Source organism: Ambystoma mexicanum, chromosome 14 (genome assembly GCF_040938575.1).
Source record: "Ambystoma mexicanum isolate Mex_15411 chromosome 14, UKY_AmexF1_1, whole genome shotgun sequence".
Lineage (NCBI taxonomy): Eukaryota > Metazoa > Chordata > Amphibia > Caudata > Ambystomatidae > Ambystoma > Ambystoma mexicanum.
Window position 1 is genome coordinate 574,982,246 of NC_090940.1, and position 72,089 is coordinate 575,054,334.

Here is a 72,089-nt window from a genome sequence, read left to right on the forward strand (position 1 = left end):
GCACGTGGGCTGTTTGAGTACTTTAAAAATGCAAATAATTAAATAAATAAATAGAAGTGGTCCTACTAGGCCTTCTGAACATTTGGATTGTGGAAGAGAGAGAGAGAGAAGGGGTTAAGTGCTAGAGGTTCCACGGAGGGGTGAAGTGCCAGAGAGCCAGTTGCATGCAAGAGGTAAGTGCCAGGCAGTGACCAATCGATGGAAGTGGAGTCACAGCCCATACAATAAGTGCAGGCCTGTGAGACAACACAGACAAAGTGGTGCCCGAAGGCAAGTTCAGCGGAAGGGTGGATGCTGCGGGTGTTTGGACATAAAGGCCAGGACCCGGAAGGACATATAAGGACCCAAGCCAACAGTTATATTGATAGTGGGGATTTGCACGGGAGGGAGAGAGGGAAGAAGGAGGAGAAGAGGAAAGTCCTGAGGAGCTTTCAGAACTTGAGGAGATCCAGCCCAATGGGGAGAGATAGGGGAAGGCTGTTCCATAGGAGGGAGCCAGCCAAGGAAAGAGATCAGCCACCTGGTCGCTGCTTAGAGAAGTGCTTGACATGCAGAAAGTTGGAGCCGGAAAATCAGAGAGATCTGGAGGGAGAGTATTTGGTGAGAACGAGTTGGAGATAGAGTGGTCCCTTGCACCAGACACACTTATCTATGATGCAGAGGGATTTGAATTGGAACGTTGCAGCAACCAGAAACAAGTGGAGGGATTTTAGGGCTGGAGAGATGCAGCCCTCGGCTTAAGGTCAAGGATAAGTCTTGAAGCCCTATTCTGGATTAGCTGGAGGGGGCGGAAAGAAGAAGAAGGTAGGTTAAGGAAGAGGCTGGTGGGGGGGGCATGGCTTAGTGCCATTACGGAATGGACAATAGATTCCTTCTCTAGCCTCAGTGTTTTATTCATAATTTTCTCATTTGATCTAAAGCAGAATTACAACAGGAATTTGCCCTCTTACTTGTGTCCCAGGCTCCAGGGAAGTGCAAAGCGGTGTGCTCCAGTGTATACGAACGCTATTAAAGACCAAACAGAGCTTCAATGTGTGAACCAGTGGGTGCGACCTTGAGCAGCAACGTAAATTGAAAAAAGAAGCCAACACGTTCTGTCAGCTGGTCAGCATACTCGATGCGAAGGAGCCGCGTATCATTGGGGGAACGTTTTTCTGCACAACAAGTGCTAGTAAGTCAAATCTAAGGTAAAAAAGTACTGTACGAATATATGAACATAAACGGTTTTCCCATTTACTCCACTGCCAATATTATAAATGTATTTTGAAGCATTTTTGTAGCAGTTCTGACCAAGAACTGGCTTTTCAACACACTTCATCTGGATTTCTTATGTGCTCAATGTTGCATTTATGTTGCTGTTTATCAAATATCTAATGAAGGAGAATGGTACTTAATACATGACTTCCCAACTATACATTTAAATGCAACAAAGCACAGATGCCCGACATTTATCATAACCTAAATGCTCACACAGATACCTGAATGCCCACTAAAAAGAGGGACACAAAGCATCCTTGAATCTAAATAATGGAAATCTGAAAGGCCATAATAAAAAAAAACGTATCGACGTGCCCGTGCTTTTGTCAACTAAAGTAATAACCTTTGTGGTAAAGAGATGCTCTACAAACTAGTGGGCACTACACACAGGTGTTAATAAGCTCATTTTACAGGCTGTATTGCTCAATAAAGTGCATAATTTAGGTAGCTTTGGATCCATTAATTTAATGTAAAGCAGAAGGCTTATAGTGCACCATCTCATAATACCAGCATGACATTAAAAAAAGCCTCCTCAAGGATGGAGCATCAACATCTTCTAATAATCCTCCTAAGAGACAGAAATTGATTTTCCCATGCCCAAAGATGACCCACAGGGCCCTATCGTGCTAGCTATTCTGGATGAAATCAAATCCCTCAAACCCTTCATGGAAGCTACAACTGCCAAGCTGCAAATGCTAGATGATAAATGGTCCACATTTGAAACTAGAATAAACAAAGTTGATAGAAGGGTCAGTTATGCGGAGGATGTCATCGGAAGAGTGGCTATTCTAGAAAATGTGTTTTATCTCTTTAGAATTAAACTGAAAACCTAGAAAATAGGAATAAGAGGAATAACCTACGTATTGTGGGCCTACCGGAAACCATCAAAAAGAATAATCCTATTCAATTCCTATATCATATGCTTAAGATACTTCTAGACCTCCCTTCATCCATACAATTAAACATCCAAAGAGCTCATCATGTGGGTCCTAAAACATTTTCTCGGAATACTCCTAGAACTATGATCTTTGCCTTATTGGATTATATCCATGTCCTTCTCATTAAGGACAAGACTAAGCAAATGAAACAACTTGAGTGGGAGGGCACCAAGATTGTCATACCTCAAGACATCTCTAAAGCCACAGCAGCACAGCAGCAAGGAGGAAAGAACTGTTGACGTTTAGACCAGCTCTTAGGCAACTAAACGGCAGATATCGAATCATCCATCCAACCTCTTTGAAAGTTACCCTCAATGGCCGCTTGTTCACATTCCAGGATCCAGTTGATCTATGAAGCTTTATACAAAACCATACAAGAGAAGAAATGGGCACTTCAAGACAACCAACTTAAAGAATATCTTACACAGGAAATGATGTCTACCCTATGATACTCCTGCTGAAGTTGGATTTTGGGTGAGCCCTTCCGGATCTTCCTCTCCACCCCTACTACTTATTGTTCTAACTCAGACATGTTTGGAGTGGCTGTTTCTAGTTAGCCACTATTTCATCGCTATTTTTGAGTTCTTACATATATTACAAAATTCCATGTAATTTGTCTTCCCCTTTCCGTCTTGTTTCCTTCCTATTTGTCTATTTTTGCAACACTATGTCAATTTTGACTATGTGCGTACATACATCTCCTTGAATGCCCCCTTTGTCTTTTAATATTACTTCATGGAATGTCAAAGGTCTTCATAGCCCTGTTAAACATCAGGAAATCTTCTCCCATCTTAACAAGGCTAAACCATCCATTGCATCCTTGCAAGAGTCTCACCTCTTACAATTAGAAGCTGCCAAATTGAAAGGTCTATGGGTTGGGCAAGTCTTTTCGAGTGCAGCATGTGGAAAGAAAAATTGAGTTATTACCCTCATTAACAACCATCTCCAATGCAAAGTAATCTCAACAGAATCTGATGAGGCTCGAAGATGGGTTTTGGTTAAACCTCTTATTCATTCTACGGAACACTCTGTTTTAAATGTATATGGAACCACTAATGCTCACCCTACTTTCTTAATTCAATTAAGAAATCATATATTTACATTTTACCCTAATAATCTTTTTTTGTGTGGAGACTGCAACGAGATTACGTATCCTCTTCTTGGCAAATAATCTAGTGTACGCTTTAGAAAATCTAATTCCCATATACATTTCACTACTTTTGTCTCCAAATTAGGCCTTATTGATACATGGTGCTTAGTCCATCCCGCAGACACAGAGAAAACTTTTTATTCTCCTCTGTACAACCCTTTTTCAAGAATTGATTATGTTTTTATGCCCAAATCAATGACCGATCGCCTCTTAGATGCTAAAATGGAGCCTATTACCCTGTCAGATCACGCTCCAGTTCACATTCAAGTTTCTAATCCACATAACTTACATCAACAAAACAGATGGAGATTCAATTCAGCCCTACTAAAAGACAAACAATTTACTAAATTCCTACAGCAACAATATACCAATTTATTTTCCGAAAATCTCAATGAAGACACATCTGTTGATAACAATTGGGATTCCTATAAATCTGTATTAAGAGGCCCTATTATTTCTCATACAGCCATTAAGAAGAAAAAACTTCAACAGGAATCTGAAGATATCCTTAAAACAATTACATATCTAGAATCTGAATATATATGCACCAACTCTGAGTTAATCCTTCCACAAATAACTAAATGTAGGATCCAGTACAACACATTGACAATATTCTTGCACTAATCTCGTATCGTACAAATCAAAATGTATCAATTCTTCAATCATTCTAGTAAATCCCTTGCTTGAAATCTGAAATTGAAAAAAAGCCGGGATTACGGTTATTAAAGATCAAAATGGGAACATAGTACGTAAGGATAAAGATATTCTGCAAGCCTTCACTAATTTTTATCAAAAATTATACACCTCTGAACTAACACCAAAAGGTACTCATACCTCCAACTTCCTTATTCATATACATCATGATTCATATGCTAACATTAATTTCCAAACATTAAATGCTCCCTTACGTGCAAGTGAAATATATGAAGCTATTAAAGACCTTAAAAATGTTAAAGCCCCAGGCTCAGACAGATTCCCGATTGATTTCTTTGCACATTTTAACAATCTTCTGGTACCCAAGCTTCATGAACTGTATACTTCCTTTATTTCCGATGGAAAAGTCATGGCTTCCTTTTCGGAAGCAATGCTTATCGTGTTTCCTAAACCCAACAAGAACCTTGAATTAGTCCAAAATGATAGACCCATATCACTAATCAATACCGATTGCAAAATTTTCGCTAAAATCTTAGCCAATAGATTAAATCCCTTTCTTCTGAATCTAATTAAAAATGATCAGGTAGGTTATGTCAAGGGGTGGTTATCTTCAGCAAATATTAGAATCTTCACGAATGTCCTCAATCTTATTAAGAAATCTACTAATCGTTATGCTGCTATAGCACTTGATACAGACAACGCGTTTGATAGAGTAGAGTTGAATTATATGTTTTAAGCTCTTAAATGGCATTACATCCCTGACTCTTTTATTTCTACGGTGTAAGTACTTTATTCTAATCCCAAGACTACCGTTTTCATTAATGGACATATGTCTTCCTCTTTTGCTCTGAGCAGAGGCACCTGCCAAGGCTGCCTCCTTTGCCCCTTTCTTTTTAGTCATGCTTTGGAACCATTCCCAGAGGCAATCAGGTAAGAAGAAAATATAACTGGAATTCACTACAGCGATATTCAAGTTAAAACTGCTGCTTATGCAGATGATATTTTGCTCCTCCTGAACCTAACAGACTCACGCCTAAATCATTTACTCAAAATGACACCATTTTCTTTTGCTTCTGGTTACAAACTTAACATTGAAAAATCAGAGGTCTTGCCATCAAACATACACTGAATCAAACATCACTGTTGCATTCTGGGAATGAAATGGTGTCCTACAGGTATCTAATATCTAGGTGTCATCATAACTTCCTCTATTAAAGATACTATAAAACAGAATACTGCGAGTGTCCTTGCTAGAGTCAAAGATCTTACTTGCTCATGGTCCCCTATGTTTTTATCATGGTGGGGAAGACTGGAATCTATCAAAATGTTGATGGCTCCAATTGTACTGTATTTGTTGTACATGCTCCCTATTTCACTTCCTGCATCGTTTTTTAAATCTCTTGACTCATATATCCTTAAATTCCTATGGGGAAAATAGAAACACTGTTACGCTCACCTGGTATCTACAGGGATGCCACCCAGCCGGGTTACTCGCTGGTATGCTTCTCAGCTTTTCCCTGATGTGGTCTGAGGGGAAGGTTCTGCCTGAAAATACAGGAGGACTGTGTTCAAGACTCCACCCCCGTATGATTTCAGTCCCTCTGGCACCCTCTCCTCACCTTGTGGTAGAATTAGGCGTGCTCTCCGTCCTGCCTTCTTTGCAGGGGTGCGTTGTCTTTCATGGGCGAGTGCAGTCCAGTTACTTCACTGACGCCAGCCCGTTTGATATTGTACAGGTAGATTTTATTGATGTTCTTTAGTTTTGTTGCTATCTTGCATGCCTTTCTTTGTTTAAAATGTCTCTTTTTTCTCCATTAGGTATGCAGAGCTTCAGCGCAGCAAACTGGCTTGGTTGAGCCCCGCTGGTAAATGATGACGCATTAAGAGCACTGTAAGCAGTAGGTAAGCGCTGCGAAGTCTTGCCTTTGCTAACGTGTTTTCCTTCCTTGTAGGTCTTGTACGGGACCGTCACCCTTCATTACGTGAGCGCCGATTACAAGGTTCCCTTTGCGGGACCCGGACCAGAAATCTGGTAAAACCAGACATCCATTCCGGGTCCCGCGAGAGGAAGAGGGAGGTAATAATGGGCCATTTGTAATATGCCCATTATTACCTCCCTCCCCATTCCCATTGAGCCCTATGGGGGGGCTCAAATGGGAATGGGGAATGGTTCCTTCAAGGAAGAATAACCGGTTCCTCCATTGTTGGTGGAACCGTTATTCCCAGTAATGGAGCCCGGTTTGGAGGCAGCCATGGTGCCAATAGCACCATGGCTGCCTCCAAACTCGTAATGAGGCCCGTTTTTTTTAATTGTATCCATGCTAAAATATTCTGGGAAGAGGTTTGGAGTATACTTAAATCCATTTCTCGTATACAACAAGAGCTTTGTTTCTCTTTCCTTTATCTGGGTAAATCAGCTGTTCTACCTTCATTCGATAAGTATACATGCAATCTGTTAGATCTCTTTATTGCAGTAGCTATCAAACCATCACCTCTAATTGGAAAGACCTCAGGCCTCGGCACTTTAAAATTTGGTGGAACTCTGTATGCAACATTTACTGAATGGAGAAATGTAATGCTTCATCTCCACTATTACAGGTTAACACAAATTGAAATGGAAGTCATTCATTGAATATTTAGAAAATGTATCGCCTAATCCTTAATGTATAATAGTAATCTGTTGCCTTTTTTCTGTATACCTTATTGAAAGAATAATTTCCCCCCTCCCTTCTGCTACTGTTTGTCTAATACCTCCCGTCTGTTGAATTGTTCATAATATATACTGTACACATCTATATGTTTATTTTGAATTTGCATTTTATGCATTAGGATATAGTTTGTGAGTTCCAGCATATAAGGCCTTTATGCATTATTAATCTGTTTTGGAATAACCATGTTGTCTCTTACTTTAAATGTACATTTAACTTGTTCTTGTATGTATTATACTGCCTTATATGCCAATGTATTCTTAATAATAAAAAATACCTAAACTAAAAAAAAAGTAAGGCTGATACAAAAGTCCTCCCTGGAGAGTACTGGAACCCTGGAGACGTTACATTTCTGGAAAAAGGGGAGGCAAGGGCGGGTGCCCCTTAGAAGCTAGAGTTGGAAATGTTCCTTCTTGGCAAGGTCCAGGATGTGAGGAATGAAAGAGACAGAGGAATGAAAGATAACTCCCAGGTTTCTGGTTTCAGAGGAAGAAGATGGGGGTGATTCCATCGAGGGTAGCCAGAGTGAAGGGAGAAAAGATGGAACAGGAGTCTCTATAGGAAGAATCCCAGTCTTGCTGGCATTGATACCGAAATCATTGTTGGTACACCAAGACTGAAAGGTGGACAAGTAACCAGGAATGACAGAGGAAGGTATTCTGAAGAAGAGTTGGGTGTCATCTGCATAACACTGGAAGGGCAGGGAGAAAGTGGAGATAAGGTAAGTAAGAGGGGCAAGATAAATGTTAGAGAGCCAAGGTGAAAGGTTAGAGCCCTTGGGTAAACCACAAGTGGAGATAGAGGGGGTGAGGAGAAAGAACCCAGGATAACCTGGGAGGGATCATCACCATACTCTCCGTAAGCCCAAACTATACTTTCCCGTACCCTATAATATTGGATTAATCAGGTGGGATGGGCCAAAAGAATGCTGTATGTATGAAGACGCTCCCTTAGAGCCAATTATGCTGTTGAAAGGAAACCTACATTAGAAACTGTCACTCAGACATGCAAACTTTCTTCCGTGTGTATTTCTATGTTAGGCACTGTGTGCCCAAAAAGATTCTGGCATGCCCCAAATACTGATGCCAAGCAAAACGTATGCATGGGGGTGTCTTGTATATTGATGTTAGCAACTTCAATTATAAACTCAACTTCCGGCAGGGCCATCTGGGTACACTATTCATTAATTTTTATGTTAGGTACTGTGGACCCAAACAAATGCTGGTACTGCCCAATTACTGATGCCAAATACATGTATACATGGGGCACCTTATATATGAATGTCAGTAAATTTCATTACAAACCCAATGGTCGGCAGGCCCAACTCTGTACACTCTGGGCATATTTTTAGTTTGGGCTATTGGGTTGTGCTTTAGTGCCATCTATAAGACCAAACTATTGCATTATAGTAAAGATAAAGATAAGTGGCATATGAGGAGGGACACAACGTTTATAGGTGTTATTTGCTTATTTGTCCACCCATGACTGCCAATGGAAATGCTAATCCCATGACCATTCTCAGCACTCCCTGCCCAAAACACCTACTCAAAGGAACTCTTTGCGCTAATTGTAATGAAGCCTTAACATCATATTTTGCATTCAATGTGCCGGCCAGTGTTTTCTCAAAGCAGTCACCTGAGACTTAATTGGCCTCATTACGAGGTGGAAGCAAAGGGATATCGGTGCCGGTAATCCCTTTGCGCCCTATTCCGAGGTCCCTTAGCGGGTCCCTTCCTTAACTTCTGGTTTTACCAGGCGTTATGGAAGGGGCCCGTTAAGGGACTTCAGAGCTAATAACGGTACCGCAATTTGCAATACCGTTATTAGCACCTTCCCGCTGAGCCCTATGGGCGCTGAAATGGGAATGGGGCATGGCTTTTTCAATGGGGACTTACCGGTCCCACAAAGGTCGGAATAGACCGGTAGTCCCCATTGAACAAGGTCGGACTCGGTACCGGTATTGGAGGTAGTCATGGCGCTAATATCGCTCTGACTACCTCCAACTTCGGAATGAGGCCCAATGACTTAATTGGAGCTGTAAACATGGTACTGGTGTTATACAAATGTCTTTACCAGATTTGCCTTCAGCCACTCGATTCATTCGCACTTTGTATGTCCTTCACTTGAAAACTGTTAAAAAAACAAGCATTGTCAGCCATCAGTTTGGGCTTGTGTATAATTATTAGGCTTTTGTCAGGGACTGATATTTGATACTAGGTACTTGAATTATGTTGTACCTGCTTTCATCAATAGTCAGTTAATGCCACTATGGCAGTGCCTGGCAAGTGTCTTTCCCATGCCTACACAAAAGCCTGACCTGTTGGCATTGCCAATGCTTGTTATCTTAGGTACTGTGTTCCCAACCAGATGCTGCATGCCTCAATTGCTGATGCCATGCAGAACATATACGTCAGGTGTCTTATATATGGATGGCAGTAATTTAAATTTTACACCCAACGACCGGCAGCCCGCCTGAGTACACACTCAATAACACCAGTGTTTAAAACGGTATCAGGTAATATTATCCCCATGAAAAATGTTGCCATATATATGGTCGTCAGGAACGGCAATAGGCGATATTTTTAGTGGGGATAATATTTGGGGTTATTAGGAGCAGGGGTAGCGGGGTGTAGCCCCCCACTCCCTTTAAAATAATATGGGAGTTGCGGGGGTGTCCCCGGCAAGTTCCATACCTTAACAGTGCCGCATTGTATGGCGATATTTTTGCGAGGATATTAACACATGGAACCTTTAAAACATGGAAACCTGTCTGAAAGTATGACTGTAAAGCAGATCTAACTTTCAAGGCAGACTCTATTTACCAGAGCTCTTAAAATTACACAAACATGTGGGAGATTCCCCTAGGAGATGGAACACTGTCATACATGGGGTTTGGTGTACCAACATTTTTCCCAGGCCGCCTCTCTGTTCCTACATCTGCCCTGATCGGTAAGACGTGTTACTTACAGTGCCGGGAAACAACCACATCGGCAGAAGCCAATGCTTTGTGGGTAGACAGTCATTATCAATACACCTGTGTACAAATGACATCACACAGCTAGTGTTTCTTCTTAAGGAGCCTATGTGGGTTTAGCCCAGTCCTTCTCTTAGCAATGCAAAATTGCTTTTGATAATAATGTGTTTGGTATTGGGTATTTGTGTGTTTATTACTTTTCAGTTAATTATGTTCTAGTCGTTTAATTAAAAAAGCGGTTAACAGTTTATTTCCCTGGCATTCGGGAAGTAAATTACGGCTACAATAAAGCAACGACGGAATGGCAGAATGCAAAATTAATGGGTTATTAAAAAAAATAAAAAAGTGTTTTTGAAGCAGCGGTGGAAGTATGGTAAAATTAACAAAGTTGTAATGGAGTTAGATTTCAAATTTATATTCAACGACGGTGTTGAGTCGGTAGCACTTCGCAGAGATTAGCTGCTCAGATGCTTTGGAGTATGCAACGAGTTTTTTTGACAGGGAAAGATGTAATCAGCATTTTGGAATAGATGATGGGATTGTTGACAAAGGTGGCAGTTTTTTGCGGAGACATTATTACATTGAACATGCGGGGTGCACCCCCTGACCCCCTTAATTATTATTATTTTTTTTACAAGGGGAGAGGGGGAAATCCCTGCAGCCCATCCCCATACACAATGCCACCATAGATAATGTTGCCAATGGCTTTTCCCGGTGACAGTATGTATGGGGACATTGTATATGGGGACATTATCACCATGTACCTGGCACAGCAGTCAGAAATGATGCACTTTCTGCAGCAAGTAACAAATGGACCCATGTGGGCGTGCAATCTAGCAACCAAAATGACAAGATCTCCCATTACAAACATCAGCCACCTCTTCAAGAACTCAAGTTGTTTTATTAATGTTTTTTTTGTTTCTAAAAAACGTGTTGGCATGTTTTTAAATGTTTCGAATTGGCATGCTATCCCTTTCGATGAAGTTATGTGCATACATAAGAGAGGACTTTTAAGCCGATCACGCAACAAACAGAATGTTGTTTAAAAATATGAATATTATTGCCAAAATCATGGGTATTTTGGGCATAAAAGGGGGAAATGCCCACAACTCAAGCCCCTGACTTGCAAGTAGCTCAGAAATTGGAAGAGGGTGCCCATCTCCCCAAACAATCTTCACGGATATTAGCACCCGATGCATTGCCCTACCCAGTACGCTCCCTCGAATGAGCGCCAAAGTGGTCACTTCAGCCCCATCCTCTGAGAAAGCCAAGGACTTCTTCCCCATGTGTACCCAACTAACGTTCACACTCCTCACTCTGTTGGTTGTCTTCATGACCATCAGTCTGGCTTCAGAGCTGCCAGAAGCATGGAAACTGCTCTCCTGAACATCCGTGATGACCTGCTCTCCAACCTTGATTCTAACACCCCCTGTGTCCTTATCTTGCTTGATCTCTCCTCTGCCTTTGACATGGTCAATCATGCCATCTTGCTTAAATGTCTCCGTGATAACCTGGGTATCACCGGTCAGGCCCTGGCTTGGCTGACCTCTTTCCACTCTGACTGACCCTCCCAGGTCCAACTTGGGTCCTTCATCTCCGCTCCCTTTTTCTCTACCTGTGGTGTTCCCCAGGGGTCTAACCTTTCTACCTGGCTGTTGAAACAATACCTGGCACTTCTTGACCACCGCATTACCGCTCTCTGCCCCAACTTTCAGTCCTATGCGGACGAGACTCAGCTCATTTTCAGGCTACCTTCAGCCACCTCTTCTCATCTCTCATCACTGGCTGTCTTTCTGCTATCCAGGAGTGGTGTGCCACCAATGACCTCTGCCTTAATGCCAGTAAGACTGAGATTCTCCTCATCGGCACACCCGCTACCTCCTTTCCTGTCGCTCTCTGGCCGCCCTCTCTTGGCCCTCTTCCTGCTCCCACCTGCGAGGCTAAAAACCTCTGTGTCATCTTTGACTCCACACTCTCCTTCTCTCCTCAAATCTCTGACATGTTTTAGGAGTCGCACTACCAGCTGCACCTCCTCAGAGGTATTCTTCCTTTCCTCTCCTTCCCCCAGAAGCTCACTGTCTCCAGAGTTCTGGTTCTCTCGAGGTTGGACTATTGCAACAGCCTCTTTCTAAATCTGCCTGCCTCTACTCTCTGCCCTCTGCGACTCATCCAGAGCAGGAATGCAAGACTGTCATTGGTCTCAAACCCAGGGATCGTATCTCTCCAGGACTGAAATCTCTGCACTGGCTCCCAGTGGCTGCCAGGATTAAGTTAAAAATCCTTTGCATTGTCAACAAGGCCTTCTGGGGGCTTGGGACCTCAATACCTTCAACTCGCTCTCTTCCTAAATATCTTCCTTCTCGAGCTCTTCGCTCATCCGCCTCCAACTCCCTCAGGGTCAGTCGCTTCTCCAAGCAACAAAATGGCGGTAGATCTCTTTCTTCAGCTGGGGCCTCCCTCTGGAACAGCCTCCCTGCCTCCCTGAAAGTTGAGGAGAATCATCTCCGGTTCCGGAAGCACTTCAAATCCTTTCTCTTTGCTTCTGCTTTTTCTCCTCCTCTCCCCTGCTGACCTCCAGGTTGAAACTGAAACTGCACTGGTTACCTGGCCACACTCTGATTTTGGGCCCAGGTCCCTCGCCTGCCAGTCGCACACACCTGCACTGCTTGCCTGGCAACCCCGCACTCGGCGACTGTTTCTGTATCCTACAGTCCCACTACTAGCACTTGACATCTGATGTCTGCACTTACCTTGCACTCGGCAACTGCTGGCCGTTACTTTTACTTATTGTTATTATTCAATTCCCATGTACTGCACTGTCCCTTCCATTTCCCCCCGCACTTTGCGCTTGCCCCATCCCATGCATTGGTGCCATCTGAATGACACCTGGCCTAGTAGGATTATTGTCTGTCCTCCCTTTGTTCCCCCTCCCTTGCCTCATCACGCCTTGATACACTTGTGTATAGGCGCGTTGTAAATGCCATACCATATCATATCCTATCATATCAAAACCCATACCCGCACCATCTTCACTGTGTCCCTCACTCGCCATCTTATTTTAATGCAGATAGATTTATTTATGTGAGCGTGAGTTCTGACACCATTCTCCTTCACCTCCAAAAAGTGTGTCCATTTCGAGTGCCTTTCTCTTATCTCCATGACCGCCATATTTGGTTGGCATCGCTTTCCTTTCATTAAAGCATACTCGGCCAAGGAAGCCGTTTAAAAAAAAAGAAAAATAGTATTAACATCACAAATGAGATCTTGGGGCCTTACCAAACACACTGGGGACTTGGCCAGTATTTTCCCTCCGTTGTGTGTGAAGGTCCTCTTTGCAATCGCGCCTATGACCTCGGTCGAGCAAACCATTACCAGTCAGAAATATTCCGCACTATGAGTTTCAACACCTCAGAAGGAGAGTACCTTCAGTGTTGGTGCTGTGATCACTGCACCACCCATAATCCCGCAGACAAAAATGTTGACGACCATTAAGGTGCAGCGCAGTGATCATATAGCTCACTGTGAGCCGCATCCCCCTACCCTGCTCCCCCCTAGCCAATTACCTTAAGCGCGGGACACACAGAAGTGTGCCGCTGACTTCCCTCGATCCTGCAGCGTCGGGTCCCACCCACTTTCGCTCCTAGCACAAACGGTTCTAGAGATACGGCCGATTTAGTCAAGGTAGTTTTTCGGATTTGAAATTTTAAAGCTCTGAATGACAGATGACAGTTTTCAGTTTTAAAGATGACCGAATTACACGATTCTAGGAGGCAGTTCTAATAGGCTAAAATAGTTTGGATTAGATTATTTTAAACTAAGAGATTGGTTATGGCACAGTGAGTACTCACACTATATTTTTGAAATAAGCCGTCAAGGTCTGGTCAGGTTGGACGGGACTTCCGGTGGGTGGTTCTGAAGTCCCGGCTATCTGGGTCAGCTCTGCTCTCTGGGTCTGTCAAGCACCGGTTCTGCTCACAACGGTCTGGTTTGTGGTTCTCTCTGGTTCCAGATACAGCACTGCTTTCTGGATACTGCTACAGGTTCTTGCAAAAATTCTTGGCAACAAATTCAAACAGCTCGCCTGGCTGTTGAATAGTTTGGTTGGTTTTGAGGCCTGCTGAAGAGGATTCAGCTTGTGGATTCAGGCCTCTCTGCTACAATTCTGGAGTTAATTTCTGCTACAGGTTCAGGAGATTGATGGATTTGAAGTCTGGATCTCTGGATGTGAAGTCTGAAGTCTCCCGGCAAAGCGTCCCGCAAGAAAGTGGAAAGTGAATGTCCCCACCTGTCCTGCACTGTCTGCTTTTATGTTTTGAGAAAGTGGCTGTGTGCGTGGCATAACTGAGTCTGCCCCTCTCCCCTCTCCCATGATTGGGGAAGGAAATGGATTGTCATCATGATGAGGTCTGTTTATGGGTCAGAGGATCCTCCCCTGGTCAATTTGCCCACAAATCTATATTTGATTCAAATACATATTTCCCAGATACACAAGTGGTTGACATTACGTGTACATATTACAGATGAATTAAGACAGGTCTCTGTTGAAGCCCCATGTTCCTGCGAGCTGGGATTCAGAAATGACAACATTTTGCGCTTTTTGGTCGGTTTACCAGTATGGACATTAATTGATGAAGTGTCAGATTTTTAACATGCAGACACTTGAGACCCTATTTTCTGCAAGCAACCCCCCAGCAGAATACACCACAGGGTCCTAACACCTCTTAAAATGTGCACGGAAAAATACCAAGAATAATGATATTAATTATATAATTTTGACCAGTCCGCACTATGAGTTATCTATCTTTTTAAAATTATGCCCTGGTCAAAAAGGGGTGTGGCTTCCCACATCATATGGTGGAATAACTGGTTTATCCACTTCCCCCAAGCTCAGCTTGCTAGCAGAGGCACTGCCCCTCCCAGTTTCTCCCAAGAGGAAGCCATTTACGACCCCCCCCCAATATAACATTTGCCTGAGTCCAGGACAGGGCTTTCTTCAACTTCCTGCAGTCCCCAGGTGCTCCTCCCCTAACCCAATCAGAGAGGTGTCATCTCCTTTTGGCAGGGGCAGCAGGATGCAGCTAGGCCTGGGAAGAGTGGCTGAGCAGGTTTCTCCTGTCGGGAGTAGTTGTCAGGCAGAATTCAGCTAAATGTCACTTTCGTTCCCAGTTTTCTACATTCAAATCCAACTTACATGCAGCTATTTTTTATATATACATTAAATAATTACTTTCTTCAAGTCATTTCAGAATATAGTTTTACATTGTATCCACCTCTTAGCAAGTCTTTCCTTGGCCTGGTTTCGGTTCATTTGTTCAGTTTTACACAAATGTCTGGTGGTTTTAAAACGCCGGCTTTCTGATAGTGGTGAGCACCAGTACTGCATCCATTTTTGACATTAAGAAAATGAATTCCCCACAGTTCTGGGTTGCTTTTGGCAATCAGCATTGCCATTCCCAATGGTTTCAGGCTACTGTGTGTGTAGCCCAATGGTAGTTTTAGGCAGTGCCCTCCTGTGCTCACAACATAGGCAAATATGGGTGGCAGCCTATTCTTCATGTTTTCCCTGTGCACTCTTTGGGGAGTTCTGGCCATCATGATGTTTTCAATGCCAGTAATGCACAGTTTTATGGTAGGGCTTGCATGCATGGGTAAAAACATCCCACAAAGCCACAGGGTCCCTTTTTTCTTTTTTTTCTTTACCTAAACTTTATTGTCCTCCGCTCTCTGTTTCACAGAAGTGGGGGACAGCCCTGCAACCCCTGCCGACCACCATTACCACAACTAAGAGGAGCGTGGCACACCGCCGCTTCGATTAGTTGGAGTAATGGGGGTCGCTATTTCTTTACTGTGCAAAGGCGCACTGTTAGTCCCAGGAGACATTCTAGAGTCATGGTAAAAGTATAGTCCAGTTGGTGTCAAATGATACACAGACCATGATGGAATCTAAGGTTGACTTCAACAGTCAACATTGTTCACACTTCCCACCCAGACGCGTGTACCCCGCTGAGGATTGTATATGCAGTGGTGTTGCAGCAACACATTCTTAGGAGTACTGAAACAGCATCCTTATCCCCTTTGACTCCCTTGATGTATGGCATAAAAGAAAGTGACGTCACATGGCATTTAACACCAACAAGGGGTCATTATCCCTTTTATTGTAGAATAGGTATGGCAAACATAACAAAAGCCTGCAGCATATTAATAAACATCGACTGACAATAGGCTCAACCCACCAGCTTCTAAATCTATCAAACACTAAAGGCATGCTTAACCTTCAAAAGATCAATTGTCAGATTGGTTAAAACTTAAGACTGGCATGTATGCATGTATTTGGGGATTTAATGGTGCAAACCTATTTTGAAGCAATGAAGTGCACAACAGTAAGTGAATGTTATTTTATGAACCATTAATATAAACACATTTGAAAAGGGAAACTATTATATATTCAATCACAGAGGTTTACAGGTAAAGGATATTTGCTAGAAAGGAACAAGTGGACCCAGTCTGGGTTTGTAAGAATCCAGAGATCCTTACAAACTAGCAAAAAGTACCCACACTCCGCACGGGTTCTGTAGACAGATATAACACTCTCATTGATTGTTAAAAATCAATGATCCTGTGGGTGGCTGTTCCGAGTTGCTTATCACTTGATTGACTTTGCACTCTGAAGCAAACTGCACTAAGAATGGGCGCGTGGCTGACATACCCCAGAGCAGACGTGGAGGGGTGGCAGGAGCTGCCAAGCTGCAACATACTGAGGACCTTCTGTGCGCTCTCCCCACCTGTCGCCTCACCCTGGTGCAATGAAGTGAATTGTGGTGCAAGTTTCTCAGAAACGGTGCACCCTAGGGCCTTGAAACCTGTTTTTTCGGGCTCCCAAGTAGACCTTTGAGTTTTGGTCCTCGTGTCAAGACGCTTAAAATGAGCTTTGTCTGGTCTCCTGTATGAAGGGGCTGAAATCTGGGCAAAGGGGTGGGTTGTCATGGAGCCTGCAATATCTGAAGGATCCTAACAGGTAACTTTGCACAATTTGGTGCAGATTTGTGGAACAGTGTGGAACTAATATAAGTAACAAACTACTAATAGATGTTCTATTTGACAGAAAAGGATGTGGGGGGAACACTCTGGGTCCCAGCTAGGAGTACCTTTCCACAGTCCAGTTGATGTTCTCCTCCTAGCGCGCTTTCTTGCCTCTTGCAATCATCAGGGAGGCAGTCTGTTCAGGTGTTTGTTCAGGTGTTGACGGTTACTACCAGTGATGGCCTCAGGGAATTCTGGTTGCTGTAGTCATTCAAGTAGCCAGGAAACAACTCACCCTCCAATTACAAAGTGTAAAACCCCAGTTGGGGGGAGGGGGGAAAACCAACAGTGTGGCTCTCCTGAGTAGGGGCATGTGTCACTCTGGTGCCGCCGCCTCTGGAGCCCGGGACTCCCAAAGAACATTTGACAGAAAAGGGTGTGAGGGGCGCACTCTGGGTCCCAGCTAGATGTACCTTTCCACAGACTGTGGAAAGGTACATCTAGCTGGGACCCAGAGTGCGCCCGGACTGTGGAAAGGTACATCTGGCTGGGACCCAGAGTGCGCCCCTCACACCTCTCTCTGTCAAATGTTTTTTGGGAGTCCCGGGCTCTAGAGGCGAAGGTACCGGGGTGACACATGCCCCTACTCAGGAGAGCCACACTGTTGGTTTTCCCCCCTCCCCCAACTGGGGTTTTACACTTTGTAATTGGAGGGTGAGCTGTTTCCTGGCTACTTGAATGACTACAGCAACCAGAATTCCCTGAGGCCATCACTGGTAGTAACCATCTACACCTGAACAAACACCTGAACAGACTGCCTCCCTGATGATTGCAAGAGGCAAGAAAGCACGCTAGGAGGAGAACATCAACTGGACTGTGGAAAGGTACACCTAGCTGGGACCCAGAGTGCGCCCCTCACACCCTTTTCTGTCAAATGTTCTTTGGGAGTCCGGGGCTCCAGAGGCGGCAGCACCCGGGTGACACATGCCCCTACTCAGGAGAGCCACACTGTTGGTTTTCCCCCCTGCCCCCAAATGGGGTTTTACACTTTGTAATTGGAGGGTGAGTTGTTTCCTGGCTACTTGAATGACTACAGCAACCAGAATTCCCTGAGGCCATCACTGGTAGTAACCGTCAACACCTGAACAAACACCTGAACAGACTGCCTCCCTGATGATTGCAAGAGGCAAGAAAGCGCGCTAGGAGGAGAACATCAACTGGACTGTGGAAAGGTACTCCTAGCTGGGACCCAGAGTGCGCCCCCTCACAACCCTCTCCGTCAAATGTTTTTTGGGAGTCCAAGGCTCCAGAGGCGGCAGCACCAGGGTGACACATGCCCCTACTCAGGAGAGCCACACTGTTGGTTTTCCCCCTCCCCCCAACTGGGGTTTTACACTTTGTAATTGGAGGGTGAGTTGTTTCCTGGCTACTTGAATGACTACAGCAACCAGAATTCCCTGAGGCCATCACTGGTAGTAACCATCAACACCTAAACAAACGCCTGAACAGACTGCCTCCCTGATGATTGTAAGAGGCAAGAAAGCGCGCTAGGAGAACATCAACTGGACTGTGGAAAGTTACATCTAGCTGGGACCCAGAGTGCGCCCCTCACACCCCTCTCTGTCATATATATATATATATATATATATATATATATATATATATATTATATATATATATATATATAGAGAGAGAGAGAGAGAGAGAGAGAGAGAGAGAGAGAGAGAGAGAGAGAGAGAGAGAGAGAGAGAGAGAGAGAGAGAGAGAGAGAGAGAGAGAGAGAGAGAGAGAGAGAGAGAAGCCTGCGTACTATCCTTCCTAACTGACACTGGCAATCCATCGCGCAGGGCCTCTGAAACCTAGATATTCCTATATGCACCCTCTAGCCTCCACCCTTCCACCCATCTGCTGCATCATTGACCTTCCTCATAGGTGTCTTCTCTTCCTTGCTTCACCCCCATGGCAATGGGAAAGATGCTCTCTCTCTCTGAGCTCTTTTTCCATTTTACCTAGAGGCCATTTTGTGTGTGCTATTCTTTTTACTTTCTAAAGTTATAATCCTTTGGGTCCATCACTTTTCTGAAGTCTATAGAAGGATATTACTACACTTTCCACCCCACTAGTAAAAGGCATTATTTCAATTCATATACACAAGTGGTGAGTAGCTTAATTTGTAATTTTATGAAAACATGTTAAGACGGTTCATACTTCATGGCTGCCCTCTGCACTATTTGGCTGCCCTCTGCACTATTTGGCTTCTCATCTGAGGCAAGTAGAAAGGGTGTTAAATGTTACCGTTTTTTTCTTCATAACAAAGCACTCAAGATTTCACTGTCAACTGCACTGACAACACCAATTCAATTCCTAGACCACCCCATCAAACCACCAGTTCGAAACGAAATATGATCACTGAAAATGAAAGTGTGTCATTAGGTTTGAAAAATCTTGTTCACTTTTTCAAAATTTGGAAAATGGTACACTAAATGTGTCCATTTTTACACACTTTTGAGAATTAAATATAAAGATAATTACTATATATGCTGGACATTACCAGCATATTAACAGCAAAAGGAACACAAGAATACTGTTGCTGCAGATTGTTTCAGCAAACAAAGCAGAAAACTATTTACTTACGGTTTCTATTTTTATGGTATAAATTCTTGCACATTTTTCTGTTAATGTTGGGGTTTATTTATTCATTTTATGTAGATTGGTGATTAAAAAATAAATAACGGTATTGTGCAATTTTCAGAAGTAAAATAATTATAATTATTGCAATGGTACATTGGTGGAATTTAAATTCAGAACGCTGCTTCAGAGGCAGTGATGTCTGATCAATAATTCTGAAATTGATCGAATTTTGCTCATTCATGCTGGAATCCTGCTGAAAATTAAAAAATAGCACCGTTTTTTTTTTTTTTTTACCAAAAGCCACAATTATATTTGTTTGCCCTTTTCAAATGATAAAAATGGATCTACGTTATAAAATTGAATCCCAAAAGCTCAAATTACTAAATTGGTAAGCACACTTGTTTGCATTTTGTAATTTGAGCTTTTGGGATTGTTTTTTTTTTCCTGGCTGTACATTTAATGTATGTGGGGGACAACCATGCAACCCCCACAGCCCATAATACTGAACTAGGGGAGCGTGGGACACCCCTGCAACCTCTCCACCCCTTTTTCGGTATAATGGTGAAGAGGAAGTGTCGAGTATTGCCACCACTCCGGTTGCTCCCCTCCCATTGCCTATTGAGTTCACACCAAAGTATGTGACATATGAAGAACAGTTAAAGCAGCAGAGAGCAGCACATGGGATCTGCCCAGTACCTATCAGAATAACAGCACACATTAATATACTGACACCTAAGAAAACCTGGACAGTAAGTTATCCTTTGAAAAGGCCTTATCTACATTCGAGACAATATGACTGCTATTCTAATGAAATACCCGAAGAAGCAAAGAAGATAATGAATGGAGATAAATGGTGATGTCATAAGAAATCGGACTGACGCACATATAGGTGATATAATGACCTGAGAATACTGACAAAGGATAAAATGCCAAGGACATATTATGGATAAGTGAGATCTTGAGCCCAAGATGAAGATGTTGATGTCAAGATGAAGAAATGTAAGCCACATACACGATGAAGATATTTAGTTAGTTTAATCGTGTACAGATGCAAGTAACTGCAAGAGGCAAAGAAATTGTGAAGCTAGCTTATGCTTAATAGTAAACAGATTGCGGCAAGTGTCAAAGTTTACAGGTATATACCTCAAGAAGCACTTTAAGTATGAATGCAAGTCCACTACGAACATGAGCAGAATTGAACAAAGGTTTCAAATGGCCTCAAATGGAGTGTGTCGCAGTAAGAAAATCTAGAATTGAGACAGAGCGAAACTCAGCTAAGAGTGACTATGCTAAGAAGCCAACGTCTTATCGCAGACTCAAGGCCAAGCTACAAAGAATTAATTGACACATGGCTACTGAGGTGATGATTGATTGTAGCATAATTGGTGGGAAGCTGGGGTGCAGACAAGCTCCTCTGCACCTGGATGTTCTTTCTGCGTGATGCTAGATGTAGGTGGAAAAGTATGAGTGGAGTGTATGCCAACCTATTCATAGTGGACCATGTAATATAGTGTCCTATAGTGCGTAGAGCCAATGGGACATCAAACTTGTAGTGACTTTCATAGTGGCCAGTTTTGAAGTAAGGGTTTTAAAGTAAGGCTGCCGCCACCGAAGGTAGCAGCCCAGCCCGAACTGCTAGGTCAGGTCCCCTCTGCACAGAAAACCAAGCAACCCCAGACATGTTTCGGCCTTGTTGGACCTCCTCAGTGAGGTGCAGCCTGGTTCCCTGTGGCGCAGCGAGCAAGGGACCCACGTCTGGGCATACCCTCTCTCACAAGGAGAAACAAACTGACCACAAAAGTGATGGGGGCGGCAGCTGCTGACTGATTTGCACATGGCTGGTCCCCTTTTGCAATGGCGCAGACGGGCTAAAAAACGGTGGTGTGGAAGGTTGGCCCAGAGCAATTGCCAGTGGTTTAGATTCATTCGAAACCTTCCACCCATCACTTTTGTGGTCAGTAGAAATATAAATGACCATTGCGCATTATTGCAGGCTGCTGCAAGAGGAAAAATCGCAAAAAAGAAGATGTAAGGAAAGGTGAAGAGGCTAAGTTGGTGCAGATAGAATTGTCAAAATATGCCACAGATGGATCCAATGCGCAGGTCAATAACCAAAGGCAGTTTGATCAAAGCAATAACAGGTTTAACCCAAGGGGAAGAGGCTACCGAGGAAGGGGATGGCAAAATAATCAGGGAGGCTTTCAGAATAATCAAGGTGGGTTACAGAATATGCAAGGGAGAAATCAGGGTATGCAAAATGGGCAAATATTCAGGCCAACGCGTTGGACATGTGGGATGACAGGTCATCTAGCAGGTATGTGCAGGAGTCAAGAGATGGTGCAAAATGACCAATTCACAAGAGCAGGGATGATGAATTCACCTGTGTATTCGCAGCAGGGTGGAAATGGATTTGCGCAGAATCAAACTGTGTATCAGCAAGCACCGAGAATGCAGCAAAGCTTGCAGCCACAGCAGACTGTGACCAGTTTTCCGCAAGAGCAGTCTCAACAGTCCCCAAAGTAACTTCAACAGACTACAGGCACAGGACAGGTATTGAATTCTAGAGCAGGAAATGTCACTAGTGATGGAGGAAGTCCATTCACTGACTGTGGGACAAAATTATATATGGAATAGGACAGCTCACTGGGAGACCTGATGTGCTCCATTCTATCAGTGACACCAAACCAAACATGAGGAACCAAGGGTAGATGTCACTATAGGGGGTAAGGAATATTTGTTTTTAGTTGACACAGGTGTGACATGTTTGAGTATACGTGAAGGCAGGTTTTCTATGTCTGGCGATGCCATGAATAGCCAAGGTTTCAAAGGAGCTACAAGCCATATTCCTTTTACTAAAGAACTTCCATTTTCTATAGGAGAATGTGACATGAAGGTGCCACTGTTGTATTCGAGACAGACGCCTGTCAATATATTGGGACAAGACTTGATGACGAAGTTAAATATGACAATCTCATTCACTGAGAACAGAATAATATGTTCGACTCCAGGAATGCACTATTTAAAAATGTGTAAAATGATCAGAGCATACGCAGGACAAATGGCTATGAGAGCTAGTCCATTGGAACCTGAAATATTTGCATATGGAGTGCGCATATTAATGCCATGGCTACCAGGCCTTGCAGACAAAGCAGTGAGATCCCCAGATGAGTTTCTGTTTAGACCAAGAATACCTATGCAAGAGGAAAGGGGACGAGTGTTTCCCTTAGCAATACAAGCTGCCATAGTGCTAGGAGAGATGGCTTTGCTTGATGGTTGTGATGATGAAGGCAGACAATGGCATGCAGTAATCGCCTTTGGGGAAGGTTACAGATTGACTGACATCACTGATGACGACCTGTTTGAAGAACAATCAGATGAGGATGAGATGACAGTTGAGGTAAACCTCATTTGTTGGGTGGAATTGATTAAAAGAGGGGTGCCCCAGAGAATGATGTTGGCACAAAAATGTCCTGAATATTTTGATGACGATATGGCAAAGGCATTAATCTATTATAGGTGAAACGCCAGAATCCCTAAAATCCAGATTCAATTGCAGGGACCCATTGATTCCACTGTCTAGGGACAGACTTAGTGCATTATTTTAAATAAAGGAATCAAGCACATACATCATCCATTCCTCTTCAGTGACTTTTTGGTTCCAATAAACAAACACACTCGCTGGAATGTTTATATATCAAAAAAGATTACTACATTTTTATTTAAATTATTCATCGAATGTAAAATCTTTTCATAGAAAATGTTTTCCATTCAGTACAAAAAACATCCTTTGCTAATTGTACCCTTTTCAGTTGAATCAGAGAGATGAACACTTATCACCATCAATGTGCAATCATCTATTACCTTTTGTCATCAACATTCATTCATACAACTATTCACCTATTTCACATTGACAACCCACATTTATTGTGTATTACACTAAGACCCAACATGTTTCTGTCGTGAAGACTAGATTACATCCGACATTCATCAGGGGAAAGTTTTCTTAAGTCCAGTGTCCCACAACTTGATTAATGCATGTTTACCCTCTCATTATTCAGCACATGCTGCAGAATTAGTGGCATTTATACTTGCAATGGAAGGACATGAACACCAGGAAGTAACGGTGTACAGTGACTCTGCCTATGTGACCTCGACAACTCCCTGTGGGCATAGCAGTTATGAAGTGTGCAGCCTACACCAAAGGGACTGATTTTATCTCCCGTGGAAATCAAGCAGCAGACGCTGAGGCCAAGTGTGTGGCAATCGAAGATGAAATAATGATGGATCTGGGAATGCCTGATGTGTATGAAAAAATGATTGTTGTAAGGAGTGAGCCAGAAGGCTACAGAAATATGTCAAATACTCAGTTAATGGAGCTCAAAGGGTAAACACTGCAGGAAGAGAAGAACCTTTGGAAGAGAAGAGGGTGTTCTTTAAACCCCTCAGAGGCTCTGTGGTGACATGACAGCACTGGTAAACCAGTGATGCCTATAGCCCTACTAAAATTAGCACTGGAACAGTTAAACTATCCAGCGCATGTAACAAGAGAGAATCTAGCACCAACCAATTGCTGCAGACTGGTTTGTACCAAACCTGGCAGAGCATTTATTATGATAAATTGCATAGTCTGTCAGAAATGTACGGCTGGGCATACACTATGTGTAATCAGAGGAGTCATCCCAAGGCCTAATGGTCCTTTTCTGCCCTTGCATACCGACTACGTTGAAATGATTCAAGTATGTAACAGGTGCAGGCACTTAATTCTTGTGGTGTGTCCATTCTCTAGATGGATGGAGCCAGGTCCATGTACACACCCAGACTCTACCCATGAAGCCAAATTCCTGCAAGGGAAGTTTTTCCCAGATGGGGAGTTTGTGAAGTGATGAGGTCAGATAACGGTCCTCATTTTGTTAATACAATATTTGGACAGATCAGCTTGTTGCTTGGCATAAAGCACATGTTTTCATCTGTGTATCATCCGCAAGGGAATGGAATATGTGAGAAGCTCTACGGCTTGTTAATGGAAAGGATAGCCAAGTTGAAGCTTACTCTGAAGAACAGATGGTTGCACTGCCTTCCACTGGCATTGTATGCACTCAGGAACCAGCCTAGTTCTGACCATCATCTTGCGCCATACAAAATTGTGACTGGCAGAAGAATGCGGGCACCTTTAATGCCTCGAACTGAAGCTAGATGTGAGGCTCAGGCAACAGAACTGTTAGGATTAGAAATTCAAAACTACTTTAACTGCATGACGTCTTGTTTTTCTGTAATTTCAGGACTGCTGCAGTGACAACAAGAAGGGTGTAGAGCAGTACAGAACACAGAAGGAGATGCTACAACAGACAAGGTTCTGGAATTACGTGTACCTCAATTATACCCTCGGGATACCGTCTTAGTTCAGAATCAGACAAGGAAAAGGAGGACGAGCCAAGTTTCTACAGTTCTTTTATTGTAGAAGACATTACGCCATCTGCAGTCAAGTTACAGGGAAGAAGAGCTTGGATCTTCCTTGGTGATATGAAGCCATATATATCAGAGAGACCCTTCTGCCTGCACCCCAATGCGAAGAGACTACAGAAAATGGGGAAGAACCACAGCACGTGCAGACAAGATCTATGAAAAGGAAAAAGGATGCATAACCAGTCAAGTTAAAGAGCAAGGAACTTTTTGTGTAAAGTTGCGGTTCAGTTCTGGACATTTCCTTTAAGCAAAATAAGGGGAAAAGGGACACAAATACGAGTACTCTGTGCATCCTAGTTGCAGGGTAAAGAGAAGAGATTTGCATTTATTGAGCCACAAGTAGCTTGTTGACTTTGGACTTAGGTACAGTGAAGCCTTGATAAGAAAAGCTATGCCAAAATTTTATCGAGGATATATAAACTGGAAAAGAATACAGTATCCTGACTCCTGTAATACAGAGTCTTTGTTTGGACTTACTTAGGTTGTCACACAATAGTGACCTCACCTCAAGAACATACTAACCTATAGAAAATTAGTATTGAGGTCCTACCCATAGTTGGTGGGGAGACCTACAAGCATAACAGAGTTTCTTCAAGATCCTGACAACGATAAAATAGTAAGAAGACTGCTCACAGTGATCACAAAACAGTTTGTTTTACTTCCGGTGTACGAGAAGGACAAGGCAAATGTCCCTACCACAAGAAAATCATAGACTAGTCAATGCAGTGTTTTTTCGTTTAATTGAAGACTTTCCAGATCTTGCTGGGAGGAACAATGTTGATGTGCTCACATCTATCCCTGATCCAGCTAACACAGGAAACCTGAGTACGCTTCTAAATGGAAAACTAATACAGGTTGCACTTTCTGATCATCAAAATCACAGAAGAGTGTATAGATTTTCATGCGAGGAACAGATCATGAAGGTGTTGTCAAAGAGTACACTTTTGTTCATGCTGACAAGGACGCGTTATGTCATCTGGAGTGAAGCAGATTTGAGGCATTGACTGGGAACTGGTCTACAGGTAAAACACAATATGAGACTTGCTGAGTTTATTGCCTCATTTGGAACTTTCATTTTGTGGAAAAGGAACTATTTCCAGAGACAAAAGATAGTCCATTATCCAGATCAATAGGACAACCGGTCCAGAACCATTGATCCATGAAGCAGAGACAGCAAAGTCCAGAAGAAGTGATAATGATAAAAATGTATTAAAAACATGTTTTTTCTTAGTAAGATGATCGAGATGGGCAGTCAAAGTAGCAGCATTGTTCTCCCTCAGGAGGAGAGACATAAATATTGCCCAAGAAATAAATGCTGTAAAATGACATATAGGTGCATCATGTATACATGCATTGTATTCATAATCATATTGCTATCATTGACGATTAGAACTGCATTTTGTATAGGTGCACAAAGCGTTCAGATTCCTGTGCACCCACCTAAGGATGTACGCATGAGACCTACAAGAGTGCCCAGACCCTATGTGGTCATTCCTGTTCCGAGAAAGAATAATAGAGTGACTGAGCTTGAAATGGATGTGATAAGCAATGACACACACACACCACTTGTTTTAGCAAATGAGTTGAAACGCCGCCGGAGACAGGGTCGGCAGTAAACCAGATAAGGGATTGATGAAAGTTACACCTACAAAGACAATGGGCCCCATTAAGAGAACGGCGGTAGCCACCGTTCCGGGCTCCATTACCGGGTTCCTGCAATGGGGACTTACCGGGTTACTCCGAGATAGGAGAACCCGGTAAGTCCTCCATGCAGGAACCCTTCCCCATTCCCATTGAGCCCCCATAGGGCTCAATGGGAATGGGGAGGGCGGTAATAACAGGCAGATTACATCTGACCAGTTATTGCCTCCCTCTTCCCCTCGCAGGACCCAGAAAGCACACCTGGTTTTACCAGGCGTGCGATAAGGGTCCCACGATGGGAAGCTTGTAATCGGTGCTCCCGGAATGAAGGGGGCCGGTGCTGTACCGGCCCCTTTCAATCCAGGAGTGCCATGGTCGTAATGAGGCCCTATGAGTACAAACACTCGTGGTCTAGTATCAATGGGTTCAGAATCACATTCCAAAGGATGGGGGATATTTGGACAAATACCGATGAGAAGCTATATGCCAAAAGGAGTTGAGAGACAAATAAAAAAAGCTGAACTTTTAAGGAGACAAAAGGCTTCAGAGAATAAACTAACAAAGATAACAGCTGCAAGCACACCTGATTCTGCAAGGTATGATATCAGGGCAGTGCCTGGAAGGAGGATACAAACAGAAATTCTGAGGGACATTTTCATGCCTAGTCGGTATGTTGAAAGCATGAAGCTTATTGAACTGTCTCCTACTCAAATAATACAGATGGAAACGCCTGGATCATTGATAGAGATGCCTGAGAATTCTCCAGCAAGAAGGAGCTATACAGAAGTACTGTGTGACATGCTTGTGGAAGCTCATATCAAGAGAGTAAGAGGCAGAAAAAGCACATGAGAAGACAACAACAAATGGGACGATCACCTGGACTGCACAGCACATTTGGGAAAAAACATATGGTACCAGCATATGAAGGAAGTTGCAAGACGAACTTCGGATGAAGAATGCTTTGTATGTGCACTTCTGCCTTACAGTATGGGAAAGCCAAAAATCTTTGGAGCTGTCGAGATAGATGTCCAGACAGCAAACTGTCTGTCACATATAGCAATGTGAAAGACCAGAGGTCAGTTCATGGGAAGTGATTCTTCACTCAAATGGGCAACTGAAGAACAGATCCAAATGAAGATGACTATGTTTAAGACATAAAGACAAGAAATAATGCCAAAGCAAAGAACATTGTGATCAGATATGAGAAACGTGGGGTAAAAGGAGCACAGATCAGAAGATAAGCAAGCAAGAAATTGGAGATTGCAGGAAAATCTGTAGATGACACTCACAGATGAAAGAACAGAGGTCAAATGCAAATTTGGGGAATATTATTGTCACCAGACCACTGGGATAAAGGAGTGGTGATCTGCAGAGCATGGATGATCATTGGATATTACAAAGAAACAATTGAAATGCATGAATGCTATGCAAGCCATTATGGCCAAGACTTGCCAGACTACTGACATAGGTCGAAGACAGAGGAGGACCCTTGCAGATAGTTTCATTGGACAGTTCCAAGCTATGCTTTAGGAACAATGGTACAAGAAAAATGGGAGAAAACCCGAACTGTGGATGAATAGTCAATCCAACAGGAATGGTGCATGGTACTGCAGTGATCATGGATCACTATTGGGCATGTGGATCCAAAGCCTATATCAGATTACTGAAAAATGGTAGGTATATGTACATTTGTGAATGTCCATGTTCCAGCACTGTGATTCCAAAAAGTAACCTGAACATTGACAATTTCCCGAAAGCAGATGCTCACCTGAGGAAGAAATGATCTGTGGAGCTGATAAATCGAATAAAGAGAGAGAATTACTTCTCTGCGAAATCCATAGAAGCCTTTGATGCAATTCCATATGAACACAGATTGTTCAGCCAGAGTTCATCAGTGTTCACAATGATCCTAATGCCAAGATTTTGGGTGGGAGCAAATACTAAATGGTTGCAGATAACCAGATGCGAGTTACTGCAGACCATAAAAGGGTTCAATGCAATCAGAGAAGAGTTGAGAGGAATCAGACTGATGACACTCCAGAACAGATATGTTTTAGACATAATCACAGTTATGGATGGAGGTGTTTGTGCAAAAATCGGACAATCATGTTGCACATTTTTACCTTCACACAACAACAACAATGGAACCTTAACAGAGGACATAGGCATGCTGACAAAACTACAGAATCAGATGATAGATGAAGTTGATGAAGTTGTTGATGACAGTTAGTTTGGAGCGCTATTTTCATGGGTTCTACAATGGATGGCAGATGCATTCAAGTTCCTAGGAGCCCTGTTGGTGATGATATTACTTGGATTCTGTCTGAACAAGCTAATATTCTCTCAATGCCAGAAGACTGCAAAGAAAGCCATAGGGAAGAAGATTATAATTGGTGTTGAGTCAGGATAGAAGCCCAAGGACCTGACTGAGGAAGAAATAAGAGACTTTGTAAAGCCCAGCATTTATACAACAGAAGGAACGAGGTTCCTGTATCCAAAGAATCATAGAAAATATTTGGGAAGATGGATCTATTGCAGTCCAAGTGGAGAATGCCAACTGAAGACATGGAATAAGGAAGAGCACGTAAGAAAAGCAGGATGCTAGAAGGAAGTCATAAAGATGTGGACCCCAAAGAAGCATTTCTTCAGACCAAAATGTCTGGATCCAGAGGATGAAGTAAAAATGGATGCAAGAAAGAGGTGAGAGTGATCGATGAATCACCCAGAGGGGGGGTGAAGAGGAAGTGTCGAGTATTGCCCCCGCTCAAGTTGCCTCCTCCCATTGCCTATTGAGTTCACACCAAAGTATGTGATGTATGAAGAACAGTTAAAGCAGCAGAGAGCAGCACATGGGCTGCCCAGTACATAACAGAATAACAGCACCCATTAATATACTGAGACATAAGAAAACCTGGACAGTAAGGTATCCTTTGAAAAGACCATATCTACATTCAAGACAATGTGACGGCTGTTCGAATGAAATGCCCAAAGAAGCAAAGAAGATAATGAATGAAGATGAATGGTGACGTCATAAGAAATCGGACTGACACACATATAGAAGATATAATGACTGGAGAATACTGACAAAGGATGAAATACCAAGGAGATACTATGGATAAGTGACATCTTGAGCCCAAGATGAAGAAGTTGATGTCAAGATGAAGAAACTTATGCCACATACACAATGAAGATATTTCGTTAGTTTAAACGTGTACAGATGCAAGTAACTGCAAGAGGCAAAGAAATCATGAAGCTAGCCTATGCTTAATAGTAAATAGATTGCGGCAAGCGCCAAAGTTTACAAGTATATACCTCAAGAAGCACTTTAAGTATGAATGCAAGTCCACTACACATATGAGCAGAATTGAACAAAGGTTACAGAAGGCCTCAAATGGAGTGTGTCGCAGTAAGAAAATTGAGAATCGAGACAGAGTGAAACTCAGCTAAGAGTGACCATGCCAAGAAGCCGAGGTCTTATCTGGCTGGAATAGGCCAACATTGGATACAATTAAAGAGAAGGGAACAGAAGGTCCTGTTCAGAATGTCAAGATAAGCTACAGAAGTCAGAGGACTGGTGAAATTAAATCAAATATACAAAAAGACACAGAGAAAATCAGATTTCACAGTGTCCAGTCATGTGACAAGGCAGGCTGGAAGAGTAAGACTTTCACAACTACGCATGGATCCCCGCCATGCCCATACTCCTTAAAGGTTCTCAGACCACAGAGCACACTCAAGGCCAAGCTACAAAGAATTAATTGACACATGGCTACTGAGGTGATGATTGATTGTAGCATAATTGGTGGGAAGCTGGGGTGCAGACGAGCTTCTCTGCACCTGGATGTTCTTTCTGCATGCTGCTAGATGTAGGTGGAAAAGTATGAGCGGGGTTGATGCCAACCCAATCATAGTGGACCATGTAATCTAGGGTCCTATAGTGAGTAGAGCCAATGACACGTCGTACTTTTAGTGACGTTCATAGTGGCCAGTTTTGAAGAGAAGACTTAGTTGCCCCACTGACATTGATTATCCAATCCCTTCTCCCCATTACCATATACAGATATAGTACCTATGTTAAGTTACCTTCATATAACCAATCACGTTGCATGTTACATTTTTAGGATTGCCACATAGAATGACATTAGTACATGCACAGGTTGTAAGGCAGAAATGATGAGTTTTTGCTATAAGTATTGTGTTTTTTCTGAAAGTTAAGAGAGTGAGAAGATCGAGCGGTTGCTGATGTTCGCTGTACTCCCCATTTTATTGACCTTGTCATTAAATGGACTCACTTTGCTAAACTATTGACTTGTCTTGATTATTTGATGCATAAGTATAAATCTGCATCCCCATCTATCTCGAGAGTACTGCTACTCATCTAAAAGGGCTGTTTGGAGATCATCCAGTTGAATGGGCTTTGATTTTTCATACCAGGCCGAATGCACAGTAAATGTGCATTCAACCTTTTTTTTCTAGAACATATTGAGTAAACCCAATAGAAAATGTCATCAGGGGCACAAATGAGGTCCATAAACGAATTAACATTGGGAATTCATGAACCCAAAAGGGGTGTTATTCAGGAATTTTAATTAAAGTACCATATTACTTTCTTATTGTTTGATTTTTGAAAAGATAAACAAGAAAATGTCCTAGGAATTTAGATTTTCCTCTTTGTATTTGTCACTGCTCACTGCTATGTTGAACATTTGTAGCAGTCTTTCCAAATCCTTAAGATTTCTCACCATGACACTTCGTAGCCAACCTCCTTTGTCTACTTTCTTACATATGAGGTTTAGCCTGATTTTGAATTTTTCATTTAGATATATGTCTCCTGATCCTGCTATGGCTTCTCCCATTGACTCTGATATAAATGGCAGATCCATAGGTACCACTGCATATTTTCTTCTCTAAGGTACTGTATCATGGCAGAAGCACTGCATTCTGCTGTAACACAGGTTTCCGGCCAGTAATCTCCATGAGATATAAAAGCAAGTTACATTCACATGTGATGGTGGAGATGTGCCCTGGGCCCTTGGCAAAGAGGAGGAGCGCTAAAGACACCATGTTTGCATCTTTCCTGGGTATGCTCAATGAATTGTGGGGCAGTTGACAAAGTGTTCCACGCTGCATGGCACAACTCAATGCAGTCATACGAGGAAGTAACGCTACAATGCATGTTGAAGTCAAGCCAACTCGACTTACTGTTAATGCCTCATAGGAAAGGGAATTGTGCAGTTGTCCCTGAACCAACATTGAACTTAATTCAGGTTGTTCCTTAATTGGACAGACACTTAATCCATCTTGGGTAGAGGTGGATCACAGTGAATTAGCACGAGCAAGTGTAACTGCAATTCTAAACGTGATAAAGGGGGAGTAGTACATATGCTTGATCCAGCGTTCCTCTACATCACTAAAACAATGAGGAGAGCAGACTCCTGATTCCTTGCCTAGAGTATCAGGCAATGCTCCCACTGTGACAACCCAGGGAGATTACAACCTTGAGAATTTTCCAGGAAGCAAAAGCATTCCGTCTCTCCAGGATTACCAACATCCAAATCTTTATTACAACAACAAATAGATAAGTCAATTTCTTGGGATATGTCCATGCAAATCAACAACATACTAACCCAGATAACAGATCAGTTGATGCCAATTCAGAAGATATACATTTCCTTTTGGTCAGGATAGTCACCAAGGAGGTTAGACCAGATATGCTGGAACATGTATTGAGGAATCTCAATTTCCGTGAGTTGGAACTGGTCCCAGAAGATGAAAATGATGCTTGAGCAGGTATGAAGCATCCAGTCTTTGTCAAACACCATTCTATAAATTAACACATAACATATTTAAGGATGAAAAGAGTGATTTCAAAAAGGTGATTATACCTAAGTATATGGCCAAATGATACCCAATTAAAGGGGGTGGTGGCAAGTGTTGATTCTATTTGGTTAAAGTCACTGTTTTCTAACCTGACATCTGATCCTCCCATTAGTGACTGAGCATTTTGCCCCGAAGGATACGCTAGAAAGAAAACTTGACATACTCCCAGAGAGAGCATATAAAAGAACAAAGCTGTCCTTTCAGGCAAGCTTTATCCAAGTGTAGCCACACATTTTTGAACCCACTCTAATGAAAACAAACACTGATTAAATCCTCTCCTGTGGGATGATCCTGTAACATGGTCTACAAGCGCATTTTAATCCACTATGCCTTTGCAGAAGAGAATCATATTTTCCAAATCATCATAGTCCCAGCAACAGCCCAGCACCAAAAATGATACAACAGCAACTCGATACAACTTATTTTCCTTGTTGTGTCTTCCTATCCATAGAGAGCAAGGGGTCCATGCATGCATTGCCCTTTGATAACTAAAGGCAAACGCCTAAGACCCTCAAAATTGTCTGAAAATATTAACTCTCTTAAACAGTGAATCAAAAGAGCTTAGGTTGCCTGTACATGGAAAGATACCCCACAGGAGGGTCTACAATCCATTTATTTTGCACTGTGCCTTACAAGAGTAGACATATTCATTTTCATAGCAGTCTGGCCAAATCACAAGGACATTGCAGCTCTAAAATGCTGTGTATGTACGTATCAACCTGGGGTTTTGCTCTAGGTTTTATGGCTAATTAATATCCTCTGTTCCGTGTTTGCTGGAGAGTTGGCTGCTCCACAGCGATGACGCCCCACAAGCGGACACATGCATGTGGTTTATGGGTTGCACTCTTGTTTAGAGGAGGGGAACGTGTAGCATTGTGGTGCTATACTGCACTTGTTGATGGGACTCAAATGATATGCACATAGATGTACTCCTTAGCACATCGTACTAAGACCCCATATGTGATTGAGACACCCCCAATTAGGACACAGCTATAATTATTTTAGCATTTACTTATTTTTAGGTCACAGATCGGCACATTTATGTAGTTAATGGAGAGGAGAGTTGCACCGGTACTGGGCACAGCCCAACCTGATCGCGAGCATTAAGGAAAGTATAAGCTGAGAAGCATTCCGTAAGCCATCAGTAAAACACCAGTGATCATGTAGCCCCCATTAAGAGGCGAACAGGTTCTGAGACACAACTAGGGCAAGAGATAGCTTGCATTCACAGAAGTAGGAGGTTGCAGAATACCCATGTAGGGTTACACATGTAGTATAGAGATGAGCAGGTAGAGAGATGCTGCAGCATACATGGGCAGGGAGTAATTAAATTGCTGCATGCAAACACACGAAGAACATAAGTACTGCCATTGCTCAGACCAAACCCAGCAAGTCGACAACTCTCAAATACTGCATCCTGGCATGAAATTGCTTTACATAAGACTCCACGCTTCACGATTCTCGGACAGCAGCGCAATGCACCAAGGTTGGAGTGCCAAGAGGAGTTTTGCTTATGAGCTGAAACCACACCAGATAACGTTTCCCAGGGCACACAGCTTGCAATTATTACAATTAATTAGTTTCAATTGTTAGCAGTGATAAATACAAATATTGCTGAATGCCAGGTGCAAGAAGCTATCATGGCAATTGATCTCATAATAAATTAATACACAGCACCCCAAGAGGCTTCCAAAAGAATGAACATACACATTAAGACATCAGAAAATCAAATAATTAGATGAAATGGAACTCTGAACAGTGGTACTTTACCACGTGATCGAAAAAACGGTTCTGTGCCCAACTAGGCAGTACACTTACAATTCTCTTAGTGCATCCAGACACAGAGATGACATGCCAAAGCCACAAACAGACTGGCAGATAAGGCATGAGGCCTGGGAATGAGAAAAGAGTCTCTTCTTTAAACTGGATCATAGCGGTTCACCCATCTCTTCTTCCCCACCATGTACCTTGGCACTGCATAAAAGTGCTCCGGCCGAATTGGCAAATAGCCGACAAATCAAATCAAGTTCCCCTTATCGATCAATCTAGTAGAATACCAACCAATGGCATGTTATATTGAAATGCATCATTTGTAAAATGATGTATCTAGGAGGAGTTATTAGTTGTAGAAGGACCAATAGTGAAAGATTCACTTATAGATTAATATCTGTTCTATATTCTACCAACAAATCAAGTGAGAGAGCAGAAGGTTTTTATGATGATTATTAACTATGACATCAGTTATGACCATTTCCTTATTTAAAACCTTGCTGTTCCTGATGCCATTTTGAGATTATCTTTCGTACACTATCACAGTGGCTGTTTGTATCTGAATGAAGCTGTGTTTTCTCATGCACTTGGAGTTGCTCCGTTATTGAATTCTTTCTCTTATCGAGATATTTGGGCCTATCTTAACATATGTATGGCACCTTTGGTTTTATCCTAAGTGTTTTAGGGTAATGTGGACATGCATTCATCGAGGCAGCTGGCTCTCACTAATGAGACCTAGCAGGACGAAAACATGTGTCTGCAATTGATGTCGGTACTCTTGTTCACAGGAGATTGTTTAGTACTTTAGTTGTGGACTGTCATTGTGTGTGAGATCAGACTGAAAATCTAATATACCAAAGTACTTAGAGCTAAAACATGATCAAGACTCTCCCAAGCTGGCCCCACCCCCGAGAGAAGGTGCAATTTTAGGCTTTGGCCAGTCTTGGTTGAGAGTTTCTCACATTTTGAGAAGTATCAAACTCCAATTGGCTCAATCCATCTTCAAATATTTCTCAACCTTGTATAACAAGATGGTTGCAGAGGTAGATTATGCAAAAGAATTCATGAGGATTCAGCAACAATCATGAACATCTGCCAACACTTCCCTGGATGTGATATTAGTGTTGGATAAAATGGTGACAAAGACCTATAACTGATTCTGAAACACCTTGAAATCTAAAGCTTGACGACCCAGCTCCCACAATGGCAGAACACACATACTTAGTGTCACTGCAAGAAACATGTGCAGTGCCACATAAATACATCTCTTGGCGGGGTCTAAGGATTACAGAGCATTTCAGAAACATGGACCATTTCCTAAATCCACCACCAAGCCCAACAATAGATTTGGAAAATGCGCCTGGAGTTCTAAAATCCCACTGGCACCTTGATACCATTCCTAACCATTGCAAGAAGGACTATCAATAATCTCCAGTGGAAGAGTGACTGATGGGAACCACAAGAGATTGTTCCTGCCTCATTTGCCACAGGTGGGTTTGCAACATGAGTTTGTCAGTTTATCGGATAGTTCTCACATCTGTACAACCAGACTCCAAAATTGTGTGTACACAAATGTCCTACTTGGAAAAAAAGGGGGATGTGATGCATAATAAAAAACCAGATGCCAAGCACATGGTCACATTGGTTCCCAAGACTGTGGTGGGCATGGGATTTTTCTCAATGGTTTTGCATGAAAATATTGAGAAAAGTAATGCTGAATGCACATTTACCGCGCATTCAGCAAAGGCAATTACAGCAAATTCTATAATGCTGAACAAGGGGACAGGGGTTGCGAGAGTGTCGCCTGCTCCCTTTGTTGCTCATTTTAGGTTCAGGGGTTGTGGAGGTGTCCCAGTATCCATTATACAGATTGCGGGGGACATTAACGAAAAAAAGCAGGAAACAATGGGCCCTGCAACGGACGTCTCTCCCATAAAAGGGACACAGAACTGATGCCGCTGGGAGAGGGCCATTCCAGGGAGGAGGCTGCAGGAGTCAGGTAAGTGTGATACGCGAGTCCGGTAAGTGCACCGCAGGAGTATTGAGGGGGGAAATGGGTGGGGTTGGTGGGAAAGCAGGAATTTGATATTTGCAGGTGTTAGCCGCGCATGTTTTTGGATATGTTGTTTAAACGTAGACCAATTCTCAATAGTTGTTTTGTTTTCCAAACTCTTAGGAGAATTGAATTCTGCCTGATACTAAATCTGAGGTTTCTCTTAATTGGTCCAGAGCAGATCAATTACAATTGAGAAATGTCATAGAACGGTTGGAACAGGGGTTTACATGATGTCCTTGGATCAGGATGGGGTCTGTACCCACTAATCGAGGTACCAGTCAAAGAAAAGGGATATATCTTCTATATTGAGTAGCGCAGACCAATCTTAACAATGTTAAAATTCCAAATGGCTCTAAACGAAATTATAAATGGAAGAAATAATTGAAATTGAATGAGCTATGTATGTTGACTATATAGCCAAGTAATTCTATGGTTATAAATGCTAAGAGTGTCTAACCATGTTTCCCCTTGCACCAATGCCCGATCCACAGGTGCTGCCGTACTTTTGTCGTTCTCCATTCCTCTCCCCGAACACCACAGGATCCCACATTGATCCCCCTTTCGCCATGTTCCCCCCTTTGGAATTACCTTGCAGCATTTGGTCCTCATCCTTCCTGCATGGTGTGCTCTATGTCCATAATGTGCGTAAATAGAAGAGGGACTTAGTCCTTTCTTTATTTGCTATGATGGTGGCCATCTTTGTTTTGTTTTTACAGGAGATTGGGAACATACAATAGACACAGTACTCATCTTTCAACATAAATAAACACATCTTGCAAACTAGTCATACCCTACCCTGGATAGAATCCTGTTATCCGAATAGCCAACACTTCCATGCCGAGGCTCTCAATTCATAGTGGCCTACTTAGGCTTGAGCTGTTACAGGACCTGTACACTTCAGAATATAGAGGTGATAGCTACATACTTGGTGACAGTAAAAAGCAGAAGCAAGCTCAGCTTCTTCAAAATGGGATGAAAAGTAAGCCATTACATCAATGTATACCTTATTTATTATCAAATGAGGGTCTCAAAAGCACTTCTTCCTTCCATAGATGTTAAGGTAACTATGAACTTTAAACTGAATTTATTGTAGTTAGACTTGGAACCCAGCTTAATTTGTATAGTCTTGAAGTTTTCGGTTCCATTTATTTATTTTTTAGCTGGAGAGGTACCTTTTTGGAAGGTGTAATCACCGAATTGGGGTTCCATGTGTTAATATCCCTTCAAAAATATTGCCATTCAAAAATATCGCCATATTTTTGCGGCGATATTAAGGCATGGAAACTGCGGGGGACACCCCCACAACCCCCACTACCAAAAAAACACAAAATGATCCCCCCAAAAATATTGCCTATGGCCGTTCCCGACGACCAAATATATGGGAATATTTTTGGTGGGGATAATATGTAGTTATACCCTCATTGGCTATTTCAAATACGATATCAGTTAGTGCTGTAATCATTTTCTGGTGACTTCCTTAACTATCATTTGATCGGAAAATTACAAATTCAGAATGTGAATTCCAGAGGTGAAAAATTAACAATTCTGTCTGGAGGAGTGGTATTCACATTTTTTCAAACCAAAACTCCCCTCCCCCCGCACCGCTAGCCTCTGAGTAGAAATATTGCTTTTGGGCCCCCTCTCACCTAGAGGTTGACTTCCCCACCGACCCTCCCACCAGGGGCCCAAAGCATGTCCGGTGAGGAGGGAGTAAAGGGGGAGGCTCTTTAAAATATAAGCAGATTCTCTGTTGCTTATATTTCTATTAAAAGTAGTCACCCTTAATCATTTTTATATCAAAAACAATCATCGTCATTCCATTTTAAAAAGTCGCCCCCCCAATCCCCACTGGGAATCCTTCGCTCCCCCTAGGGGGGCCAGCAACTCCCAGTTGGAAGACCACGGAGTTACAAGAATCTCAGCATTTGGGCTTTTCAGCAAAAATATTATTTACGATTTCCTCGATGTATTTGTTGTCTCCTCATGTTAATTCCGATTTCAATAGTCACTTAGCACACCTTCCTCACCTGTCATCTTTATTTCCCTTGTCCCTTCTCAGTGTCAAGTCCGCTTTTTATGTTTGCTGTTGTTGGACTCGGATAGCTTTTACTGCCTCGGTGGGACTGCAGCACTTGGAACGCACGCCAGGGAAGGTGGCGCTGTAAGTATTCCACGCGCATGAATGCGCACTTGCACGCTCTCTTTCTGTTTTCTTTCACCTTACCCGTGTTTCCAGCAGGCGCACTGTTTAGTCAGGCTCCGTGAAATAATGTGGAAAAGGAAAAACACAACACATTAGTCATGAATAATTGCAAGCGAAATTTGGCACACAGGGCCTCTGTGGTGAGAGTATAAAGCCAGACACAAAGAGAGCCAAAGGGGTTTTTTAATCACTGTTGTGCTGCTCAAAGCTCAGATGTAGTAAAGAGCGAGAAAAGCCAGAGGCCGTAGTCAGTGAAAGGGATACAGGCGCACATGGTGGGCTGGGTCTGCTCATTCGTACGTGTCGCCATTTTCTAGGATAGCCCATCAATAAAGGTTAGCGTAACGAGGGTTCCTCGAAACTAGCTCAATGCAAATTTGGTATTTATCGGCAGGTACACACTGGAATACCCCAAGTTATTGGTCAACAGCTCCATCAACTGAGAATGGGCGTGGCCTGGGCATAGACCAGAGTAGGGGGCGGAACTCACAAAATGGGGACGAACAAGGAAAATGTAGGCGTTATGAGGGATGGCCAGTTGGCAATCCATCGCACGCCCACAAATGCGCACAACCAAGCGTATTCATGGATCTGTCCGTGCAGCAACTCGTCAGGGAAACGGCCACGCAAAGCACTCAATCTATCCACTACTGAAGGCAGCCATACAGACACTTGTACATTGGAATCACTGCACAGAAGTACGGTTGGATGTTGGATATAGGGATGCGTGCATGCAGTTGGGGCTCCGATCGGAATTAGGGCTGTACATAAGCAGTGTAGCGGGGTGCAGGGACGGTTTACAGGGGTTCACACGCATGTGGACCGGGAAATGGCGATATGTACGATACTTGTTAAGCATGTTGAGATGCTGCTAGGAATAGTTACGTGGACCTCATGCACCCCTTGGTGCTGGCCTGGTTGTGGGGGGTCACAGGCATTTTTTCAAGGGTGCATCACATTGCACACAAGGAGTGCGCAAAGGTCTTTATCCATGGCTGGCATAGCTCTGCGTGTGTGCGTGTCGTGGGTGTTCCGGCCACGACATGTGCATACGGCTACTTTGGATGAACAATTCCATGAATACACGTAGTGTGCAGATTTTCTTGGGTGCGACGGGCCACACAGAATTGTTCTCGGTGCGCAGGCTTTGCAGGATCTGTGCGCCCTTTTCCATGAAGTGGGCAGCATGACATCATCACATAAGGGGAGGGGTGACACCAGACATCACATGGGGAATCAAGCATGCCTCCTAGTGGCATCTGAATATTTTCCATGTACTCCTGATGCCAGCAAAGGTCAGCAGTATTTTCATCATGCTAATTAGAGTGCATCTTTTGGGGGCATGCTGGGCTTCCCCAGCATGAAAAGTGAGCAGGGTCCCCTAATTAGCATAAATGCAAAAAAAAAATGTACAGCATGCACATTTTCTCTGCAGATTCTAGCATGCAACATGTGTGCCAAGACTTATTAAAGGTCAGGGTTACCACTCTATGCCAGGTGCAATAACCACATATTGCTATGATGTTATTTCCACTTCATTTCTGCAATTTTTCACCCCTGCAACTGTGATGCAATAAAACGAATCTATGTCGTTATAGTTCTGTGCAGAATCTTGACATTATTGTACACTAGGGGATGGTGCATGATAATGAGATTCCATGCACTCTGAGCAGTGTGGGCCCTGCTCTGCAGGAAGTACGTCTACCTCCCAGGAGAGCAACAGAGTCATGATATTAAAATCCCAACGGACCCCCTCCAACAGTTAATCCCTTCCAGAAATGCAATAGTTGTCAGAGGGACCAGCTCTCTGATTAACAGTGGACATATGACAAAAGGGAGGTGAGGGCTGATTTAGTAAAAACAACATTTGGAAAGTGACATATTTGAAAAGTGTTCCATGGTTCACTCATTTGCTTACTACTCAAAAACACAGATACATGTTTTATTATGTTACGTTAAATAATGTTTGCGCTGCTCCAGACATGGGGCTCGATTCATGTAAATGTGCGCAGAAATCCTGCAATGCTTGCGACGGCAAGAACGTCACGGTGCGAGCCTGCATGCAGAAGTTTTACTGCATGCTCCACGTATTTCGGGAATTGTTCACGCAAAGTAACCGAGACGCGGCCAACACGTCCCTGTCATGCCCCCACCCATATCAAAAACAGCCAGAAAAAGCAACCTGAGTGCGCTCACCGGGCGCAAATACATGCACTCTCAAAACAGTGCGTGGGGTCCCCTGCAAGCAGGTCTGCATCTCGGGGATCGTGCGTAGGGTTCCCCGTAACAGTTACTGGCAGCCCAACAATATGCGTAGGATTCATCATAGCTCGGGTAAAACTCAGAAAATCTGAATGTGAACCCTGTCAACCACTTCTGCACGCTGCTACACTGCGTACATACACCCTTAAGTTAGATCAGAACACCAGCTGCTTATATGCACCCCTAAATCCCACACCCTGATCATAAATCTCTGCAGTGAATCTGATGCACATGTGTTTGTACGCTTGCCTTTAAGGTGGTGGATAGTATGAGGGCTTTACATGGCCATTTCCCTGCTGAGACGTTGCACGGTCAGGTCCACAGCTGCTTATATGCACCCCTAAATCCCACACCCTGATCATAAATCTCTGCAGTGAATCTGATGCACATGTGTTTGTACGCTTGCCTTTAAAGTGGTGGATAGTATGAGGGCTTTGCATGGCCATTTCCCTGCTGAGACGTTGCACGGTCAGGTCCATGAATTCGTATCATTCCGTGCAATAGTGGGCATGCGATGGACTGCCTGCAGCCCGTCCCTTGTAATGCCGACATTTTCCTTTTTCTTCCTCATTTTCTGTGTTCCGCCCCTTCCCAGCCCTCTGCACAAGCCACACCCATGCTCTGCGTGGTGTCTCACGCAAGGCACTCGGATGCTTGCAAGGGCCTGCCGGGCCGCCGTGAAATCCACGCAAGACCCAGGAAAATCATGCACGTTTGATTCCATTAATCGACTAACGGGATTTTGTACACAGTTTGGCGCCTAAGTTCCATATTTCCCACACAAATATTTCCTAGAATCGGGCCAATGGTATATAGCATCATGCAGGAGGTGGAGTATTGTCTCCTGACCTTAGGCGGCAGAGAAGTAGGAAAAGGAAATAGCAGGCGAGGGAGCATATTGTAGACAAACCTAAGAAATGTGTAACATAAAGAGGGAAATCCAAGGAAGGCGTGGTGTGTGTTATAGTTTTATGAATGTGGCATCTGTACAGAACGATCAGGGAATACAGGAGATCAGGAAAGGGGCTCACTCGTAAAGCTCCTGGAGGGAATGTACAACCCATTAGGGCATTTATAGTGTTCTCAAGAAGCATTGAAATGGTTCATGAAATATTACTATTGCTTTATTCAGTGTTGCTGAGGTGGTATTGAGTCATTCATTTGCGTGACAAAAATTCTGCGAATTTGTTCTAGGCACAGAATTATATGTAAGAATCTTTGACAAACCGGAGTAAAGTGATGGTTCTGATCACCGGAGTAAAGTTATGGTTCGGATCACTGGAGTAAAGTTATGGTTCAGATCACTGGAGTGTAGTTATGGTACAGATCATCAAAGTAAAGTTATGGTTCGGATCACTGGAGTAAAGTTATGGTTGGGATCACCAGAGTAAAGTTATGGTTCAGATCACTGGAGTAAAGTTATGGTCAGGATCACTGCAGTAAATTTTGGTTTGGATCACCAGAGTAAAGGTATGATTCAGTTCACAGGAGTAAAGTTATGGTTCAGATCACTGGAGTGTAGTTATGGTACAGATCACCAGAGTAAAGTTATGGTTCGGATCACTGGAGTAAAGTTATGGTTGGGATCACCAGAGTAATGTTATGGTTCAGATCACTGGAGTAAAGTTATGGTTCAGATCATTACTTGTTTTATTGAGTTTCGAAGACTTCGTAGAACTCAATCGGCATCATATCCCTACGCTGCATAGAACACAATGTAAGCAAGTGGGGCCAGTCTCCGGAGTCTCAACACGTCACCCTGAGATATGGCTTTCCACCTGACTGGTGCGAAAGAGCATTCACAATGACGTAAGAAATCAGCATATATGTATCCCAGGCCTCAATTAACGGCCACGCAAAGATCAGGACATGACACATTCTTATTCGGGGAATGCGACTGCTGAGTAGAAGCCCTCTTCCATTTTGTGATTTTGTCTGAGTCGGGGAAGAAGGAATCCTCATTGCGTGCCAATAGATGCAAGCGGTGCTCAAACCTTGCCTGTGAATTTCCAAGAAGACCCTTTCTTGCAGTGAGATCACCTTGAAATCACCTTGTCTACCTGGAATAATTCCAGGGATCCACATCAAATCCCACCTTGTGCGATTTCTTTTCAAAAGCCAGGAAACATTCCGTTATTCCTATTAAAGTTAAGAAAGCACAAGGCTTGTCGTGCAGCTTGTTCTTTTCTCTCAGGATTTTCTGGATATAAACCCACCATGGCACAGTGTCTTTCTGCTGCACTTATGGTTTATGCGGAGGCAAAATGGCTCTGATGTTCAATCAGGCAAGGAAATCTAGGTCACCAGCCTTGCCTTTCTGTAAGTATGATGGATAAGTCGGCTTGTTTCACTGATGCAGAATACACATAAAATATATTGTTATGCTCTCACTTCATTTCTTTTTTGTATTGTTCCAAGAATGTTCAATTAATGGTACCATATTGTGATTCAGCAAAACAAGGGCGTGCGCACAAGATGGCCAGAGCTGGGTGAGCCCAGGGGGTCTCCGGTAGGTGCAGATCTAAGCTAGAGCTTAGTCTGACCTTCCTCTCAGGTCAGTGACTACCCAAAAGCCGGGGCTGGTCAACGAGCCCCACCGTCTGCCTGTCCACTCCTGTGCATTAAAAAATAAATGCAAAAAGAGGTGTTCCCGACTTAGTAGCAGCACTCACAGGAGCATGTCTGTCTGACTTCTGGTCCTGACCACCTGACTTCCTGTCCCGCCCCAGCCACTCTCTGCTTGTCTGTGGCAGAACAGGAACACTTCTGTTCCTGGTAGTGCTGTGAATTGGCTGGCACCGATTTTTAAAAGTGAAGTGAGAACATGTGCTGCCCTCCATCTCCTCTGCTTGCCACTCTGTCCCCTTTAGTGGCCCCCAGTCTCGTTTAGCCGCTTGTGTTGGCCCAGTGCTGTTTTGCACATTTTATTGCACAAAACAGCCCCTTTCTCACCCTAGTCCGTTTTTTCTCACATTCCTGCCCAATTTAGCCCCTTTTGTTGCCCAAAACCCTTAAGCCACTTTTGATGCCCCAGTCTCGTTTAGCCCCATTTTTACCCCAGTCCCGTTTAGCCTGGTTTCTTGCCCCTTAGCCCCTTTTCTTGCTCCAGTCTCGTTTAGCCCCCTTTCTTGCCCCTTAACCCCCTTTCTTTCCCCAGTCTTGTTTAGCCCTGTTTCTTTCCCCTTTATTCCCTTTTCTTGCTTTTGTCTCGGTTAGCTCCGTTTGTTGCCCCAGTCCCGTTTAGCCCCATTTCTAGCCCCTTTTCCTGCTCCAGTCTCGTTTTGCCCCTTTTGTTGCACCAGTCCCGTTTAGCCCCCTTTCTTGCCCCTTAGCCCCTTTTCTTGTACCAGTCTCGTTTTGCCCCCTTTCTTGCCCCAGTCCTGTTTAGTCCCTTTTCTTGCCCTTTAGCCCCATGTGCTTGCCCCAGTCCTGTTTAGCACCTTTTTCTTGCCCCTTAGCCCCTTTTCTTGCTCCTTAGCCCACTTAGCCCCTTGTGTTTCCTCAACCCATTCAGCCCCTTCTGTGCCCCTAGTCCCGTTTAGCCCCTTTAATTTCCCCTTAGTCCATTTTCTTGCTCTGTAGCACCTCCTGTTGCCCCATTCTCCTTTTTTTCTTGTTTTGTTCTCCAGCCCTCTTTCTTGCCCTCACCCCCATTATTACCGTTTGTTGCCCCAACCCCTTTAGTTGTCCCAGTCTCATTTCGCCTCTTTCTTGCCTCCATCCCCCTTTACCTTCTTTAGTTGCTCCTGTCCGGCTTAGCCCCTTTTCATTCCCTGCAACCCCTTTAACCCATTCTCTCACTGTGTTTGCCCCTTTGCTTGCATCCAATCCCCTGACACAGGAACTTTCGTGTATTTTGCATGGCCATTTCACTGGCCCAGCCCGTGTGTGTCCCCAAGAGCCAGACCAGAGCCCCGGGCTCGGCTCTACCCCAGAATTCCTTGACTCGTCCAGGTCTAACGATGCACAAACTTTACACATGTGATTTGCAACCTGAATCCTATGCAGATGTTTTGGCCTACATCTCCCATCAACCCTAGCCAGGAGAGCCAATGGTGAGTAATCATGGGGGACATAGGCCAAATCATGTAAAAGGCCGCAGGATTCCCAGCACTGCTATAGACCACAAAAAGGAGACATTCATTTCTTGTTTTTATGGAATTGATAGGTCACATTAATCACAGTAAATACCTTTGATCGGTAAAGTTGACAATAGTACATCCTGAAATGGTGATGTCCTCGAAACTGTTTACCATTGCTACAGCAGCTTCCAAAAATTGGCAATGTCCATGATAAAAATGCCACCTGCTGGGAACAAGTCCCTCCGCCACAATGGAAATAAACACTTCCCAGGCTTTCCCCACAGTGTGTACACAGTAATCAGGGAGTTTGCCGGTCACCCATATACGTCAAGCCTGATGCAACAGAGTGCAGATAATATTGTGTAGGTCCTTGTCAACCATACTATTACAAGAGAAGCATAGTCCCATGAAGCAGAAGCATAGCTTAAAAGAAACAAATTCCAAAGAAATCATAGATCAAAAGAAGTACCAAAATAAACACCCAATTTTTATTGCCATTAGGGTCCGATGGCCGTGAACAAAGGCTGACCTGGTGGAGTACAGTGTGAGAAGACTGCAAGATTGTTTTTATGTTCAGGGCCCTCTCCGGATCCCTTTTGGCGGCTCCCCTTCTGCACACCTACACCGCCACTGCCTCTGCGTGTCACCCCTCTGCGACCCATCCACTTTATCCCTTACCCCGCTGTTGTGTCCAGTTGCCTCTTTCTGGAGGATGTGATAGGTCAGAAGGAGACAGACCGGTTTTTGGCATTTTTAACATGTACTTTTTTAAAGAATAAGAAAATAGCCTTTCTATACCTATTCTATGGGGTTCCCTACCTAACAAAACTAGCTAGGGTGTTCGTTGTCAGTAGTGAAGTCCAAAAAGTAACCAGACTGTCCACCATCTCAAAACTAGTCTATACTGACCCTACCACTAAGAGAACACAACACAAAGTCCAGGAGAATGACTCCCTTCTCTTGGATAGGCTTTGCCGTTGCTAGGTGATGATTTTTACAGAGTTCTTGGCTATTTCTTGGATTATCTTGTTTGGGTCCTCTTGAGAACTTTTCCACCTTTCTGGCACCCTTTTCGTTCTGCAGAGAAACTTCTTCTCTGTGCTGTGTTTGGGTTTGGATCCCTTCGCACTTTGATTTCTTGAAGTTTCTCTTTAATGTTCCCTTTCTCCAATACTTTAGGGGAAAGGAAATTCCTCTTTACTTGATCCTGGGTTCCCTGTATCCCCCTGGTTCATTACTTCCTCTTGATCAACATGTTTCGTCTCAAAATTCTCTTCGTCTGACAAACTGACTCTCTCTTTGGAATGATTATAACAGCCCAGCCACCCATGCTTGTTTCTTTGTTCAGTTCCTGTCTCCTTGTAATGAGTAAGACAGGTTCCACTGTGATTCTCCTTTTTATGGGTATTTCACCCTTCGCTGAGATGAGTAAACTGAGTCTGAGAGTTATTGTCACTTTGATGTATATGTATCCATTCCCTGGGCATAGTTGACTGAGTCCCGTAGTAATTGTCACTCTTATGGATACTTTTCCATGCACTAAGATGAGTAGACTGAGTCCTGTAGTTAGTCTCACTCCTAGGGATACTTGTTTATATACTAGGATGGGTAGGCTAAGTGTACTCTTGGTCCACGTATCCCCTCCTGGGTCTCCCGCCTCTCGCGTTACCTTCTTCCTCACAGGCTAGCATCACCTGGTCTTTCTCCAGGGTCAGGCAGATACTCTGAGCCAGAACAGCACCTGCATACACTCTGAATCTTTTTGGTTCTTCCTTCCGGCTCTGCAGAGCAAACACTGTAGCGGTCTCTGCAGAGTTACTGGACTGGACAGTCCACCTCCCATGGGTCATGCCACTACCCACTCGGTTCTCCTTCTCTGTGGGTTTTCTTCCCCTGCACAGCCCGCCGCCTGCTCTCTCTGTGCCTCCTGGTTTAAATCACTGGCCGAACCCTCCAGACAGAGGATCTCTCAGTTCTCTACAGCTTTAACCCCGTTGCTGATTTGAAGTTTCTGGGTCTCACAGCTCTTCCGTAGTCCTTCTTCCATTTTTATATTAAACTTCTCGATCCTCCCCAGCAGAATATTAAAGTCATTTCTCTCATGTTTTGGAACATTCTCCCCTGCTCGTTCGTTCTTCATTGTAACAGATTGGTTGGCTTCCAACCATTGAGCGATCAACATTACTCGCTCACCTCTCTTCTTCTTGTCAGTATTTTTATCAGTTGTTTCTTCAAGTTGAATGTTGGGTCGAATATTACAATAACAAACAGTGGGCCTTATTACAAGTTAGGCGGTAGCCTTGCCGGTAAAACCGGCAGGCTGTCGCCAAACTTGTGAGTTTTTCTGGTGCTTGGGAATGGGTAATTACCGGGGTATTACAACCCCGGAGGACCCAGTAATTGCCTAGGGAATGGGGAAGCCGGATGCACAGGCACCATTCTTAAATGGTGCCGGTGCATCCAACATGCTCTGCTCGTGGGTGCCGGTACACCCGCTAGGTCAGGCATGGTGGGCGAAAAGGCACCCGCAAGCAGAACTTGTAGTTTGCCGGTACGGTAACAACGGTACCAGCAAGCTTACCGGTACCGTTGTTGCTGTACTGGGAAACTTGTAATGAGGCCCAGTCACTTGATCTGAATGACTTCTCTGTAGCCTGGATGTTATTGTTGGCCCACCAGAAAGGGTTTCGCTGAGTTCCTCGATGGAACTGGAGTCTTTGTCCCCAAAGGGGAGTCTCTCCATGTGAGGTCACACATACCGTCACCCCTAGGGGGAATGTTGCATAGCAGGTCACCTCTCTAGCCTCACAAGGAAAGGCTCCGCTATTGGGAGAAGTGGCAGAACCCTGTGATTTCCCACAGAGCCCGGACGCCACGTCCCTGGAAGTCCATCGCACAGCAGGTCCCGCTTTTGTGCGCAACCTTTTGTGCCTTGGTCTTCTGGAGTTGAGGTACCTACACTGCAAACATTTTAAAGTGGAGAAAGGTAACGATTCGCTCGTTGATTTATTTGGCATGCCATTACGTCTGTGGCTCAGTGCTGATAACAGTTCACCCATCTAGAAAAAGTGGTTGCCCAGTAGAGGCTTTTCCTTTTCTCATCGACGAACCATGAATTTACTGTAGAACAGTACATCGGGAGCGCAAAGAACAGATGGAACCCCATAAACTAGAAAAGAAAGCTAAAGATTTAGACCCCACTGCCATGGCCCATTTGGTGGGCCCTGAAAATAGCAACTCATGCAGGCTAAATCATTGCCAAAACTGCATGCTACTTATTGCTTTATCGTATTCACTTGGTTTCTTTTTCGGCATTAACCAGATTTTGCGTTTCTTGCAAAATTTTAAAAAAGTACAATTCCACCTTCACAAAATGAAACATCTGTATTTTCCTAAAACTGTGAGTAGGATTTAATAAAAAAACAGTTAAATGTAATCTTGTGGTATCAAACGAGTTCAATGATTTGCAGAATCATCCTAATTTTGGGGGTGGAGGGAGGTTCTTCCTGAAAAACATTTGGAACCCTCCCGAAGAATTATCGGAGAGTGGTTGACGAATCCAAGCACTACAAATTAGGCCCATAAGGAAAGTCCCATAAAAGACCCCCAATGCCCTATATGTACCTGGCAGGCCCTGGGGGTCTTTGGGGATGTGATGAAAAGACTATTGCTCTGTAGGAGTACAGGGATAAGTAGTGAATACAACTTCTACTCAGCTCCACCCTACTACTAAACCAGTAGTGAGCCTATAATCTTCGGCAGAGATGTGAGCGAAGACAGAGGCAACCACACAACAATACTGCTGTGCTACCAAAATAACATCCAACCAAGGTTCTATGAACATTGAGTAGTTTTATTTAACTAAGAAAACGAACCAAATAATTAAAAGCACTGCAAACCTCCACTGTAAAAGGAAAGCAGAGACTGTAGATTGAGAAATAAAGGAGGTACTCTGCATTTGATGAGAGGTGTGTGCAGGCAATTATTAAGCAGCAATGGTCATAGTTGCTGTAGATGTCTTAAACAAGTAGACAGTGGAATTGTACAAATCACCATGGCCATTTAAAGAAGGCCAGACTAACAGAACCACTACCAGTAGCTACACCATTGCTTTGCAGGCTTTTCCGCTATCAAACCAGGAGTCTGGGCGCTTTCCGCATCGAGCCGTGTCGATTCATGGCACTGCCTCAATTGGATCCAGCGACTCAGTGTAGTTTGGTAGCAGTGAAGAGTGGCTAGTCTAAGACACTGTGAAACGGCAGGGAAGGTCTGGAAGTCTCTACGATGGCGAAGGAAACTCTTGCCTTCAGCTGTGAGCTGGCTCCTTACAGCATTGTGGCACTGAAGCAGTGACAGATTGGGGCCTGAAGAAGCTGGTAACCAGGCTGGCAGTGCCAAGTTGGGGATACTATAAGATTCAGCCTACCACGGATGTTGTGCCAGTAGCGCTTCGGCGTCAAACGATACATGGGGATTATTTAGGTAGTCAAGCATCAAGATGGATTGTAGCTCCGATTTTATTTATCCTTGCAGCAGCTTGGATGCCATTGTAAGTGTCCAAACCAGCATCAAAGTGGTTTGGAAATTCAGGGAGAGTGTGGGGTCATTTCCACCAGTCGTTGGTTATAAGGGGACCCTGTGAAGGGTCTCCAGGGGCAAGGTAATTCTTTCTTCTCTGTTTAGAGGGCGCTTGAAGGCGTCTGTCAAGTTCAATGAGCAGTGTCCTGGGTACCACTCCTCTGAGCTGCAATATACCATTTCCAGACAGCATCCTCCCTGAATACTATTTTTAGATATTTATGGGGGAGAGCATGTCCCATAACTTGGAAAAGTTGGTCTTCACTTCTATGGAGAGCCCCCGCCCCCTTGCCTTATGTAGACAAAGGAGCACAGCAGATTGGTTCCCTTGTAGCCATCTGCAAGAGGTGCGATCATGACTGCTGTTTCAGAATCATCTTGCCTGGTGGTATCACTTCCAGAGTGATTTGTCTGCAGGAAATGGGAAGGGGAGAGGAAGTTTGGTAGCCCTAGAAAACCAAGGATAGTAGAGCCCCCCCTAAGACTGGAAAGTCCTCTTCTGGGCTACACTACTCCACCCCTTTCATCTGCCTGACCAAATCAAAAGTTCCCAGTCAGTTAGCACTCTATTGTGACTTTATTTAGTCTAGCAGAGCCGACCGTCTCCCTACTCACTGGGGATCGTTCCTGACATCATGGGGGGAAACAACACTTTAATGGAAAGGACAAAGACCCTTATTCACAGAGCAGTTTTCAAAGGGGTCTTGCCATTATAAAACACTTCTGTGGATTAGGTCCAGAGCCTTTTGCTCCAGCCAAGTTTAAATGGTTTATAATGGGAGAAACTCATTCCCATATAGTGAATACACAGTGGCCCCTGACTGTCGAAAAGCGGATAATAAAATGAATTTGATAGGTTTTGACTGATACAATTGTGGCATCCATGAGATCACAATTCCATAGCCAAAAAATCGTTTATATTTAGATGTGTCATCTGCCACCAGATCATGGGGCCACCAAAAATATAATTGAATTCATATTCAGGGTTGCCAATATCAAAGGCACATACCACCAGTAGTGCACACGTTACTTTCTTAGATGCCATGTTGCCAAACCTGAAGGCATCTGTTGAGAGGTGTCAGTGGACATCTCAGCAAAATCACATATGTGCACTGTGGGCCACATTATAAATTTGGCGGCAGCCTTGCTGGTAAAACTGTCCGTCTGCCGCCAAACTTCCGAAACTTTCTAGCACCCACAAATGGGCAATTACCGGGGCATTCCGGCCTAGCCGGACCCGGTATTTGCCCATTCACAGGCGCCGGAAAAAAGATGCTCCCCATTCCCATTCGGCCCCATATGGTCGAATGGGAATGGGGAGGTCAGATGCACCGGCACTGTTTATAACGCTGCCGGTGCATCCGACATGCTGTGCTCGTGGGTGCCTAACATGCCCGCCAGGTTCGACCTGGTGGGCAGAAAGGCATTTGCAAGCACGACTCGTAGTTTGCCGGTCCGGGAACTATGGTACAGGCAAACTTACGGGTACCGTAGTTCCTAGACCGGCAACCTTATAATGCGGCCCTATGCGTTTTTAGCATGAAGAATTATGAAAGATCGGTTTGATTAGCAGACCTCACTTTCAGAGACAGAGCTATACACCTAATTGTATAACTGAAAATCAAACAATCTCAGGCTAGTCCAGCCTCGTAGATGGCATTCCAACACAGGGGCACCTTAAAGGTTTTTTTTTAATAAAAAAAAAGACATATATGTGTTCTTGGGCTTTTGAGGGGGTGGGGAAGTCTTTGGGGAGCAGTACGGAGGTTGAAAAAGCCATAGGGCTATTTTTAGGATTTGCAGAAGGATTCTTTGCAACTTTGAAACGTTTTGGGCTCCGGGGAAAATACCATTGTCCTTTCATAGTATTCAAAATTGCTTAAGGGTGGACATGCCTACAGGGAGCTCTGGAGATTCCCTGTGGGCCTCTGAATCACAGGTCTCTTTCGTGTGGATACCGATTTGATTTCAAAATGTATTCTAGGAAAAGGCCTGTGCTTGGTCACACTGTGTAATTTGGGGCCACTTTGGAAAACATGTCCAGGGCCTCTTTTGGTTCCCGCTCCACCCCTGTGCTTATACAACAATAGTCTGCAGTGGATAAGAACGAGAATAAAACAGGGCCATTGCAAACAATTAATACAACCCAAAAGATACCTTTGGGCTTGGCTCGCTATATAAGCTTCAAAATAAATAAATAAATAAATAAAAAGCAGTAACCCGAAAAAAGCACTAAAAGGCACTAATACCATCTACTTGGTTTCGAGGTCTCAGAAAACTGATATGTAATAACTTTTATGGGGCACCATCCAGGAGTATCATTAACCGAGTTCCCACTCCTACCTATTTATTATCATTATCACCCCCCCTTTCTGTACCGACCCGAAAGTACTTTAGTTTTCGAAATAACCTACTTTATGCCCCCTTTATTGTCAGCACCGAAATCTGTGGTTTAATGAAAAGGACACCGTTTCTTTATTATCTGCCAGCGAGCAGCGAGGGGCACCGCTTTTCTCATCGAGTCCTGGAGCAGAAAGCCATCAGCCTAAAATTGAGAATCGAAAGCAGATTGCAGGAGGACTGCGGGTTCAGGCGAGTGATAATGGCCTGTGCTTAACCCCTGAGTCCTGTGGACTGTAGGCTGAGCGAGAGCCAATCACCAGTACTTGCTGTTCCCACAGATGGCAGAAGTTCAAGGAAAAACTGGTGGATGCTGCAGGGAAGCCATGCTGCAAGAGGGAGCAGGAAAGGCCTCAATCCTCACAAACGGATTGTATCACTCTTAACTGCACAGCTGCATTACATTATCAGAAAAGAAAGGCTGGGAGACCGTGCTGCACAAATAGGGAGTGCCGTTTTTTATTATGTTTATTCAAGTTTGTTAAAACAAAAAAAAAATGTCTTGCAGATATGACAGTTACTGCCTGAGGAAGAGACTCATGTGGTCTTGAAAACTATCCAGCAAAAATATGCGGATAGCCTAATTGTGGTATCATCATGCAAGATCCAGTAGGTTTTTTAAAACCTTTTTCTTAAAAAACACAAATTACAAAAAGCAAGCATTGGCAAAGCCACCAGTTGTATCTTTTGTTTAGGCAATTCCATAATGGTACTACAACCCCATAAAATGGCAAGAGCTGGAAAAAGGTGTGATTATCTGGGTGCGTGATAGCAGTGCCTGGCAAATCCTATCTAATACTTGTACACAAGCCAACACAGTTGGCTTTGCCATTGTTTGTTTTTAACATGACTTTATTACAAGGAACGGATATAAGCCAAGTAGCATAAGGCACATTTTGTTAAGACATGTATTCTACTATGCAAACCAGTAACACATTTACAGATGCAATTAAGCCATTAACTCTCAGCAGACTGCTTAGAAAGGACACTGGCAGACCAACATTAAGGTCCTGATTCATGGAAATCATTGCCCGTTAAATAGGGACTTTGCGCATCAAACCGCACGTGAAACCTCGTTTGTCGATTCATGGAATCTTCTGTGCAGGGAAAAATCAATACTCTGCAGGGCTTTTTGCGCAGTTCCGGTGCGTCCCTGCATGCAGTAGATCGCATTGCGCTAAACAACTTGCAGAGAGTTGGCGTGGCCTGCGCAGAGACCAGAGTAGGAGGCAGAACATGCAAAATGAGGAAGAGCAAGGAAAATTGTGGGTGTTCTGAGGGATGGCCTACGGAAGGAGATTGCACGCCCACAACTGCGCAGGTAAAATCGTATTCATGGATTTGACTGTGCAACCTCACGTCAAGGAAATGAACTACGCAAAGCACTCAGTGTAACTGCCACCCGAAGACAGGCTTACAGACACTTGCGCATAGGAATCACCACACAGAGGTAAGATCGCATGGTGAATTTAGGGATGCATGCACGCAGTCAGGGTTCCAATAGAAGTTGGGGTGCACGTAATCAGCATGGCGGGGTACAGGAGCAGTTTACTGGGGATCGCACATGCATTTACTGGGAAATGACAACTTTTCCAAGACATGTTTCGCATGTTGATGGGGTGCTGGGAATGAGGGACCCTATGCCGGGTCGCCGGGGTGCAGCCTTGGTTGTAGGGGTTTGCATACTGATTTTTCGGGCCTGCGTTGCTTCGCAGTCTAGGTGTGCGCAAAGGTCTGTATGCAGTGCTGGAATTGCTATGTATGGGTGCACATCGTGACTGTTCCGGCCGCTTCATGCACATAGGGCTGTTTTGTGTGGGGAATTCTGTGGATACGCATAGCGCACAGATGTTCTTATTTGCGCAGGAACACGCAAAGGACTATTCGAGGCGTGATCTTTGCGGGGTCAATGCACCTATTTCCATGAATCGGGGCCTAAATGTTATTGCTTGATAGAGGGAGTTCACAGAGATCCCAGGAACATGGGTATTTGGCATGGAGAGGGAGGTGGTGAGTGGGAATGCCACTGGGAATTAAAATGGCATTGAGCAGTTGATGGATGGTTAAATAACCAACCAACACCCACAAACTGTGTCTCTCTCCTCCTCCCATGTCATTTCCTTCTAAGTGTACTCCAATGTAAAATGTTGATTTAAATGTGGCACTTAAATGACACCTAATAACCAACATTAAAAAAAAAAAGCCTGGGATGTAAACAGAACAGACATCAGCATTTATAATATAGGTGAAATGACAAAAAGGATCAGTGGACTTCGCCTATATTACACTGCCCATCTTTCAGGTTATTTATTATTCATTAGAAAATGCAAAAATGAATATTGAAAAATACATGTTTGCAACCATTGAGAATCATAGGACAGACAAAAAAAACCCTGATTGGTCCAGAGGCGTTGCAGACTCCAAATCAGGAGTGAGTCCGTGGACACTATATCTGTGATACTTACTTTTTGCCAATTCTTTAAAAAACGACTAGACGAATTTTCACCAAATTCACAAATGCATGCTTTTGGGACCAAGCCACCGCTCCCGGTGCACATTTGGTAAACCTTTGTCCAGCGGTAAAGCAAAATTATTTTTCCATTGCGTCTATGAGGGTTGCCACAAAGTTTGGGACGGCCCCCCTTGACGAAACCTCAAAAAACTTTACAAAATAATTTGGACTCGGCCATATCCTTTTGTTGCAAAGTTTGGTGAGGATTCATCCAGTGGGGGAACATTTCTCAGCCGCCCAAAATGTGCTCTTTCCATGAGTTGAGCAACTTACCACAGACCCTTTAATATCAATATCAATAAATAACATTGATGTGCTGCTTCTGAAAATGGGTAGTCTCCTTGTGTTCTTGTGCAAGAATGAGTGTGCATCAATTAAGTTCATATTAGATTTTGAAAGAAGTCTGTTAGCTTTAACCCTTATATTAAGAATATGTTTACGTGATTTTATGGAAGAATATAATGAAATAAAAATGTCATTGTGAACCATATTTTATAAACTTAATAATATTTTGTTTGTGTTTTTGTAGAGCGCTTCAAACCAGGAGAATCGAAGCACTGTCATAAAAAATGGTGTGATTTCACCATTTTGAAAGACACTTGCTTCATGCACATGTCTAAGGACCACCTTTCATGTCATAATCACCTCTGAATTAAATGATTCTCAAAACTGGGTATAGGTGGTTGAAAATTAAATGTGTATATATAATTTTGCATATGCATAAGACCATGATGCATGGGTGTTCTAGGCATAGCATTTCGGATTGTCATTGCATTTATGTGTGATGCACAGCGACTCCCTGTTTATACTGCACAGGGAGCAATTTACTAAATATTATGAACTGGGTGAGTTCCAGCAGGCCATTTTCTTCAGAGCCCTGCAGCAACCATTACTGCCCGTGATATGTAACTCACATTGGCTTTCATCATATTAGCTACAAGCAATAATCAAAAATTAGATTTTTCCCAGAATTGGCCTGTTTCGCTAGAATCAAGGATCATGGGGCGTACATCTCTAATTATCCTGCTGGGATAAGCCTTGTGGTCCGAACCCTGTGGTTGTTTTTATATGAAGGAGAAAATAGATTTGCCCGAGATCAACGTTTAGTTATCCGAGGAAAACGGGGTATTATTGTGCCATTTATTTATTTATGTATTTATGTATGTATGTATGTATGTATGTATTTATTTATTTATTTATTTATTTATTTATTGTTGGCACTAGCCGTAAAGGCTGTAATTTGTTAACTTCATATAACCCCGAAGTATTTGCACTGGTGTCTTTATGAACGTTTGCTATACAGTAATGATGTCTTTATCAGATATGTTATTTTCCTTTATTTTGTATTTACCCCTAAGCACCCCCCAAACAAGTGATTACATCAGTATTATAAACGCTACAGTCATTTGATCAACCCGCATTCTTGTGTTTTAGCTAGGAAGTTAAATATATGTGTTTCTCTGCACATATAGCCGAGTGATTTCTTCTGAAGCTTAGAAACCTACACCCTCCCCTAGCATGCATCCAGCCACATGGCCTCACTCTCCAGCGGATATAAATTGTGTTACAAGCTGCGAATGCGTTGCAATGTTGATTTTTTTTTTTTTTTGCAGGCTTGTACTGTTTTCTGTTGCGGTGGCCATTTCCTGCCCCGAGCTCGGCTTGTAGGGCTGACAAGCCCATTCCTTTCCGATCCGCAGAGCTCAGGGTTGCACTAATGAGCACATTTGTCAGACCGCCCAGCAAGGCCAGAAACCCAGGACCTCATGAAGAAATACAACAGCTTCGGCGATCACAGGAGAGTGGAATGCAGAACTGCCCTCAACATACCGAGCATTGGGCCTCATTCTGATCCTGATGGTATCGTGGCGGTAGAGATGCCGGGATACCAGCATTTGGTACTTACCCTTACCGGCACTCGTCTGGCAGGACAGTGTAAATCACCATTCATGGAGTTCCATAGGCAATGCCGGTGGCGGTAATGGCAACTACTTTTGCTGGTAGGGCGTCTGGCTTACCAGGTGCCCCGCCGGCAAACCCGTTGTTGGGCAGTCCGGTAAAGTGCCGGTATCCACGAGTACGAGCACTTTTTTACCAGACCGCCAGACTTGGAATGAGGCCCGTTAACAAGGCACACACATCGCAGTCTAAATAGATTCTTGGTGTTTATAACAGGTGTTACTTTCATCCAATACAGTGGCTCTTGTTACTTTCTGAATGGAGTAGGAAACGCTGCCTCTACCAGCACAGATTTAAAATGTAGGTAAAACAAATATTTCTGCAGTCGGTGCTTTAACCAATAGAGCTATCCAGCCAAATAAAAATCTGTGTATATGTGTGTGTGTAGTTATAGAGTACAAAATCACAATGAAGGTGGAGTCACACCAATCAATGTATTTCAGTGTGCATAAACTTTAAAGTGCAAAAGTCAACAATGCAAAGAGCAAGTGCCCATTCTAAAAGTGCCTCTGCATGATAATTACGAGGATGGGTGTAACCCGCTGGTGCTACCGGCGGGTTGCAACCATCCTCGTAACACCGAATCTGCGGCCAGATATCCCGCTGCCACTGGGACATTACAAATCCTGAGGGCCGAGGATATCAGGCGGCGGATTTGGGGGAAGTTCCCGTTCCCGTGGAGTCCCATAGGATTCCATGGGAGTGGATTCACTGAAGCACAGGCACAGTGCTGGTGCTTCTGTGAAAATGTTGCCACCTGGGAACATTGCGCCCGGAAGGTCAGACCTACCGGGCGCAACAGCCCCGGAAGGCATAGTTGGAGTGTGGCGGTCCAGAAAGGGTGCTGGTACGGTGCGACCGGCTCTCTTATGAGGCCCCATGTCTGTATGCATGCTGCATGGGATACGGTGACTTCCGTTTTTAGCTGCACCATTTCACAACAAGACATTTCTGAATTTATTTGCCCACAATGTCATTGAGGAAGGTTCGAACTAGTCACCCCCATCATTATTATTCACAAAACAGCTTTACTTTCAATGTCAAATGAGAACAACTCTCCAGTGAAAAAGGAAACTTTTAAAAAAAGTTTACATTAATAAGCATTAAGTACCCATTCCGTGGGCTATACTGGGTGGCAACGGGCCGGAGCCTGAACTAAAGGCCCGAGCATAGTGATGGCGTTTAACCAGGGTCCCCTGGATGTTACCACCCAGTTCAGCCCTTGAAACAGGGGCTTAACGCAAGTAGCCCCTGTTCCACGGGCTGTGGCGGGGCTAAGTAGAAAGTATTTCCATTCAGTGAACGTTGAATGGAAATACTTTCTCAACATGTCTGCCATGGAGCAGGAAGGTAGGGCTCCATATCAAACCCTCTTCCATTTCTAGGGCGGCCACAACGGAGAGGAAGCAGCAGCAGCTGAGGCGCTGCTGCCACAAACAGGTAAGTGGGGATGGGGGTATTCGAATATAAGGGAAGGGAGGGTGGGGGAAGGTGGTGTGTGGGGGAAGCAACCATCAGGTAGATTGGAACGCAGGCTTGGATTGGTAGATCTTAGAAAATGTTTTCAGTTTCATTCCCACTTCAACCTATGATTGTTTCAATTCCTGTCAAGAAATATAGAGGCCCTCATTACAAGCTGGGCGCAAAGGGATACCGAGCACCAGTAATGACACCGGTGCTGGTAATCTCTTTGCGTCCTATTCCAAGGTCCCTTTGCGGGTCCTTCCTTAACGCCTGGTTTTAGCAGGCGTTAAGGACAGGACCCGCAAAGGGATACCGGGTCAATAACGGTACCGTAATTTACGGTACCGTTATGCCGCCTTCCCCCTTCCCATTGAGCCCTATGGGGGCTCGAATGGGAATGGGGAATGGCTTTTCAAATGGGGACTTACCGGTTCCACAATAGTCGGAATGGACCGGTAAATCCCATTACCACCAAGTCAGTGGCGGTATCGGTATTGGTGCTAGTCATGGCGCTAATAGCGCCATGACTAGCACCAACCTCGGAATGAGGGCCAGAGTCTTTTTAGGAAGATCCATTTGAAGCAGTATTTCAGGGAGAACTCTTTTGAATTGGAACATACCAAAAGCAGCCTCCATAATCCCTCAAGTTTCTGTACTCCCACCACTAGTTATAGTCCAGAGTCTATCGTTTTTGAACAACAAGTATTAGCGGACCTGGACTGTTTGGAAAAAACAAACTTGATCAGTCCTTTTCACAATTTCTCTAAATTACAACAACAAGCTATTGTAACACTTAAAAACAATAAATCAATTGTGATCACAAGTGTGGATAAGGGTGGTGCCATAGTCCTATTAGACCATAAAGATTATGCTAAAGAGTGTATGAGACAATTGATGGACACTACTTTTTACAGACAACTTACAAGTGACCTCACTACTTGACTAAAATCCCTTATAACAAAGTGGAAAAAGCGAGAGAAAGACTGTGGATTACCAACAAAGAAGCTGATTATGTGGTGAAAGGTGACCCCAGTGTACCTCAGTTTTACATCTTACCTAAGGTACAGAAGACTTTGGTTAACCCCCCGGGAAGACCCATTGTGTCGGGGACTAATTCCTTGATAGAACCATTGGCCAAGTTTGCTGATTGATTCCTCAAGTGGTATGTGAGAGACATGACCGCATACGTACAAGACTCAATGAGTGTCATCTACCTCATTGAAAATGTTCTGTTTAATGACCGAGAGGACATATTGGTGACTTTAGATATTGTATCTTTATATATGAAGATTCCCCAGATGGTCACATTGGAAGTGACTGAGGAAGTACTTCTTGCCAAAATAACCCCTGGCATAACACCTAACTCTTTCATACTTTGGTGTACTATACTGCCCCTTACAGAAAATTACTTTAAATTCAATAATGAATTTTATCAACAATTCCACGGTACGGCCATGGCATCAGCAGTCCCTCCCCCCTCTTGACCAACCTTTATGTCGATTATATTGAACAAAAAAGTATTTACAGTGACAGTAATGTATTTAGACACCGCCAAACACTTTGGAAGAGGTATATCGACAATGTACTAATGATCTGGCATGGTGACGATGTACAATTAATTGTATTTTTGAATTGGCTCAAAGGAATAAATCCTTTTTTGAAGGATTGCTCTCCTCAGGAAGACTCCACGCCTTTCAACCTTTGAAGAATTTCCATTTATCCAATTATTAACAGATGGGGAAAGAAACATGTTGGGTCTTCTCATTTTATCAACTAGTACCAATGATTTAGTGGTATTAGGTAGTGGCTGATTGGCATATTCACACACATTTAACTATGTTCATACTCTTTCAGCTCAGTATTGTAGTTTTTTGTTAATTAGTTATAACACATTTACTTGTATTAGAGTGGCGATATAGTGTGTTGTTTCACTGTTATGATGTGTTGTTTGTATTAGTTTATATCAATTGAGTGAGTATGGTGATGTGATATGAGTGAAGTGAGGAGAATGGAGTTTTTGAGAGTTGTTGGCAGTCCTTTTCTTGGTTTGATGCACAATTTGATGTAAGGTTTGAATTAACTGATTTTGTATTTTGTGGTTAACGTGTCAGATTTTCAATTCTTTCTATTTCTTTTTTTCAAAAAACATATATTTATTGTCATATTGAATTTTATAATCTGGATTGGATTTTTATTAATTTTTTAGGAATCAATAAATGTATTGTGATATTTTTTAAGGTACAAATGTGAATTGAATTCTTTCACCTCCTGGTTTACTATAATACATGTCTTGCTTAGATACATTAGGGTTCATGTAGAATACAGTTCTGTTACTTTGTCTTTCACCTAAAATAAGTTTACGCAACTCTGGTCCCATTGTACTCTTATATACACCGGTTCTCTCCAGGTATGACCAGAGTTTAGATTTACCTGGCATCCCTCTTTTCCTTTTGTCTATTGGATTGGTAGATTCCACCCGCATTCTGAGCCTCCTGATTGGCTGGATCCACCCAGCAGGGTGCTAATTGCATAGAAGGCCCTGTTTAAGGTAAAACTGTTTTGAGGTAAGGCTTTTCTGTGAGCTCGGTCTGTTTAAATCTAATAATCTGACCCAGTGAAAGTGATAATTGTCATGGCAACCCAGGTTGATCTCTGTTGGACAGGTTTCCGGCCACACAGAGGAGGACTGGAGGCCTGCTCTGTGCTGCACCAGTCATTGCTCGAACTACTCACATATAGCAGTCTAGTCTAGGAAACAAACTTTCAGCTCTAGCTCGGATATGAAATGCTATGATATGATATGGCATTTATAACGAACCTATAGACAAGTGTTTCAAGGCGCGACAAGGAAAGGGAGGGGAAACAGAGGTAAGACAGAGATAACAACCCTACTAGGCCAGGTGACATTGAGATCGTGCAAGTGCATGGGTGGGAGACGGGGAAAAGTGCAGAGGGAAAAGGGGAGTGGGCAGTGCAGTTCATAGGATAACAGTAAATAATAAAGACAATAAATAAGTGCGGCCAGCTGGTGGCAAGTGCAAGGATAAGTGCAGAAGCAGGTGTCAAGTGCTCATGGGGGCTGTAGGGATATAGAAACGGTCCCCGGACACAGGGGTTGCCAGGGGGGCAGTGGAGGTGGGCAACTGGTGGGGAGGGGACCTGGGCCAGAGTGTCCTGATCCGCCGAATTCGCCAGTTCTGGACTTCATGGTCCATGATGCACTGCGGTGTAAACTCTGCAGTCCTACCATCATGGCTGGCGCTTCCGAAGCGTGGCACACCAGCCTTTTCATGCAACGTACGGCTTCCTAGAAAAAAGGCCACGCCCTCGCTGCACCGCGCATCTCAATGCTACTGTTTGATGTTGTTAGACGTGCGTTTCCGAAGTGCGCTTCGCGCTCTCCTTGATACCTTGTTTCCTTCCTTCCTGGAACTCTTTCATTCCTTTCCCCTTACCTTGTTTTTGTGGTTAATCTCCTGGAAAATCCCTTTCCTCGGAGTCGTAGCCCGACTCCTTTCGAACCAACTCGCCTTCTTCCTGGTTCCTCGCCCGGATACTGAACGCTTCCTAGCGGAAGGCTACCACCTCACACTGGACTCCGAAGACCCACGTCCAGGTTTATACAAGTCCTGGACAGTAAGAAAGAAGGAAGCTACGACCAAGAAAGTCACAAGAAAAGAGAAACAGGTGATTAAGGGAGAAACTTGTGACAGATTGAGATGCCTCAAACTTGATTCAAAGACAGATATGGAAGCCACAATCCAGGACCTCATGAGAGGCATGCAAGAATTAACCACTGAAGTTCAAAATCTTAAGGCTGAGAATGCTGCATTAAAGCAGCTGGTATTGTCCAGAGGTTCTGCTGCCAAGGAAAGTGTCCTATTAGGCGCAGTAGTAGACAAGTTCGATGGATCGTCAAAAACTCTACGTGCCTTCCTAGATTCTTGCTTGTTACATTTCACTTTTAAACCTTACTACTTTTCCACCCCACGAGCTAAGGTTGGCTTCATGATATCTCATCTCACGGGCAATGCCTTAACCTGGGCAACTCCCTTAGTTAATGCTGGTGATGCTCTCCTGGATGACTACGATGGGTTTGTGGAAGCACTTAAAGCCATGTTTGATCACCCTGAGCTCGTTTACAGTGCTCAGGAAAGACTGCTCGAGTTCCAACAAGGAACCCAGGACATGTTCACGTATGTGACACGTTTCAAACAGTTAGTCAAAGAGGCTGATTGGTCCCTGGAAGCCAGCTTTATCCTCTTTCGAAGAGGTTTAAATGATAAGATAAAGGACGAATTAGCCAGAGTAGCCCGCCCAAGCTCCTTTCAAGCCCTCATGGACCTCTCTCTACAGATTGACTTCCGGATTCAGGAAAGGAAGGCAGAGAAGAGGAAATCCAAATCAACATCTCCTAAAACAGCCACAAACTATCCCGGTCCAAAAGAAGCAACCACTACTCCAGCCTCTGAACCTGAACCAATGCAAGTAGAAGCCTTCCGAGGACCTATTTCCCCCCAGGAAAGGATCCATAGGATCAATACTGGACTGTGCATGCATTGCGCCTCTGATAAACACCTTGTAAGGGAATGTCCTAAAGAGCCACCTCAGCATTTGGGAAATGCCAGCTCCTGATCCTAGGCGGAGATGTATGCTCCTCATCTATTCCCTCCTTGAAGGCTCCTGGACGGAACAATCTTGTGATCCTGAAAACAGTCTTATCCTTTTCCAAAAAGGAATCCTACCCCATCCTGGCTTTAGTGGACTGTGGTGCCATGGGCATTTTCATAGACCATGATTGGGTTGCCAAACATCACATCCCACGAGAAACCAAGGAGATAGTACAACCGGTTGAAGCCATTGATGGCAGACCCTTGTCTTCTCGACCCATAACCCACCAAACCAAGGATTTACTACCGTCAATAAATAATCATCAGGAAATCCTCAAATTTGACATAATTAAGTTAGCTCATTACCCCTTGGTTTTCGGCATGCCTTGGTTACAGAAGCACAATCCTTACATCAATTGGGCAGCAGGATCCTTGTTTCTCAGCTCAGAACATTGCATGTCCCATTGTTTATCTCTTGCCACATTGCCAAGTCCTTCAGACGAACCCCAGGAACCTCAGCAATCGTCAGTAACTGTCTCCAACATCATGCAGATTCCCCAAGCATACCAAACATACTCACATGTGTTTTCAACAGCCATTTTTCAATCTCTTCTACCTCACAGACCTGAGGATTGTGCCATTGATACAGAGCCTTCAGCGGTGATTCCCTTAGGAAGAATGTTCATTTTGTCTGAACCAGAAAAGAGAGCCCTCCAAGAATATTTGGGCACCAATTTAACAAATGGAACTATTCGACCTTCCAAGTCCCCAGCTGGCGCTTCTCTCTTCTTCATCCCTAAAAAAGACTCCAAGGAGCTTCGGCCATGTTTGGATTACCGTGGCCTCAACCAATGCACCCTCAAGGACCGCTACCCATTAACTCTTATTTCGGATATCCTGGAGGCAGTGAGAGGTGCTGTCATCTTCACAAAACTCGATCTCAGGGGTGCCTACCTTCTCATTCGTATAAAGGAAGGCGATGAGTGGAAAAGAGCCTTCAGAAATCCCCTTGCCCATTTTGAATATCTGGTAATTCCCTTTGGTCTTCTAATGCCCCCGCAGTATTCCAACGATTCATGGATCGGGTTTTTTTCTGACATGTTATTCCTTTTCGTCATTGTATACCTAGACTATATACTGATTTACTCCAAGGAACCTCGGAACCATCAAGAACACGTTAAGGCAGTTCAACAACATTTACGTGACCATAAGCTCTTGGCCAAACCTGAAAAATGTCTTTACCATGTGTCAACCGTTCACTATCTTGGGTTTGTTCTTAGCTCCACAGGTACCGGAATGGATCCTTCCAAGGTTGACTCCATCCTGTCTTGGCCTGTTCCTAATACTGTGAAACATATTCAATCCTTCCTGGGGCTTGCTAACTTTTACAGGAAATTCATACCCGTGTTTTCTTACATCGTACACCCTATTGTAACACTCTTAAGGAAAGACACTCTGTTTCAGTGGTCCACAGCTCAGGAGTCGGCATTTCAACAATTGAAATTGGAATTCACTCGAGCTCCCATCCTAGCTCAACCTGATACAGATTGATCGTTCCTAGTTGAGACAGATGCATCCGACTACGCTATCGGAGCAGTCTTGAAACAAGAACTTGATCATAAGATGGAACATCCCATTGCCAATTCATCCCGTACCTTGACTCCCAATGAAACTCATTATTCCGCCCTGGAGAAGGAGTTACTAGCCATCAGACAAGCCTTCACTGACTGGCGTCATCTCCTTTTGGGAGCTAAGCATCCAGTACAAGTTCGCGCGGACCATCGGAACTTACAAGTGTTACAATCCCTGGAGTGCAGAAACAGCTGTCAGGCCCGTTGGGCCTTCTTTTTTGCCCAATACCAGTTTCAAATTCTTCACCTTCCTGGAACACAAAACATCATAGCTGATGCCTTGTCCAGACGTCCTGACTACAAACCTCTCGAAGCACGCTCCTTTCCCAAGATGTTTCCTGACTCTGTAATTGTAGCTCAAGCTGTTTCTCTCCTGGAGGACATTCGGGCTAAGACATTGGGCCTCATTACGACTCAGGCGGTAAGGGTTTTACGGCGGCGTTAACAGCGCCGACCCTTACCGCCTGAGTATGAGGTCCCTTAGCACCATGGCGGACTTAACACCTGCTTTTAGCAGGTGTTAAAATCCATGGCGCTAAGGGACCATGGAGTTAATTACGCCACCGTAATTTACGGTGGCGTAATTAACGCCTTCCCCACTCCCATTATGCCCTATGGGGCAAAAATGGGAATGGGGAAGGGTAAATGGGGATTGGGGACTTACCGCCCCGCCAAGGTCGGAATGGAGCGGTAAGTCCGCCAACCACCATGGCGTAAACGTAGTTTACGCCATGGTGGTAAAGTCACGGCCCAGGCGGTAACTTACCGCCTGGGTCGTAATGAGGCCCACTTTCTTCCGAACTCTGGGAGGAATACGAAAGGAATAATCTTAGGAACCTTCAGCTGAAAGACGGATATCTGTTCAATGAAAACCAGCTGGCAGTACCCACACAGCAACTCAGACGTAAGATAACAAGACTATGTCATGATACCCTCCATTCAGGACATCGAGGCATCACCACCACCCTGTCTTCTACAGAGATAGTTCTGGTGGCCACGGAAGACGGATGATGTAACAACTTATGTCCAATCCTGTGCTGTTTGTAACCAGAACAAACATGATAACAGTAGACCGGCAGGTCTCTTACACCAACCAGCAATGCCAACACGACCTTGGGAAGTCATCGCCACAGACTGTATCATGGAATCACCCCCATCCAGAGGGTACACAACCATAATGGTTACACTCAATCTGTTTACACACATGGCTCGCTTTATACCCTTGTTAAAGCTACCAGCTTCATCTGAATTGGCTGGAATTTTCCTGGAACTCATATTCAGACTTCATGGACTACCTTCCAAGATCATCTCTGACAGAGGCCCCCAATACATATCCCAATTTTGGAAACAGCTATGTAAAATATTGGGGATTCAGCGTGCATTGTCATCAGGATATCACCCACAAACCAATTGAACAACAGAACGAGTCAACCAGACTCTAGAGCAGTATCTTCACTGTTTCTCCACCAAAGTCCAGGATGATTGGTCACTTCTGATTCCTGTAGCTGAATTAGCTTACAACAATTCGGATCATTCAACCATCAAAACCAGCCCGTTCTTCTGTAGCCAGGGATTTCATCCTTCAGTTCTACCATCTATCTTGCCTCATCCAACCCCAGTCCCTGCAGTGATTCTTGGATCGAAACATTAATCAATGTCCACAAAGTCGCTAAAGAACGACTGGAAAAGGCCAGGAAAGATGTTAAACGTTATGCAGACACCAAAAGAAGACCAGGCCCTCCTTACACGGTCGGAGACAAAGTTTGCCTTTCCTCGAAACTTCTTCCCAGACATCTACAACCAAATAAATTGGCCCCCAAGTATTATGGACCCTTCTCCATAAAACAAATCATTAATCCAGTAGCCTATCGACTCCAGCTTCCAGATTCATGGAAAAGGATTCATCCAGTCTTCCACACTTACTTGATAAAACCGTTTGTGCAATCCAACCAAACTGCTCCAAGACCCCCTCCAGTACTCATCAATAAACAACTCGAGTTCGAGGTCTCCAGGATATGTGATTCCAGATACAGACATGGCCAACTTTAGTATCTGGTTGAATGGAAAGGATACCCTCCCAGTGAGCGTACCTGGGAACCAGTCTCAAATATGAATGCCCCACGTCTATTAAAAAGATATCATCGGATCCACCCAGGCAAACTCGGAAGTGCAGGGCTTGGTAGGAGGCATGCTGTCATGATCCGCCGAACACATATTCAGACTTCATGGACTACCTTCCAAGATCATCTCTGACAGAGGCCCCCAATACATATCCCAATTTTGGAAACCACTATGTCAAATATTGGTGATTCAGCCTGCATTGTCATCAGGATATCACCTACAAACCAATGGAGCAACAGAACGAGTCAACCAGACTCTAGAGCAGTATCTTTGCTGTTTCTCCACCAAAGTCCAGGATGATTGGTCACTTCTGATTCCTGTAGCTGAGTTCCCTTACAACAATTCGGATCATTCAGCCATCAAAACCAGCCCGTTCTTCTGTAGCCAGGGATTTCATCCTTCAGTTCTACCATCTAACCTGCCTCATCCAACCCCAGTCCCTGCAGTTGATTCCTGGATCGAAACATTAATCAATGTCCACAAAGACGCTAAAGAACGACTGGAAAAGGCCAGGAAAGATGTCAAATGTTATGCAGACACCAAAAGAAGACCAAACCCTCCTTACGCGGTCAGAGACAAAGTTTGGCTTTCCTCGAAACTTCTTCCCAGACATCTACGACCAAATAAATAGGCCCCAAAGTATTATGGACCCTTCTCCATAAAATAAATCATTAATCCAGTAGCCTATCGACTCCAGCTTCCAGATTCATGGAACAAGGATTCATCCAGCCTTCCACACTTCCTTGATAAAACCATTTGTGCAATCCAACCAAACTGCTCCAAGACCCCCACCAATACTCGTCAATAAAGAACTCGAGTTCGAGGTCTTCAGGATATGTGATTCCATATACAGACCGGGCCAACTTCAGTACCTGGTTGAATGGAAAGGATACCCTCCCAGTGAGCGTACCTGGGAACCAGTCTCAAATATGAATGCCCCTCGTCTATTACAAAGATATCATCGGATCCACCCAGGCAAACCCGGAGGTGAGGGGCTTGGGAGGGGGCATGCTGTCATGATCCGCCGAATTCGCCCGTTCTGGACTTCATGGTCCATGATGCATGCGGTGTAAACTCTGCGGTCCTACCATCATGGCCAGCGCTTCCGAAGCCTGGCACACCAGCCTTTTCATGCAATGTACAGCTTCCTAGAAAAAGGCCACACCCTTGCGGCGCTGCGCATCTCAACGCTACTTTTGTGTTTCCGAAGTTCGCTTCACGCTCTCCTTGATGCCTAGTTTCCTTCCTTCCTAGAATTCTTTGATTCCTTTCCCCTTACCTTGTTTTCGAGGTTAATCTCCTGGAAAATCCCCATGCTCGGAGTCGGAGCCCGACTCCTTTCGAACCGACTTGCCTTCTATCTGTTTCCTCGCCCGGTTACTGAACGCTTCCTAGTGGAAGTCTACAACCTCATGCTGGACTCCGAAGACCCGCGTCCAGGTTTATACAAGTCCCGGACAGTAAGAATGAAGGAAGCTACGCCCAAGAAAGTCACAAGAAAAGAGAAACAGGTGAGAAAGGGAGAAACTTGTGACACAGAGATCAGATGGTAGCCAGGTAACCAGTACAGTTTCAGAATCAGCCAGGAAATCAGCAGAGGAGAGGAAGAGAGAAAGCGGAGGCAAAGAGGAAGGTCTTGAGGTGCTTCCAAGACCGAAGATGATTCTCCTCCAGTTTCATAGAGGCAGGGAGGCTGTTCCAGAGGTAGGACTCAGCAGAAGAAAGTGATCTACCACCAACTTGTTACTTGGAGAAGTGACTAATCCTGAGGAGTTGGAGTCAGATGAGTGAAGAGCAGGAGAAGGAAGGTATTTAGGACGAGAAGTTGAAGGTATTGAGGTCCCAGGCCCCAGAAGGCCTTGTGGACAATGCAGAGGGTTTTTAACCTAATCCTCACCGCCACTAGGAGCCAGTGCAGAGATTTCAGTCCTGGAGAGATATGATCTCTAGGCTTGAGGCTGAGGACAAGTCTTGCAGTCCTGTTTTGGATGAGTTGCAGAGGGTGGAAAGTAGAGGCAGGCAGATTTAGAAAGAGGCTTTTGCAGTAGTCTAGCCTACAGAGAACCAGAGCTCTGGAGACAGTGAGCTTCTGGGGGAAGGAGAGGAAATGAAGAATAACTCTGAAGAGGTGCAGCTGGTAGTGTGACTTCTTAGAGACGTCAGAGTTATGAGGAGAGAAGGAAAGTGTGGAGTCGAAGAAGAACCCCAGGTTTTTAGCCTCACAGGTGGGAGCAGGAAGAGGGCCAAGAGAGGCCAGCCAGAGAGTGACAGGAAAGGACGGAGCAGGTGTGCAGATGAGAAGAATCTCAATCTTACTGGCATTGAGGCAGAGATCATTGGCAGCACATCATTCCTGGATAGCGGACAGTCAGAGAAGAGGGAAGGAGAGGAGGTGTCATCCGCATAGCACTAGAAGTTGGGGCAGAGAGCGGCAATGTGGTGGGCAAGAAGTGTCAGGTATTGGTTGAACAGCCAGGGAGAGAGGTTAGACCCCTGGGGAACACCACAGGTAGACATAGAGATAGAGGAGAGGAAGGACCTGAGCTGGACCTTGGAGAGTCGAGCAGAGAGGAAGGAGTTCAGCCAAGCCATGGCCTGATCAGTGATACCCTGGTTATCATGTAGACAGTTGAGCAGGATGGCATCGTTGACCGTGTCAAAGGCAGAAGAGAGATCAAGTAAGATGAGGACACAGGGGGTGTTGGAATAGAGGTTGGAGAGCAGGTATTCACAGATGTTCAGGAGTGAGGTTTCCATGCTTCTCGCAGCTCTGAAGCCAGACTAATGGTCATTGAGGCAACCAACCGATTCAGAGTGAGGGTGAAGCTGGGAGATGGCCAGATTATCCAGGAGTTTGCCCAGGAAAGGAGTGATGGAGATTGGACGATAGTTAGCCGGGCAGAAAGGTTCGGCAGAAGGTTTCTTAAGAACAGGGTGCACAAGGGAGTGCTTCAGGGGGGAGGGGAAGACTCCATTGGTGAAGGGGTGGTTACAGACATCTGCAAAAACAGGAGCCATGGTGTCAATGTGGTCCTTGATGGTTTTGGAGGAACAGGGGTGAACCTCTTTTGACAAGACTTTCATAGATCGGACTTGTCTAGAAACCTTGTCAGAGGTGAAAAGGGGAAAGGCTGAGAAGGATGGATGAGAGCTGACCGAAGAAGGGACAAAGGAAGAGCAGGGAGTAGAGAGTGGAGGAGCAGAGGAAGAGAGTAAGAGAGAGAGGACAGGAGTCCTGAGTTTTAGAGATGAAATGAAAGCCCTGGGCCATGCAGAGGACCTGGGATGGGACAGGAGAGGACATGACTGCACCAGGATTGGCCAGTTCTTGCAGATTTTAAAGAGTTTGTCCGCGTTGTTAGATGCCACAGAGACGCAGGCTTGGATGTGGGCACTCTTCTTGGTGTGAACAGCGAGCCATTATTGCCTTTGGAGCAGGCGGCAGGCCAGTTTGTCAGGGGATGTACCGGAAGCACTCAATTTCCTCTCAGCCACCCTGCACATGCATTTAAGGGTGACGAGGTCAGAGTCATACCAAGAGTTGCACTTGGCTTTGGACTTCAAGAGGATCCTCATGGCAGTGGCAAGAGCATCGAGAGTATCAGATATAGCAGATTGGAGCATAGAAAGGGCTGTTTCAGGGTGTGAGTCAGCCAAGGGGGGAGGAGGGGTTGAGAAAGTGGCAGTGAAAGCCTCAACTGACCCATGCTTCATGGGTCAGATAACCGAGAAGGTAGGTTGCAGTGCTGGAGTTGGCTTGGCCTGGGGTTGAAATGGGAGGAAAGGAGAAAATGATCACTCTAGGAGAGAGGAATGGTGAGAGAGATCAAAAGGGGAAGGTCTGAAGAGATCTGAACATCCAGAGTGTGCCCTTGAGAGTGAGTCGGGCCAGAGGGGATAATAGAAAGTCAGTGAGAGTCGCAAAGGTCACAAAAGAGTCCAGTGGAGGGACATGAAGCATCCAGGTGGATGTTGAAGTCTCAAAGAGGGAGGAGATGAGTGGTTGAGACCAGGTGGTAAGAGGAGAGGTCCACCCACTCAGAGAGGAAGGAGTAGATCAGACCTGGTGGCTGATAGATAGTAGCCACAGTAAGGGAATGGCTAGGAGAGGGAGAGAGCCTGCAGGCAAGACATTAGTAGGCCTGCATAGGAATGACAGAGGCAGGAATCCACTCAGGGAAGATCAGGGCTACACCCACTCTGGAACAGTTGGATCTGGGTGTGGAGAGGATCTTGCAGCCATCAGGGAGGAGAGTGGCAAAGCTTGTGACAGAGCTGGCCATGAACCATGTCTCGCTGAGACCGAGGACATCGAGGTCAAGTTCCTCCAGGAGGTGGCAGATGTCAGAGGAGTGTTTGACAGCTGAGCAAGAGTTTAGAGTGGAAATATGGAGAAGGTTACCGTCCTGGAAAGACTTCCGGGGGTGTACAAATCACAGCTATGTGTTGCGGAGGTGGAGAAGCAGCCCGAGGGGGGGCAGAAGAGGAAGGAGGAGAAGGCAAGGTAGCCAAGGAGGAGACAGCAGGGGAGGCGAGGGAGCCATGGAGGGAAAAGAGGGGACAGCACTAGAAGAAAGGAAAATGTTGAGGCGTTGGAAGCGTCTATCAAAGAGGAGAAGGTTGGCTTGAGGGCCTTGGACCAAGACGGTACCATTCGAGTAAACATTAATGATGACCTTAGACGAGTGGAAGGAGGCCAGGAGGTGCCACCATTAATGAAAGAGGAAGATATGGGATAAGTGCACAGTGCTGCAAAATGGTACCAATGACAGGCTGTGCGCTACACAAAACACTTTTGCCATTGTCATTGACTTGTGTCTTCCATTCCACCAGACTTGTAGCCACCTCAACCCTTTAGCTTTGCACATAAAGAGATTGGGCCCAGAGAAGTGTGATGTAACCCCTTTCAGTTATATTGAGGAATTATCCCAGTGCAATCCTTTAAAACAGGAAGGTAGCTGCAGCACAGGGAGGGAGGCACAGTGAAGGGGCGCGCTGCTGGGAAGTTACAAATCGGAGAAATGTACTAATCAAATCCTAATTTCACATGAGTGCATCTTCAGTGCCAGCAACATATCTCTAGCCCCATAGAAAGGGCATTTTTAAGACTGCCGTTTTATGCAGTTTTCAGAACTGTGCTTCATTTTTAGTTTTGGCAATCAGGTGGCATATAAGTGTCACCTATAAGCCAAAACTATTGCATTGGAGCACAGCTAAGAAGAAATTACATCTTAGTAGGGTCACAGAGCTGGTGGATGTTGTTTAGTTATTTCCTCACCTAGTGACTGCACATGGCATGCTCATCTCCATGGGCATTGCCAGCCCCACCCAAAACACATTTCCCTGGGGTCGATTGGAGCTAGCTCTATCAAGCAGTAACATAAAACATTCCCTGACAGTGTTACTTCAAAGCAGTCGGTTCAGAGGTAATGACATTACTACAGGAACACATGCACTACTTCTATAATAAACATGTCTTAACCAAGTGTGTCTTCAGCTACTTGATTTCTATCTGTTCATTGCAATGAAATCTTGATCAATACAAACAATGACCACACCGTTGTTGCTTGTGCACATGCATTACATAGGTATTTGCCCCCTACTGATATCATCTTCCCAAATCATTATATCAGTTGCCACCTGTGGCTTGGTAGGTAGCACCATTAAGGCTTTGCATGGCACAGGCCTACCCCAGCACTACACACAAGCCAAAACTACTAGCTTTGCGAATGCTTGTTTTTTTTTGTTTTAAACTTTCCAGCCTGCTCCAATCTCCAACGGAAGGATGTTAAAAGACAAACAATTAATTCCATATTCTGGTAGCCCGCATCTTTCAAAGGAGGTTGCATGTGTCCTCAGGTAGGTTGTGTTTAGGTGCTCGTTTCTAGGAAGACAAATGTGTGTGGTCCCACGCCATTTCCTCCCTGCAGTAAATACCACCTTCAGATGAAAGGGTAGAGAACTTTGCAGAATCAAACAGTAGTGCCAAGGGTGGGCATTTTCCCCTCTATATATCAAGCTGTGGACTCCGCAGCAGTGCCATTCCCACTTTTCCAATCGCCTGAAGAGGAGGAAAACTTAAAATTGAAATGGAGGCATCTGGAGCCGGGCACATTGTGTGGCCT